This window comes from Osmerus mordax, chromosome 1 (assembly GCF_038355195.1).
Source record: "Osmerus mordax isolate fOsmMor3 chromosome 1, fOsmMor3.pri, whole genome shotgun sequence".
In the NCBI taxonomy this organism is placed as follows: Eukaryota; Metazoa; Chordata; class Actinopteri; order Osmeriformes; family Osmeridae; genus Osmerus; species Osmerus mordax.
In genome coordinates this window covers 15,694,245-15,766,333 of record NC_090050.1, presented here as the reverse complement: position 1 = coordinate 15,766,333, position 72,089 = coordinate 15,694,245, and the positions used below count along the sequence as shown (strand labels likewise).

The window sequence follows — 72,089 nt, the reverse complement described above, 5'->3', positions numbered from 1 at the left end:
ACATTCTCTCAGTTAGGTCTTGAATATTGGAGTATTGATTGTCCAACATGTATTGGTCATACCCAGATACACAGGGGGAGTGCAAGAGGTAGAATAAATACAGTGCATATTGAAACAAAATAGAAATGTGTTGTCCATTCCTTTGTGTGGCTGACAAAGCATTTTAGAAAACCTCTGTGTCTTCACCAGAGAGCATTGTACTCTGACAGTTATATCCCTTCTGACTGAAACTCACTGACAGGCATTGCCTTGGAATTGTACTGGGACATGATCAAAGATGCATGTGACAGCTTTGGTGTTGGGGTTTTTGCTTTAAAGTAGCCTACTTCCTGCATCCACAAATGTCTTCTCAAACCTGGAAGCATTATCTACAATACCTACGATATACCTGATAGTCGTGGCATACATTTACATAATTCCAAACCATTTTGTTGTTGGCCAGAACCCAAGTAAAAAATACTGCATTACATGTTGAATGAATTCCTGCCTAGTATTTTTATGTTCAGTCAACACTGTCAAGTGTCTTTCCTCAGCCAGTGCTCTGGCTGGCAAAAATGGCAGTGAATGCAAGCCAGCACTATTAGCATCTGTGGTGGGCTTGTCATCAGAAGAAGACAGGTGTCAAAAAGCCCCTACGGCATGTGCTCCTCAATAAAACAACACAGGAAAACAAGCTTTTATGGCTTTATAGTACAATATGAATACATTTCAAAGCTGTTCTCAAATGGTATACTTCATATGAACTACAGCAGCACAGGTAGTTTGCACAGGTATATCAGTCTCTGAGCCAGCATATTATGGTATTTTGTTCAAAGCAAACATATAAATATTTTTATATTTAGTCATTTAGCAGACGCTCTTATCCAGAGCGATTGATTCATTTGAGATGAATCAACAATAGATACTAGTAGGACATCTTAATTTGTGCAGCAAACAGTATTTGACCATTTTTCACTAACATGGTAGCTTTTAGACACAAGGTGTGATCGATGTGTGTCAGACAAGCCCCTTAGCAGAGTCACACCACAGGTTGAATGAAGAAGAAATGTCTTGTACAAACTGATGGATTTTGTGTGAATGCTCCCACTGAGTTAGGGTCTTAAAGAAAGACCAGCTGTCTTGCCCTTTCATGTAGGCGCTCTGCCTTGTTACGGCTTGGCTGCCCTCCAGTTCTGGCAGCACTCAGACCTGGCTGTATTGTTAGTAGAACACTTGACAGATAATTCATAGGATATTTTGTATTATCATCTTTATATCAGTGGCATCATATAATGTAAATAAATAACTTTGTTTGGTGGGTTAAGTGTAGCTTCAAATCAAGCACATCTCTGATAAAAAGATAACAAATCATCATGCACTGATGAGTGGACAAAAACATAAAAAAGAGACAAACAGTTCAACTTAATAGAACATTCGTGAGTAAAAACATCTGAAAAGGAATCACAGTAGGACATATTATGAATTGGGACTGTTTAAAAACCATTTCAAAACTACTTTATCTAGTGATGCAAAGGTTATAAACATTGTCCTTTCAGATTTGATATACCGCCAAATTGTGTGCGTTCAATACTTTCATTACAGGAGGATTGATTCAGTGAATACATTAAACAGGCTGCTCTTATCTTCAACAATGCCATACTGTTCTTACTCCTGGGCTTCTAGCTTTTCAAATCTGATTTAGAGGAACATAATGATTGAGCACTGTTCAACCTTTCTCCATGCAGTCTCATTATGTAGACATCTCCCACAAGTTGTTATTCATAGACATATAGCCTGTTGACACCTCCAAGCTGTACAGGATGACTTTGGTGTAGGGCTCTGCTATTTAATGTGCATTACTGTCTCACCAACATACCACCACTGTCAATATGTGGCTGCCTGCTATCTCTCAAAGCTGCGGAAGAATAAAGCCCCTCCCATCATGGCCATTAATCAGCCGAGTCCCTGAGCTGACAGACAACGTGTGAGAGAGCCACAGCAGACACAGGAAGTGACCCATAGAGAAACAGAGAAGCCGAGGCCGATGTAGGGCAGCAATGTACACACAGCAATGTATACACCAGGGGTCAGGAATCACTGAAAAATAAAATGCCTATGTTTCCTCCAGTAGCATCAAGATGGTGTCCCTGGATTGATTCTTCATCGTAGCTACTGAGCTTCAGGATACTGTTTGTTATATAACCTTGTTCATATTCTGTTTGACTTCTAATAGGTCAGTCAAAAGAGCTAGCAAAGAGAAAATAAACAATGGGTCACAACAGAGATTATTATCACAATGATTTGGAGAAGGAAAGATTGCCTCTCCTCACAAGAAAGACAACTTTTGACACACTGCGGGTTTATTGCACTTTCATTATATTGCACATTATTCATACCGAGAGAAATTATCATTTGTTTCATTTGTTTCCTTTTCCTTTTTTTCACCTTTTTTTAAATAAAATAGTAAAACATAGAACATCTCAGCTAAACTTTTATTTTGGTGATAGTTCATTTTCTTTGCTCTTTAACAATCATTGTTAGGCTAGTGATTTTCCTATTTCATGTGGATGACTCAATAGAACTGTGACAGGAATGAGTAAAAAATAATGTAACAATCTCACAATATTTGTTCTAAGCATACTTTTAAATGGAGTGTTACTTGCCATATGAAATGAGGTAAAAAGGTATTGGTTTACAGGATATTCAATAGACCTTAATTATCTTTCAGATGTACTGCAGATATAGACACTCAACTGTTAAGGGTAAAGTGTTACGGAGCTGCCAGCACCATTAACCATGCTTTGATGGTGGAACACACGGCTTGAAGCTAATAGCATTGAACAGCCACAACATGCAGAGTCTAATGAATAACACAACCTGCCCCCATCATGTTGTCCCAGGGTGTTGCTCCAGTGGTCACACTTTGTGGGCCACACTTAGGGATTTCAGCCAGGAGGGTGTCTGTCAGTGTGTGACTGAGCCCAAGACTAGGGAACCCAATTACTGTTCTGGACTATGATCCTGGTCTATCTGCTGATCCCGGGCAAGTCTGGAATCTGTGACCCTCTATACTGCTACCCTCCCCACCATCTAGCCTCTCTATACTGCTGCCCTCCCCACCATCTAGCCTCTCTATACTGCTACCCTCCCCACCATCTAGCCTCTCTATACTGCTACCCTCCCCACCATCTAGCATCTCTATACTGCTACCCTCCCCACCATCTAGCATCTCTATACTGCTGCCTTCCCCACCATCTAGCCTCTCTATACTGTTACCCTCCCCACCATCTAGCCTCTCTATACTGCTGCCCTCCCCACCATCTAGCCTCTCTATACTGTTACCCTCCCCACCATCTAGCCTCTCTATACTGCTACCCTCCCCACCATCTAGCCTCTCTATACTGCTACCCTCCCCACCATCTAGCCTCTCTATACTGCTGCCCTCCCCACCATCTAGCCTCTCTATACTGCTACCCTCCCCACCATCTAGCCTCTCTATACTGCTACCCTCCCCACCATCTAGCCTCTCTATACTGCTACCCTCCCCACCATCTAGCCTCTCTATACTGCTACCCTCCCCACCATCTAGCCTCTCTATACTGCTGCCCTCCCCACCATCTAGCCTCTCTATACTGCTACCCTCCCCACCATCTAGCCTCTCTATACTGCTACCCTCCCCACCATCTAACCTCTCTGGTCCGGCTGTTCCATAGACCTGCATGTTTGTTCCGTTCTCAGAACCTCATCCTTTTATGAAGGAGAAATGGAAGCATACATTCTATTGATCTATTTCTGGTGTGTTCTCTATTTTATGATGGAAATGGTGAGGACACCGATTCAGGTAAGTTCTGCAAAATGCAAAGATAAAACAGGAAAGTGTATTAAACCAGTCAGGCTGATCATTATCAGTGTTTCATGAATTTCCACAGTAAATACTATCTTAGATTTTCTGTGCTGGTATCATGGTCTTTCTTTCACACCTGCTGAATACTAAAATAAATATGCCACAGTTGTATAACCAAAAGGGATAATTATGTACACATAAGTTACAAGCAGGAAAAGGACAAAGGTTAAGTGGCTGTTTAACTAAATGTGTGGTGTGCAAACACCCAAGGGCAGTTCTATGCACAGATCAGTCAAGGTAGAAATTGCTGCATGTGTTTTTGGTCCAGATAGACCATCTGTACTTTACGGAGTAGTTACGTATAGAATATTCATCATCAGACCTCTGGTTGTGATCCACTGGTCAGCAGTATCTACAGAGGAGGGTGAAATGGTGGTGCAGTACCAGGCAAAGCCCCTTATCCTAGCACTGGTGAAACACAGCAATGTTGGTACTGTAGGTGAAGATGGATTACTTGCCACCATAGGTATAACAACCACATGCTGATAACACAACAAAAAAACGATCAAATATCAATAGTTTAAAAGATATTAATGCAAGTCAATACATTCAATAAAAAATAAAAAATATAATGGCATATATTCCCAAGTGTAATTGTCATATGCTTAAAGTTTGAAATGGTTTTAATTTCATCGATTTGTTCCAGTGTATCCAATATTTCACATGATGAAAAATGTAATAAAAGAATGTTCATTTAGAATGCAGGGAGCCCTTTATAGTGCAACACCTGAAGCAGATGAACTAGACTGGAGACTGATTGTGTAAGCCTTTTGTAAAACTTTGATGCAAAATGTCCTACAGCACCTTCTTTTCAATAATTGTACTTTTTTGGAAGGGGGAGGGTAATCTTCTGAGATGGATCCCCATAAGACTAGCAGCATTGTTATAGCCCTTCTACTTTCATTAGAATGCAGCTCTCTGGTATTAACCTGTAAAGGTGACAACATCCCACGGGAGCCTCCATTAGCCTAGCTTTAACCTGCAATAGTAATTAGGTTCAAGGTTGTTGCACAATGCATAATGACTTATGAATGGGATGGCTATGCATGGGCGAGTTATGAATGGATGGAAACATTTATGGTAGACTACACAGGAATTGTGATTGATGACACATCTGTAAGACATGTACCTTTAGAAATCAAACATCACTTTACAATCTGAAGATAACTTGTGCACAATAAATTAGATCCCACTTATTCCCATCAGTAATAGAAATTGCAAAAAACACCACCTCGATTTTCTAGAAGGCTCAATTTGACTCCTGAAAGCAGAGCTAATTAATCCCATTGTCAAGACGCTTTTTCCAAGAGACCTTGTCAGGCTGCACTGAAGGGGGTTGGCTAAGATATGCTGCTGATATGAAAGTCACATGTGCAGTAGAGCTCCTTGAGGAGGGTCTAACACTGGGCTCGGCTCTTGGAAGACAGGGAGTGTGGGGTGGATGGGTGGGGAGAAAGAAAGAAAGAAACTGTCCATTCATGCTTGAACAACATCATTCACATTTTTCTAAGTACAACCCCAATTTAACATGGTTTTACCTCAGATCTAAGGGGAATTCCATAATGTGATTCCTCAGAAAGTGAATCTATTCCCAAATGAAGACCACAATGCCGATCACAATGCCGATCACAGCTTTTGCACTTTGGTTCTTGTCTGTTTTTGCTCTCACACTGTATGTTTATTTTTGTGCACAGACACAATCACATTCCTTAGATGTGAAAATGTACTTGGCAATGACCATGTTTCTGATTCTGATTAATGATCTAACAACAGATAACCCACATAAAGAGCTCCAGGGAAAACACCCAGGAAAAAAAAACGCAGACCCATGGGGAAACCCATTGTTAGCATGCAGTCTGTGTTGGCCCAGTAGAAAATACTACAAAATCAAGAATCTCTAGTGAATTTTTTAGTTAACTGTCTCCAATAGAAATAAAGGTCATTTTGAAACTAGACAAATTAGGTTAAAACTAAATCAAACAGTCTGCAACAGCAGAGCTTAGGTCTACCGTAAAGAGGGTATTTTGGATAAACCTTTATAATTGCATGCAGTATTCTATGAGACTTTCATTAGAAGAAACTAATAGCTTCTGTGTAATACAAATATAGTAATATGGCAATAAAAGTGGGTTATTTTATTTGGAGTTACATCCATCCAAGATAGTGCTACATCCTCACTCTCATTTAATACATTAAGGAAGTGATTCAACATAATGCTTGCTCCGATCTGCATTTGCAAATTAGTTGTCCCTGTGAAATGGGTTCATTAGACACAGTACTTACTATAAAAACTATTAACCAAAGCAATCTTTATGTTTGATCACAGAAGATGATTGAATTTTCACTGCTGTATGTTGTGATAGTCAAATACGCTTTTCAAGGTTGACCCATAATATGAGCAATTGGGTTTTCACTGCTGTTATGTAACACATGTTAAATAAAGTGATTCTATTTTAAATTCACTATAACATTATGCCATTCAAATATACAGGATGCTGAAGTGGACATAGACTAATTGCTGGGTCTCTGGTGGTTCAATTGACTACTGGTGTGTGAAAGAGAAGTCATTTCCCAGCGTGGGGCCCAGTGTGCTGGTGGTTACCAGTTGGTGTCCTGTAGAGCCTCCTTACTGCACCACAACCTCCTGCTGACTGCCTCCCTGCACACACACAAACAACACATTAGCCTTCTGATGAGCCTCCACAAAGCAAAGCAATACAGTCAATTAGGGCTAAAGAAGCAATAACTGACAACCTGGGCTCAGCTTTCAGTAGCAGTACTTGGTTGCTTCTGCTTACCATAGATTATGTACAGAGTGCATCACCCACCCTGTAAATTACCTATGTATTGACACTTGAATGGGGACGGAGCGTGCTCTGCAACATGTTACAATTTTGACAATGCATGGGCTTTTATGTACCTGTAATGAGATGGAAAATGAGGTATTCTTATGGTGGTGGTGACTGAATATGTGACAAACAGATATCCCATGTTCTTAAGTGCCATAGATACATCCATAAAGTTCATTTAAATTATATAATGTGGCCTGAAACAAAAGCTCTCATCGGAATCAAAGTACTCTGTTGGGACCACTAACATAATGTATGCAGCATTTAAACTATAAAAGTGAGTGACTGCCCAATTTATAGTCAGCTGACATTCCCTAAACAAATCTGCTGCTTGGTGCATTATCACCCCCCCTACCCTCACTTCCATAAGTTAGAGAGCCCAGTTCTAGAACTCTCCATGCTCAGTGTCAGTTTCATTGCTAGTGTGACAGATACTACTGTCCCTTTAAGGGGAAATGGATGACTGCACACCGGTAGGATGTGCCCTTTAGGCTTGGCATAGGCTGACCAGAGCAAATTCAGGGCTTCTTCTATAGGAACATATATTGTTTAGCTGAACCGTGGTTTTGTCTTCCAGGTGAACATTACAGAATGTATTGTAATGTATCCCTTTACAGAATGTTTATAAATACATTTTAACCATGAAGCCATATCTTCATTGGGTTGAACATAAGATGCGAGGGGGAAACGTATCGTAAAATCCCCAGGTAGCACGTTTGAAAACCTTACCTCTTGCCAAACTAGCATGGTAAGTTTGTCAAAAGCCATGCTGACAAAATACCATACTTGGTCTATGTCAGAAATACACCCCTCCCCCCCCCCTGTCCTGGAACAGAACCTCATGTTAAAAACATGATATGATGACCCTGACTGAGTGAAGATGACCTGAACAAAATGTGCTGTGTGGTATGACAATGAAGTCGGCCTCTCCACAGATGTTAAATTGGACATGATACGCTGTGCATATCTCCTCAACAGTGAACTGTGGGTTGCTGTAGGAACCGGAGTTTACTGACAAAAAACATCAAAGGTAAAGGCTTCCTGCACTAGAAGATACGAATATATGAGAGCTCAGTGACACCACATAGACTTCTCAGGATTACACATATAGTAATTAGATTCAGTGAACTCTTCTATTAAAATAGGATAATTTTAATATATCCACTGAGAATAGGGTAGGACTTTGAGCTGAAATATTGGAGATAGATGATTACAATATAGCAGACAATGCATATTTGTCTAACCAGAAACCCTGAGAGTGATGAAAAGTGAAGTGAAGAACAACAAAGATGTTTCTCAGTTGCTTCTCTCTTTGCATCTTAATACTGATGACATCCATTAACCACCAAGAGCTTCTTTCCCACCACCAGACTCCATACCATCAATCACACAAACAGCCTCAGAGTTTCCTAATTGATACACTGGATCTCTTATCAACAGTAAATGCAAAACAAGCCTTAAGTACATTTTCTCTCTGGCAGTAATATCTGCCAAAATAAACAAAGTAGTAAAATGTTTGAAGGAATGGGGAGGTTACGAGTAAAGGGCTTGTTTATGTGAAAAGCACTTCTTAAAACCTAGGACACAAGCACTTGTCTACCTATCACCATCAATGACTGAATACCAGCCTTAATGTCAGATTGTCTCGGGAGAATATAACCAAATTATTTGGGTAGGCCATTCCCTGTTCAGCTGGATGTCTTGGCTGGGGCTAAGATTCTCCCATAGCATGTAACACAAATATAAGCTCATCAATTACACAGACACACACGCAATGTGTAAACATGATCAATCATTCACTTTAGTGCCTTCTTTGACAAATGGCCAGTGAGCGATGCATAGTAGAGAGTCTTGTCAATGCAGGAACAAAGCCACATTATGTTTAAGAAAACAAACAGAGTTTGCACACACAAAAAAACAATAAAGATGTTTTATTATTGTGTGTATGTATACATATCCTCTCTGAGATTTTTTGCTTGCGTAAAATATGTTTTCCCTGTGCTCTAGCTCTTCAATACAGTACCTCTGCCTGCTGGGCAAACATCAGAGCCAACAGAAGGCCTCATACATCACACACCAACCACTCTCCTGCAACAGCCTTCACTCCCAGCAGGCAAGAAAAACATTACAACTAATCAAAATGTTGGTGTGGGTTTGAATTAGAGAAGGCAGACAGTATGAATTTTGTTTTAGCTAAATAAAGTTAAAAAAAAAACTCTGAACAAAGTGCACATGTAGTGCTTTGATGTGGATCAGGAGGAAGCCCTGGACCGTCCACCTTCAAATAAAGAGCATTATTAAGCCTATGTTTATGGATGGAGTCTGCTACCTTTGCTGTCATGTACTCCTGAAGGCTCCTGCCAGGTGAGTGAGTGCTATGTTGAAGTGGGGCCAGCTGTCAGATGAATGGCAGGATAATAAGGATTCTGTGTGTGGTAACAGCTCTGTGACGGCCATGCAGTTTGTCTGCTGGTCCCTCCCCAAGCTCTGTAATACACTCTCACCTCCACGCCTGTCATGGAAATACCCCTTTGAGTGACAGGGCACAAGTCTCCCAAATTCTCATGTTTTCACTTTCCTCAATATAGAGTCAAATTAACATGTATTGTGGGATTGCAGCTGAGGCAGGGTTACACTTTAATGGTCTGGAGTCAAAGTAATTGTCACGGGAATTATGCTGAATGCTCAACCAATAAAATACAACTATTTATATGACTATCAGGTATTGTAATACTGTATTTGAATTTGAAACAAGGGCATGTGTAGTTTAGAGCAAGGGCTGTTCATGGCTGGAATGAAGGAGGGCTAGCTCAGAGGTTGGTACAGACAGGAACCGGAGTGTGGAGAGACAGCCTGAGGGAGGGGCCGATCTGGGATGACAAAAGAGAGAGGGCTTCTAGTGATTACTGCCAGGCTCTGGCAAAGTGAAACACATAACAGATAAGAACTGAGAGCTATTGTTGCAGCTTGATTCTAGATTATCTTCATCACTCCCAAGCTCTGTGAATAGCAGCCAAAGAACTATACATGCCAGATGGAATAAAATAGTTGTTTTGGTATCTATGAACAAATAGCCATTTTAGGAACTTTATCTTTAACATTTGCTTGTAACATAAACATAACATACCATTTTTTTAAAACTAATTATTCAAAAAATGTTACAGCAGCAAGATAAATCACACAGACTGCCTGTATGGGGCTTAAAGTACCTTTCAGTGGACTTATGATTTAGAAGAATATTGCTTCACAAAGGGAAAAGCATATTTGAATGATATTTAGATTATCCCATGAATCAATTTCGAAGGAATAACCCCCTTTTGCATTTGCATGAGATAATTGCTCCTTCTGGCTGTTACACAGCAGATAATGGTGTGTTTGGAAAAACTGGGAGAAATACATAAGCGTCCTGCACTTTTTTTGAAGTTGCTTTAGCACCATCTGCAACACAGCCTACAGCTACAGCACTGTTGTGTCCATATGGTGTTTTCTTCGGTGGGATACTAGTACTACTCAGATACTTGTTTGATGTTCTAAGGATGGGTTTTTGGTACACAAATCCAGCAAGTGGTGTGTGGTATCTTGAGCAATGAGTGTTGAAAATGTAACCTCCAATTTAAAATCCGCTCAAATAGTTATTATTCTTTGTCATTTGTTGACCACGCAATGGGAAGATATCCAGCTTTAGCACATCAATGAAACAGACGAAGCAGCATCATTATTACGCAAGCCCTATACGGAGAGCTATTTATAGAAACATTGCCTTTGGAAGCACCTGCCAAGAGGCAGGATTAGAAGCAATTCACATAATTCAAGTTTTCAAGTTACTGCTTTCTTGGCCATCACTCTGCTTTGCATTTTGCATATTACAGTATTGGGCTGCAACGTCACATATGTTTACGTAGGCCTACTGATGTTTACCATCGTGTATGATAAGCTAGTTATGCATCCCATTTGGAAAGAGTGACTTTGAGTAGCGCTCGTCAATTTGAGTAACCGCAAATCCTTTATCCTGCATGGATTAAGGAATGGGTTTAAAACTGCTTTCATATCGTGTTTCTGCAAAAAGTAGAAAAACATAATGAATGCACTAGCGTCATTATGTAATATTTAACAATAAAGTATCCTCCTCATGACAATGTAATGGGCCTGTACAACCAGTACGCGGCGAACGTAACACGATTGCAGTTGTGCGTGCGTGCGGTCGTATTAGTAGATGGGGAAGTCTATGTGAAAGAAAAATCGCCTCCCAGTTTTCAGACTACAAAGGCAACATGCAAAGTGTTATATCGCATTAACCACCTACAAGTTTAACATTGAAGATCCTAAGCATGAGTCTTTGTTTACCCGATATATTTAGGAGAGATTACTATGGCTAGCAGGTGAGTTGTCGCTTTAACAAAGTGTGTATTGTGTCAGTTCCGGCTATATCCCATCTGCAAAAAAATCTTCCTAATGTTTTATAATGTAGTAATATGTGTGAAATAACGATAACGAAACAAAAAGAGAAGAATCGTTTCCTTTGGAATTACGCCTAAAGAAATTCCAATGCGCATGTGCTGCTGGAAGAAAGACATCTGGGTTATGTAGTTTTTACCTTCTTCAATCGCATAATCATAGTCAGATATAATCAGGCAGGCCTGTCTGTTTCTCTAGATTTATTTCAACATCGCATGGTTTAAAAGTATATAAAAGTACTTACTTTTTACATGCATGCATATGCTAATGAGAAACTGGTCTTTTCTATTTCATTTTAAATAATAGTATACTGCATGGAAAGATGTCTCAAAAAGAAGACGATGAAGCTGAAAAGTGGTAAGTTTATTAATGACATCGATGAAGTTGGAAAAAAGTTGTTATAACCCTTTAATTAAAATGCTTTTTATTCACAATCAGTCATCATTGCAGGTCCTAAAAATCCCCATAATTGGTATTCCAATAATTACACATACCGTAATCATTTGAAATGTTCATACTTGCTTTTTCAGCCTTCACCGCACTGACCTGTACATTGAGGTCCCTTCAACGTGTATGCCCATAGTTTACTCTCCAGATTACAACATCACCTTTATGGGTCTTGAAAAACTCCATCCCTTTGATGCTGGCAAGTGGGGAAAAGTCATTCACTTTTTGAAAGGTAGGCACAACAAATGTACCATGGCAGACCACAAGTCAAGTGTTCTTGAGCAGGGCATAGTATAATTTATGGATGACTCCAATCTCCTCTTAGAGAGGAGTGAGTCGAGGTGTGGGAAAGGCTCCTGGAGAAGAGAGAATCTGAGCAGTGAAGCAGAGATAATTAGAGAGTGTTGAACTCCCTCAGGGATCCTCTGCAGGTATTGCTGTCCTGCCTTTTAGCTGAAGGCATGAATGTTTCTCTGGCAGGACTTAACGTGAACTTGTTGTCAACATGGTCTACTGTCCTTTTTGCACTTTTCAACACTGTGTTATGTGACATGTGACATGCTTTTTCTTCTCAGAGGAGCAGTTCATCACTGAGGGGAACCTAGTAGAGGCCCGTGAAGCTACTGATGAAGACCTGCTCGTAGTTCACACCAAACAATATCTCAGAAAACTAAAGGTACCATAGGTAGCTCTTCTGTATTTTACCATGGCATTGGGCACCAATCCTCAAGTTATCCCCTTCTCCGTCCTCCACATGTCCGTTCCCTCCTCCTTCTTTTTCCATTACACACTGGAAGGTACTAATGAAGAATCATGAACCGATCTTAAGGATCATAAACAGATGAATTGACCTTAGGCTTTGTTAAGTTTAAGGGTCCTCTGGGGAACAAGAATTAAGGTTAATGTGTCATGTGTAAATCGTGAAATCCAGTTACGTTTTTATTTGATTTTAAAAGCACTTCATTGTGCTTTCCCTAGCCTTTACCATATTGTTATTCAAGCAGTGATGGACAGAGTGAGTACACAATTAGAATGCACCAGATTATCCCATGGGGGCCTTGATTCACATCCAAATCAATCAGGTCACAGTATGTTGAGCAGATCTCTCCGTTCTCTCAGCGGCTTCCATGAATAATACGCCAATTGAGTTGCTTGGTTGGATGGGGCAGACACAGTGGAGCAGGCGGTATTAGAAATGCTCAGCAGAACATAATCAGTTATTTCTGCTGAGCATTTCTAGACTCTCATAAGTACGTAAAGAGGAATTCTGACACAGTGTGTGATGAGACATGCTCTATCATGCTATTGTCTCTGGTGTACTGTAGGGATGCCACAGACTGATATTTAGGAAGTTGTGTCCGAGAATACCTATGTATTTATTCTCTCTTCTTTTAATGCATGCAGAACCATACAGATCTTGGAGAGCCCAAGAGAGGTACCTCAGTGTTCTGCTGTGAAAGAATGCATTGATTGTATATTTCCTTGGATCATATTTGAGATGGGAGACATGCCATGATAATACGATTTTGCCACCAGAGTCCTTCTAAAATAGTCATTTCCACATAGTGTATGTTATTATATGTTTGACTGTCAGCTGGTATACTGAACTCTACTGTATAACTGCTATAAATTTTGGAAAGGTGTGAACTCTTTCATATTTATGGCTTTTGTTTGCATTTTAGTGGTCACTAGTAGTGGCAACCATCACAGAGATCCCTCCACTCCTGTTCTTGCCTAATTTCCTGGTGCAAAGGAAGGTGCTGAGACCTCTGCGGACACAGACAGGAGGGACAATAATGGTAGGATTTGCATAGAATAAAAAAAGATATACCGTAGATTAATGAAGTAACTTCCTATCATTAATCACTTTAGAATGCGTTAGAAACACATTCACTCGTAAAAATATTGCCTTCTAGTGAAAGGGGCCGTTTCTCTCAGAAAAGCTATTTGAGTTATCCAGTATTCAGGATGACACCTTAGCTCCTCATGACTCACTCTAGAACATTGAGTAGAGCATAAGAGGCTCATAAGTACCTTGTACGGCCTTGTACATGTCTCTATTATTAATTATAGAAAGCATTCTTAGGAAGTGTTGCCAAACACTCTTTTAACCTTTCTTTAACTTGTAATTATAAAAAACGTTCGTTATGAAATGCTTCAGCAATACATTATCAAACTCATGCCTTTAAAAAGGTGGTGAGCTCTGTAATATTTAGATTTAATGAGTTGTACCATGATTAATCTCCCATATTGGAGACTATTGGCTCAAGATTATGTTGTTGTGGTGCCTGTCTTGTCCAGGACAAGTTGTTCCAGAATTGTGTATAGAAGTCAGAAGAGTCAGTACTGTTCTACTCTAAATATAATCTCCTGAAATAGTTTAGCTCCTGAATGCTACCTTTGTAAAACAGTCATCATCTTTAGCCATGTTAGCAAAATTCATTGTACTTGATGTTTTATGAAAATGCCAGTATTTTTAAGGACACGGTGCAAAGCTTCATTTTGGGCCCACACCTGAGGGAGATAGCATAACATTGGGAAGAGCAAGCTGCTTTCATGGTTTTGAACATCGGGGATAAAGGCGCTCCCAGGGATTTAACAGTACAGGTAGCAAAACCACAGAGTAAAAATTACTCATTTGAAATAACTATTAGCACAAATTACTTTGTACCCATCTTGCTTAGGAGATACAACTGTAGTTCTGTAGTTCTACTGAGTTTCTGCTCCTTGTTATTTGGTAATTGTATTCATTTTCTGTTTTATATTAATATAATGTTTTGTATTGATATTATGTTTTCTATTAATTACACACTTGCGATGAGATCAAGACTGGTTGCACTGTCAATATTACTTGTAACTCAAGTTATGGTTTGGTTGGCACTTCCATTCCAACAAAATCCAACTCACCAATTGCTGATAGTTCTGCGTTATCACAAGCAATCGCAAAGCCTACTCATGTAGTCAAAGTGATGGAGATGATCTTTTTCAGTTTTTTCTCTCTTGCTGCAGCATCACACCCATGATTGGGGCTGTTCTGGTAGTACTGGTTAAGGCATATTCAGCAGAAGATGTGAGAGGTGTCTTTCTGGCAAATTGTGCTAAAAGGTCATCATGGAGTCAGGTTTAACAAACTATAAGCAGTGAGGACCTTTGGTTCGAATGTAGTGTACGTCTATGAAACCATTAGTGTCAGCTCACTCTTTTGATATACTTTATGCATGATAAAAAAATACGATTCAGCATTTCTTTCATTTGCTTCCCAATCCATAGGATTACACAACACGAGCGTCATGCAAATCCTTGAGACCTATGATTGAAGCAGAGTATAATTCAGTCTTCCAAAATAAAATACAGTGTTTAAAAAAAAAGTGCTTGGTGCCTTTGACTAGAGTGAGTGTCTTTCTCCCTAGGTAGGGTTGAGTGGCACAATCCAGGCAGTGTGCGTGCATACATGCTAATATGTGTTATTACTTTTCCATCAGCGAGACATATTGGCTTTTACACACAGCCCTCAACTCTCGTCTCCTACCTTCAGGGTTCCTGTAAACTGAGTGCCACTGGGAGCAACTTCTCAGCTCTCTATTTTAATAAAAAAAAAAAGGCTTCATCTCTCTGTGAAATGAATAGCTGATATTGAGCATCTAACAGTATGGCTTTTTATATACTTTATTCTTTTCCTTGTCTTTGGGGGTTTGCATGGTGTTTTAGCACTACCGGTATATGGTTCCACTGCATCCACAAGATTCCTAAGAAAGAGATTTTAAAACATACAGTTGATTTTTTTAGGATCAAGAACGATTTATTCTAAATGACTGGTTCGAAACATTTCAAGTAGTTCCAAAGAGATATGTCCCAACAACGTGATTACTTGGCATCAAATGTAAATGTAAATGTAAATCAAGTGTGATTAGATAACATGCTGCTCATGCACGGATCACAGTCAGGGGATTAAGCCAGAATCTGAGTGGTAAAAGCCAAGCAGTCCTGTAGTCTTGGGATAAGCCATTGTTGTGTAGAGTGTATCTAAACTCATTGTTGGGCTTGATGTAATCGTCAAGGAGGAACTGCTCCACGTGTGCTGGCATATCTAAAGAGTTTCTCCCCGCTTTTATGTGTTTCGCTCTCTAAGATTAGGTAATGACATCAAGCACACCCACTGAGCACCAACACACTACACTACAAATACTTCTATATCCGAATTTAAAGATTAATGTTATTATACGGGAGGACGTGACTAACATGAGTAAGAATATTGTAGCAATGTATACTTCTGTGTGTCTAAGCAATAAGAAGTATTGTCTTTTCTCCAGGCAGGAAAGCTGGCCATCGACCGAGGATGGGCAATAAACGTAGGTAAGTTCAATTTCATTAATTCTTCCAGAGACGGACCTGACCTGTAATTAGACAATCAATCTTTGTGCACCCAAGTGGGAAGCCTCTAATGTGGGAACTGAGATACCCACTATATTCTATCAGTTCATTGACTACACCGTGACATTAAATCTAATGCTTCACAACTTTGTAATAAAGGCATTTTTCTTTTTTAAATTAATGCCAGATTACTTTTTTCATTATTGAATATGGCACTTTATTGGACAAAGCTAACTAAAAGGGTTACCAGTCACTTTACAGAGACTGTGTGAAGAATGGCAGGAGAGAAGGGCTTTTGGCTTTGTCTCTCCTCTAGACAACCATCTATAGTCAAATGGGTTTATCTAGTTGTGATTAGCAGGAGGTGTTTGGCTAACCAATGTTAGTTCGTTTCCGATTTGTGTCAACTGGGAGAGGAAATTGCATCATCAGACATTTTTCTGCAGCTCTTAAAGCTCTATTGATGAATCAGGAAAATATGTCTTGTTGTTTTGCATCAATAAACACAATTTTAATAGAGAGCTCAAGGCTATTTAAAGGCATACATAGTATTTATGGATTTTTGCCTACTTCTGAACAGTAAGGATATACTGTAGGTGGATGAATAATGCCTAAAGGATAATTTTGGTGGGTTATTTTATGCTGCTGAAAATGGTATGATAATCAAGTTCCCCCCAATCTCTTATTACTAGATGCAGCTCCACAAAACTATTTAATTATCCTAACCACAGACGGGCAAAGGGGACTGTAGCTCTAACCTGAATACATATGAATGACTCCAATTTAAAGGCCACTTCGTAATCACTCTGTCCCCAAAGACCCAGAAGTCACTTTTGGTGTGACCATGCTGCCGCTCTTTAGTCATGCAACTTTCTCATGGGTATCGCTCCAGCCTCCGGGCATTTGATATTTTTCTTGCCACTTCAGCTGTGTTTTGAATAGATGCCGCAAAGTTTGCCATTGAGTAGGCGGGGCCAGTAGTGGGTGTGTCGGGAGAAGGAGCGCTGCACCAGAACAGCGTTTTCCCTCCTCCCAAACCATCTCCTAATCAGCAAGTTGTTACACTATGCAATTTTCCAAAACCACAATTTGTATAAATACCAGCGGTCATTCAATACAATGTATTCATAGATCAAGGGTTTCTATTATGTTCACGTTACTCACGTGTACTGTATGCATTTACCCCAGATGGGCACATGATTCTTTTATATTACAAAATTAGCTTCTGCCTTCCAGAGTGAAGCTATGGACGGGTGGCTGATAGGAGACAGTGATTATCCAGTAAAGACCTGGCTCATCACACCGTATTAGTCCCCACCTTTTCGAGACAACAAGCATGCAATCAATTCTGTCAATGTCCCTAGTTGTAATAGAAAGAATTGGGGGCATAAAAATGGGGACTACAATACAGTCATCAGAACTATAGTGCTTCCTTCATGAAATGTGGTGTTCTGCACAAATCAAATCCTATCCTATGCCCATAAATCTGTACCTATAACCCTCAAGGAAAAACAAAAACGAAATGTAAGAAACCTATGGAGGAGCGATATAGTGAGGGATCCCCTCTTCCAGAGACTGTTGGTGTTACACAGAGTGGCATATAGGCATAGTACATTTAGGCAGGAAGTATAGAGATAAAAGTAAATATTTGTATGCCTTCTCAATATTGCCATGGGTTATGATACACACTTGGATATTACAAAGTAGATACTATAGGACATTTGGCAATGTGATGGAGAGCAAGATTAGTTTATGGCAAAAAAACAGGGTATCGCACCCACAGCCCATAGACGTCATAGCAGTAAAGAATGTTGGCATGTTATGGGACAAAGGTTTGCCGTTGGTCATGCATGCAACTCTGTCCGTGTCAAACCCATTCTGCTGGACTTGGAGGTCAAGACCAAAGCGCCTATGGGAAATAATAAATCATATTTATTTGATCTGAAGTGTATTAATTACAGAAATAGATTATTTCCATACATTTATTCAACTGAAGACTTTACACAATTATTTGTGGGTTTGCAGATCATCAACTATGTGTCATATCAACAGAAGTTTTACAATATAGGAAATATTTTGGATACAGCTCATACCTGAGAGGTTCCTGCCTCAATCCCTCCAATTGAACCTGGCCTGCATTGCTGAAGTGTTCTCGAGCCCCCAGACGAAGATGCACTGACAGTCGCTGCTTAATCCTCACACACAGTTCTAGTAACAATCCATGGGGGATGATGAGTGTCTTCATAAATCTTGTATTGTTTTATCTCTACATAGGTGAACTTCCATCGCAGCCTTTGAGTTAGGTTGTCTTTGTCTCTGCGCTCACTTTTTTCACACAACCCCCGTTTGTACTGTCGACACGTTATTGGCTATAGGGACCAGCCAAATTCCAAAATGATTCAATTATTCAACACATGGTGGAGCCGGTCTCACTGATATACAAATAAAATGGTGAGAAAACATACATTTTGTGAGCAAGATATCGAATTATTTTAATTTTACTGGAGCTTTAGACTGTACTCTTGAGCTTTAGAGTAACAATATACTGTTCTTCCATAGGACACCTATTTTCAAACAAGAAAAAAAAGCAAATGATGGTTGTTTTGAACAATAGAAGTGTGCGATACACAGTGCGGTGGCTGTTTAATGTCCCCGACACTAAGCTTTGCCTTCTGTTCAAGGCGGGGGCTTCCATCACTGCTCCAGTGACAAGGGAGGGGGTTTCTGTGCCTACGCAGACGTCACACTAGCGATAAAGGTACTGTGAAAAGGGGGAAGGTCCTTTTATGTCAAGGTCTAGTTGTTAAACATGCATCAAGGTTGCATTAAATGCTGGAATGTGTGAAATGTACTGTATGAGGTGAAATGATGATTTGCAATAGACCTTAACCAGTATTGAAATTATATTGATCTACAATTGAAACGGGTACTATTCATTATGAATGTTTTTTCTGGTCTTTTCATATCTCAGTTTCTGTTTGAGAGAGTGGAGGGTATTTCCATGGCCACTATCATCGATCTGGATGCTCATCAGGTGAGCCATAGTTATTTCTTATCTGACTGTCAATACATCCTTGCTTCTTCAGAAAAGGATGACAAGACCATCTGTTTTAGTGTGCTGATCCATGAGAACACAGAACTGGCTCCAAGCAAGAGTTCACTTTCTCACACTTAGTTGATAGGCAGTGAAAATCAGCTTTGTTAAAAGGGCTAAGATCATCAAAGGAATTATTTTCTGTATGCAGCTTTTGATCACAAATATCATTTCTACCTTGATGTTTGTAGTTTCTAATATAAAAGCTGATAAATGTTATTCTGAGTTAACTTTTTTGTTTAATTTGAGTTTAATTTAGCTGTAATTTAGATCCACTGAGTTTTAAATGTGATTGGGATCAAATTGTGAATATACTGTACCTCAACCATGGTCGTATATTCAGGACTACTTCACAATATCGCATAGTTAGGAAGAGAAATTGGGCTCATATTGACTTTGTCCCAGATAGTGTAACTTTTTTCCATAGTAGGGCAAGATGAAAGTCGATGTTTTTGCCTCCAAGCTTCAGTACTTGTACTGCTCTACCACTCTGGCAAAGTCAAATTGTGTGTGTGTGTGTGGGACTGGATGGGATCAGCACAACCCACCAAATAGGCAATCAGCACACAGAGCATGGGTACATAACTAGCAGTCACAAACCAGACACCAGGCACATTATTCCCTGGTGCAATCTAGCAACTCACAGCACACAGAAGGACTGTGGTAAAGTAACAACTTTCTGGATTGGGAGAGGTCTGTTCTGAAATGCCAGTTTGGAATTGTCCCTGTATTCAATGTCAATACAATATCTCAGAGGCCCTAACTGACCCTGTGGAGATAGGCAGTTCAGTATTGTCATCAGCAATATGCTAACTCAAGGACCACTGTGTCTTCATCCTATTGCTATATAAATAGTCTGTTCTTATTAACGATTTTCCAGCCCAGCATTTTTGTTGATATTTTAGGAGGCCTGATTAGCATATTTCTGTCCGAGTTGTGGTGTATTTAAGATGACTCATATCCACAACCAATTAGTCTTGCAAAGATTGTTAACATTGACAGTGGTTCAAGGTTGCCAAGGTTCATGGCAAATTTCCAAAGTACAGCTTTATTCATTTTGAAGCATGGCTTGATCCTAATGATTGTTTCTAACTATTGACTTATGCAAGGGATCCAATCAATACTCATGCAGTAAATAATTCATGAAGGCTGTCCAGAAAACAAAAGACCAAATGTGCTTGACGGCATAAAAATTGACCTAAAATGCCCCCTCAGCACAGTTTAGGGAAGGAGGAAGTGTGTTGGGGGTGGTGAGTTTGTGAAGATCCCAATTAAGGTGCTAGCATATTACACTCTGGAGTGCTCTTGTCTCTGCACCTGTGAATTCAGATTATGGTTAAATTGTGTTTCTCATTTAATGAGACAACCAATGGCTTCTGTAAAAACTCTGACAAGCCGGTAAGATTAACAAACATTACAAGGTCACCAAGAGAGTGGAATCTCACGCAACATCACAGTGTTCAAGACACATAGTGTACACATGTACCTTAACATGCACATGCAGATATCCAAGCATGCCTGATGAAACACCATACCAACACTTATTTTATTACTTTTTACAAAATTCCAATAGAGGACTCTTGCATTTTCCTCTGTGTCCAAACTAAGAACTATATGTACGTTTGACTGAACATAATCCCTCTCTCTCCCTGAGACAGTCAGGTTATGCAATGATTGATTATTTGATTGCAGTGATGGAAGTCTTCTGTTGTCATTTCACATGGATGAGTCTCTCCCGTGTGGAGGACCGTTTTAGGATGTTCTGTGTTGTACAATCCTGTTTCTGCTTGATGAATGGCCTTTGGCAGTCTGATTAGAGATCTATGGACACATTTGTTCAGATCTAGAGGATGTGAATGTCTGCACTGAGCTTCACATCCCTGGATCCCTCAAAGCCCTGCAGGCTGGCGTGGACCAAATGGATCAGCAGGTCCATTTCTTCTGCCTTTGAGGCATTAATACTTAGCCTGGCACCCAGAGACTTTAGATGACAAATGGATGGGTAGAAGTAAAGAAGGATTGAGTTGCTGTGACTTTGGTATGAGTTTCTATGCCCATGGACATCCCAGAAATATGTATGTCCCATATTACCCTTCACTCTCAGAGGCCATCAGAGGTAGACACATTTCTCTAAATGGAATCTATCAACACTGGAATGTAACATGATGTATAGGATGGGCATGTAATTTGAATGCACCTTTCCATGTACACCCCAATGGGTACACCAGTGCCCACCAAAGGTGTTCGGCACTGACATACAGTAATAGTTTATGGGTCCGGTGTTTACAGGTCTTATTCCTACCCTTATTCCCTAACTTTATGTTAGTATGTTCCTCACTGTGTTACAGGGAAATGGACATGAGAGGGACTTCCTGGAAGACAGACGGGTTTTCATCATGGATGTCTATAATCGCTACATCTATCCTGGAGATGGCTATGCCAAGAGTGAGTCAAACCAGAACATCTTGTCCGCTTACATATTTCCGATGGGGTGTGGAACTGCCCTTCTGGTGCAAGGGAAGCACACATGACACTTTTTCTTACAAAAGACAATTTTTACCTAAATGGAATAAGTATCCAAAATATATATTTTAATCAAGGTGACCCAGTGATCTTTTGTGCTTTAATCAAACTAATACTGTGGCTGTTGGTGGCGCACACTATTGCGATGCATGTTGGTGGTATCTGTTGTTGGCGGCAAATGCTAGTGCAGTGCCCATTGGTGGCTAACAAGATGCAGTTATATTTATTACTTGTGAGATATATGGTTCCATTGCTTGGTGCAGCTCTACATGGCGGCAAACTTGTTTATATATTTATATTTTTAGTCGCAAACCCCTCATCCAAACAAATCAGAGGCGACACTGCACGTGCCTGGGTCCGAGCAATCCACATGGAAAATGTCTACTTCATACAGTGCCCAGTTCTTGAGACACAGACAGATGCACACAGACAGAATTCCAGCCTTTCTATTTAGATGAGAAGAGTCTGCTGCTCTGAACAGGAGAGCTGGTGTTTCCTCCTGTTCCAGCCCCTAGATGTCACTGACTGCCATTTTAATTATGCTTAATTATTCTGTAAAAAATTCTGTTGATCCATCCACACTACTGCAGCACCTCTGCTCACAGATTGCAGTATCTCTCTCACCTGAGAGACCATTTAACAATAAAATAAAAGCATAACACATTTAGTCTCTCAGTACAGTGAAGATGACAGAGAACACATACAATGACTTAATCTCACCATTAAGAATACTCACTGTCATGGTTGTGTGGCTTTATTAAAATGGACTTTAGATTTTATAGTTTTAATTGCATGCTACTGTACTCTTTGAATAATAGGAGATAGTTTTATATAGCTCCTTGTGACAAAGTTAACGTAAGACCATGCAAATTCTGGTTGTTCATTATAAAGCCCTTAGAACCTCACCCTGCTTTGTGTTTTCTCTTGCAGAGAATAATTTATTTTGCGTTTAAGTAACTTCAAAGACAAAACACCATAGTAGTGGACACTGCTTTCCCACAAGTCCTCATATGTCATTGAAAGTCTTAAATGCCAGTTAAACAGCTGCTAATAAACTTCAATTCAAATAGTCAAATGAATTGTTTCTACCCATTCTTTACTTAATTATGGAATTGAAGAGATAAAAGCCAATTAACTTATTTTTTTTCCAATTACATACTACATATTTCTTTTATATACTGTACTTTATATAGTAATTAAGTGGGGGAATAGAAACTTTGCTTATCTAAAATGTGTTTAAGGATTTAATTATATGTTGCTTAGTTACATTTCAAGAGAAAACTCCACTTAGTTTTACACCTTCTGCATTGCATAAGCCACTACAATAAACTTTTGTGACATTCAGTTGTTTATTACATTATCCAACAGTATTACTGTGAGTAAAAGTGCATGGTAAAAGACTTGACAGGACTAACCATGTCTTGTTAGGGGCCATTAAGAGGAAGGTGGAGCTGGACTGGGGGACAGAGGACTCTGAGTACCTCCAAAAGGTGGAGCTCCACTCTGAAGGGGCCCTCAATGAGGTGCGGCCTGATATCATCATCTACAATGCTGGGACAGACATCCTGGATGGTGACCCCCTCGGAGGTCTGGCCATTTCTCCACAGGTACTACAATAGGTACACATACACAAAGATATGGCATCACTTAGTATTGGTAATTGCCTTGTATTCGTGATATTATTGTAATGTGTACAGTAAAAGTTTAGATAAAAAGTCAACAATATCTTTGGAAGCCACAGTGGAAATCAGGTGAACATCCAAAATAGATTTCAGTAGTGAAATTATTGGCTTTTATTTTCTGGCTGATGTAACAATGACCAAAAGCTATTCATCTGTGAAAAATGTGCACTCCCAATTTTTGGATAGGAACCAGCCCCATGACTTTATTTCATCATGACAGATGAGATCCCACCCAGTCCCCAGAGGAACACAATATCTTTCTTTCCTCCCAGGCTCCTCTGTTTTGCTCCTTCTTATGAATTCATGAAATATCTGCCAAATCCTTTAGGGGACATAAACATACAACACAGATGTAAACATCACATTAGCTGCCCTGCAAGATTTAGACAAGCTGGTTTCCATCATTGGTCATGAAAAGACTGACAGACCTCTCGTCTCCCCTCCCCTCTCCTCTCTTCAGGGGATAGTAAAGAGGGATGAGATTGTTTTCAGGGCAGCTCGGAGACGGGGCATACCCATTCTCATGGTGACGTCAGGGGGATACCAGAAGAAGACGGCCCGCATAATTGCTGACTCCATACTCAACCTGCAGCGCCAGGGCCTGATAGGGGATGACCAGGGGACGGGGCTGGCAGATGGGGTAGGGCCACTAAGTTTTACCCACATGTCTGCTGGGTCAGTACTCAATGCCATCTGAATGCGTCTGATTCTGGTTTACATCTGTGACTGCAGTAGTTTCATTGTAATATACTTACTTGATATGCAGATACAAAGGAGAAAGGTGTTGGGCTACCATATCAGGCTGGGACAGTACATTGTAATGTTGGTACTAAACCTGTTAATATTTCAGTACAGGGGGATTCATTGGATATATATGAGGGGGTTTACACATTGCCTGTTGCACATGCAGAACAACAACAGAAATCATTTTAGTGGATGGTCTTTTAATTTTGCATGAGTTGGCAAAAGGATTCAAAGGGAATAATGACTTCTGTACAGATATCTAGACTTTTTCCCTATATTGACAGTTCATAAATATTTCATAACGAGAGAATAATTAGTTTTTTGTTTCATTTCAATGAAAGTCAACATTCCAGAAAGTAATTACTTTGCACGCCATGAAATCAGATGACCAGAACAGTAAGTAAAGATTTCATATTGTAATCCTCTGTATCCCAAGATTTATGCCAGTATTCTTGGTTTATTTTCTTTTGTTCATTATTTTCTTACCTGATTCGAGTCAGTCTAAAAGCAAGGTAATTACACGAGAGAGTGGAAATATAAGGGATGACTAATGTTTCTGTCTTTAATCACTGATTTTGTGTTTCTAATGACAATGGTGTTTGATTAATGAACCATAGATACATTTGCACTTAGCAGTTTACTAGTATCTCTACTGTAGCTGCGCTTGTTGTGTTTCATATGAGCCTTCCCTCTTTAATATGACAATGTAATAGCATAAGACTAAGACCTTTCCAATGGGACCTGAAACAAAATACAATTTGTGTTCTGAACTTATAAAAATGCCTTGTTGTTTAAAAAAATAGATGTAATGGTTCTGTCATCTTGAGATGAAAATGGTGATGAACAAGCCTGTACCTTCTTCATTCTGTGAATTTTGTACCATTAATGCAAACTTTAATTTGTATTTTACTGTCTGCCATGTTCACTCATGGTTGTGAGCAGATGTCCCTGGAGTTGTATAAATTATAGGGGCTTGACTTATTTATCCACAGGTTGATTAATTGAGCACCTGGAACTATTTTCCAGACTGAGCACTTCACAGCGAGAGCTGGAGATTACACTGTCTGGTCGGCTCTTCTGTTTTTTCAACTCTGTTGAGGTCAAGTTAAGTTAATTTTCATGTGTTAACTAGACAAAAAAACAATGCATTGATTACAATGTAAAGGTACTAGCACAGATTCATGGTTAGCTCAAGTGAAAATGTTATTTTACCCATTAGAGATTTTCGCTCTTGCTTTGTTGCTTCCACACACACAGTGACTGCACCAATCCTTCACAAACGGAGTGAAATCACAGGCCCATTTTGATCTTCCTCCTGAGTACCAGGTGCTTGACTTAAGTGTGAGAAGTGTTCATGAAGGTTTTCCAAAGGAGACAAATTTTAATGTCAAGGGTTCAAAGAGGAAATCATTGACCAAATTGCTGGTACGATGGTTTGAGAGTCGTATGATGACATGGACAATAAACTAAGTTATGGAATAAAATCCCTGAGATAATTTTTATGTAAATTGCTTTATTGGAAGTGTAAACAGTCATGCCTGTAAGGATTTTTAAAGGTATTGGATATTTGTTATCCTACATTAATGTCAATCTAGACCAATGAGAGGCGTAAAGAAAGGCAGAGAAGAGAGCCTGTATTTGAAGGACATGTCATAAAACATGAAATGTACCCTTCTTGGTTTTGGATATTGTTAGATGGATTACTAATCAGACGAACAATGTCATTGCTCATTTCAAGACTCTTTTAAGAAGTGTGCTGCTTGTGAATGGAGGTGGACACATTGTCATCATCTCTATATTTAATTATAACTCTAAAATAGCACCTATATGTGGTTCATACAGAGTATATCAACCTAATGAGTTCTTTGTCTGCATCTTGGAAATGAAATGTAACAGCCAAAACATATTGTCTATTTAAGATTTATATATTTATGACAAAATCACAAATGGCACAAATGATAACGTAATAAATCCTAACAAATCCACTTTTTGTTGTCTATAGTTGTGTAATATTCTGACCAAATATGCTTAAACAATGATGCATTTTAATGCAGCGCTACCCACTGTATGTCATGGAGTTCTCCCAGTGGTGTTTTTGTGAGACAGCGATAAACATCTAAGCACCTGTACTTCCTACAAGCTGGCCATTGAAAAACTACAAAAGAATTGAAACACATTTTATAGCCGCACCATGCTGTTCCACTTTTACACCAACGTCATTACTGGCAGCTAACTTGAGGCACTGTGTTCAATAATGATTCTTTTTATAGAACCTGAGGTAATGCCTTTAATGTGCTTTTAATGGTTTTCACTTTGAAAAGGTTTCCTCTCAGACACCCCTTCATCATGCCACAATCTGACATGTTTATTTTGGGATCATCATGTGACCCTTATTCAATCCTACCATCACCTTTGCCATATCGACATGGCTCCACAAAATTCCTCTGCCACCCTCTGCTGCCCTGACATCATTAAGAAAACAATTTTGGGCCTCAGGCCTCTTGTTACTTCTCCCTCATAGTAAGAGGACCAAAATGCATGCCATGGTGCCACTGTAATATAGATGTAAATGCGATCAGACGAAGGTATTAGAGCTTGCTTAGGTGCTTAAATTCAGCCTGCAGCCATGAAGGGAACTTAGCTCAATAGGATGTCTAGATAAGATCTCTAGTCAAGAGGATGTCTAGATGCAGTTCCTTCCATGTTATGAGAATTTTCCTGGGGACATTTATTGAGGACTGAATGACTGATGAGTGGGCAATTTATTACAGGATTATCACTCAAATGAGTGATCTACAAACAGTATTAGTCATGATTAGTCATGTGTGAAAAATGTCAGAAGCAGCAATGACATCCTTAAAACATCCAGAATACAGTTATATGAAGTAAAAGACAGAAAAAATAGACACAGCATCCTGTTTGTAGTTGTACAGTATCAATGTTGCCTACTGTAAAAGGGTACATTCTACTGTAAAAGGGTGCATTTTAACATTGCCTCTTTCCCAATAACTCAGTCCCTCTACAACCACTTCTGTATGGAGCATTTCTATGTTTGAACCCAGGCCAAAAATACTTTTTGTAACGTTGGAAAATCACTTTATTTTTGCTTGAAATGGCTTCATTAAGGAAGCTGTTGACCCAACTTTGGCCAGACATTCTCTCAGACTCTTGCCGTTTTTCGTTCCCAGTCAAATATTAAAGTCACAGAGTGATGTTGGACCAGATTCTAACTGACTCTCCATCACTCACTCATCTGAGTGGGACCGGAGCCAGCCACGTCGGGTCCCAGCAGACAGCCCCATTACCTCCCATAAGTGGCACCTGTACTGCGCAGGAAGTCACAAGCCCTGGAAGTTGGACCGGAGGAGATGTTATTAAAATTCCTGTCACAGTGAATTTCCAGCAGAGTGACAGAGGCACGCGGGCTGACGGAGGCTCACGGGCTGACGGAGGCTCACAGGCTGACGGAGGCTCACGGGCTGACGGAGGCTCACGGGCTGACGGAGGCTCACGGGCTGACAGAGGCACGCGGGCTGACGGAGGCTCACGGGCTGACGGAGGCTCACAGGCTGACGGAGGCTCACGGGCTGACGGAGGCTCACGGGCTGACAGAGGCTCACGGGCTGACGGAGGCTCACGGGCTGACAGAGGCTCACGGGCTGACGGAGGCTCACGGGTTGACGGAGGCTCACGGGCTGACAGAGGCTCACGGGCTGACGGAGGCTCACGGGCTGACAGAGGCTCACGGGCTGACAGAGGCTCACGGGCTGACGGAGGCTCACAGGCTGACGGATGCTCACGGGCTGACGGAGGCTCACGGGCTGACGGAGGCTCACGGGCTGACAGAGGCTCACGGGCTGACGGAGGCTCACGGGCTGACGGAGGCTCACGGGCTGACGGATGCTCACGGGCTGACGGAGGCTCACGGGCTGACGGAGGCTCACAGGCTGACGGAGGCTGACGTATACCTGCCGTGATCCAAACCAAACGCTTATTCACAAACAGATTTTCCAAAGTAGAAGCGGCAGGAGCAAATTATATAGGCACTGTGTGGCAGAGATCAGGGAACCGTTCTGTTTTACGTAGGGAAGTTCAGCTACACTCGTCTGACACTACAGTGACAGCTGTGGAGTTGAAGTGTTGCAGACCTGTGTTTACTACTGTGTTCAACAAGAAGCAAACATTTACCGCTCTCAACATCTAATTGAAAGGATTTATAGGAGGTCTGCTGCTTTCAGAATGTGTGTTTGTGCTGACAAATATTACTTCCTCTGTGTGAGTTGAGACTGATCGTGTGTCAGACATACCTCCTGCTGGCTTCTCCTGGAGTGACTAATGGAGATTTATCTTCAGTTGTTTTGTTTCTCCAATCCCATTTTATGTATGCCTTGCAACAAAAGGGGTCCAAGATGTGTGATGGATTATGAATTAGCTCCCCTGCATTGCAAAGAGAATATTAAGTGTTTTTTAAGTGGTCTCTTTCACTATTTGCAAAAGTTCCCTTCCTTAATGGGATACTCTTTGAAAGATGTGGCTGCTTTTGTTTGTACATAGAGAAACAGCTGCTCAAAACTGACCTTCACTCACAAACCATTTCACATTGTGCAAGACCCCGGAGAGTTTGGGCTTTGTTTCTACTTTATACGCATTTCTCTCTGATTACTGTGCCACTTGCAAAGAGTGCTTGGCACATGCATGGTCCTGTTGGATCCTGCTGGTCTGTCCTGGGTCTGGGGTCAAAGGGAGTCCTGTTGGATCCTGCTGGTCTGTCCTGGGTCTGGGGTCAAAGGGAGTCCTGTTGGATCCTGCTGGTCTGTCCTGGGTCTGGGGTCAAAGGGAGTCCTGTTGGATCCTGCTGGTCTGTCCTGGGTCTGGGGTCAAAGGGAGTCCTGTTGGATCCTGCTGGTCTGTCCTGGGTCTGGGGTCAAAGGGAGTCCTGTTGGATCCTGCTGGTCTGTCCTGGGTCTGGGGTCAAAGGGAGTCCTGTTGGATCCTGCTGGTCTGTCCTGGGTCTGGGGTCAAAGGGAGTCCTGTTGGATCCTGCTGGTCTGTCCTGGGTCTGGGGTCAAAGGGAGTCCTGCAGCTTGATTTAAGGAGGCGCTGCTCCGAACACTCTGTTCCAAAAGTGACCTACGCGATGAGTCAAAAACAATGAGATCACATTATTGCCCTGCCAAACATTACAACTCCCGACAACACCCAACAACAGCAGCTTCCTTCTTGCAGATGGCATCACTGCTTTTAATACTGCACATATATCTTATTTGCCGTATGTTCAAATACTAGCAGCAACAATCAGAAATGATTTGTTGACATCTCCCTCTCAATGATTCAGTTCTGAATTATCCATTGTAATGTTGTGCTCTCCTGCTGTCAATTGCTTTCAAAATGTCATGCATTGAGAGGTTCTCGGGAAAGTGAAAATACATTTTTCAAGGCCTGACATTTTTATCCATAAAAGCATGTTACTAAATGCATTGCAGGTAGTTATGTTTGGTTCGGATGATCCTTAATGCTTTGGGTATTGCGATGGTCTGATTGCCCCAGAATGACTCCAGTTGTCCAGTTTGGTCACAAATGGTCATGAATTATCAATTGTAGTTGTAATATAGCCCTCCAACCAGCAGGTGGCCATTGAAAGCATCAGCAGTAAACCCACACAACATTTGGGCCAAATTATACAATCAGTGTATGGAGAAATTCTGCATAGTTTCCTATTTTGCATAGCTCTTCCTTTTGATTTATCATGTTTGATATTGGAATTATATCTCTATAGTCTATCATTTGTTCAACACATATAGTACATGTTATGAGTAATACAAATGAAAGTCCCTTGTTTCTATTGTATTTTGATTTTGATGAGTGCTTTAATGTGCACAACATGCATCTCTGTTTTATTTTCTTCACGTTTGATGTGCAGAGGTACAGAATCAAAGAGCTGTAGAGTCAGGTGTCAGGTGGCTGAGCGGTTAGGGAATCGGGCTAGTAATCAAAAGGTTGCCGGTTCGTTTCCCCGCAATGCATAATGACGTTGTGTTCTTGGGCAAGGCACTTTACACTACTTGCCTCGGGGGAATGTCCCTGTACTTTCTGTAAGTCTAGATAAGAGCGTCTGCTAAATGACTACATGTAAATGTAATATAGACAGAGGTACGGTACAGAACCACAGAGCTGTAGACAGACGTACAGAACCACAGAGCTGTAGACAGACGTACAGAACCACAGAGCTGTACACAGAGGTGCAGAACCACAGAGCTGTACACAGAGGTGCAGAACCACAGAGCTGTACACAGAGGTGCAGAACCACAGGGCTGTAGACAGACGTACAGAACCACAGGGCTGTAGAAAGGGGGAAAGAACCACAGGGCTGTAGACAGACGTACAGAACCACAGGGCTGTAGACAGACGTACAGAACCACAGGGCTGTAGACAGACGTACAGAACCACAGGGCTGTAGAAAGGGGGAAAGAACCACAGGGCTGTAGAAAGGGGGAAAGAACCACAGAGCTGTAGACAGAGGTGCAAAACCAGAGGAGCTAACAGATAGCACATTACATCTTCTTCAACCATTGAGGCATATGCCCGCCCCTGAAAGGAAACCAAATAATAATCTATCATGTTGACACACATACAAAGAAAACATTGTATCTTCACAAAAAATAAGTATTTCCATTCTTATTCTAAAATAAGAACAAAATAAAAGATTTAATTTTTTGTATTTGATTGATAGACGTTCTTTATTGTTCATTTAAAGGAGGAAGAAGAGCTTTTGGAGGTCATAAACAGTACTGTAGTCCCAAATGTTGATTACTTGACCCATGAAAAGTCTTCCTCTTGGATATTGGCAGTCTGCTGTCTAGACAACAAAGAAGGCATATGCCAGGATCTGTTTGATCGACCGTTAAGATACAAACAGAGACCAAGGGGTTTTATTCATTCACCCCAGATACAGGTGCCTGAGCTCCCCTTTAAAACAACCACCATCCACACCCAAGCATCTACATTCAGTCAGGGCAGTAACAAGCAGGAAAACAGCATGTCTTTACAGGATGATTTGTTAGATGTTTATTTACAAGGTATGTTTCACATTATCAGTCTTAGGATGTCTGACATTTTGGATGGTAGAAAACCACATGACTATTGCAGTGGGTACAAGTACTGTATTTTGATGTTCATTCTTTTGTTTGTTTCGTACTGTACAGTTAGGGTGTATGCATGTATCCATGCAGACTGGTAGCCATGTCAAACTGTATACTATGTAAAGGCACACATGCCAGTTGAAATAATAGCACATGCTGTACAATACACTATAATATAATATCACAAGATTATTTTTGTTTGTTCTCATACAAAATCTCAAGATTCACATGTATTTTACCTGCATTTGCATCTTTATTTGACTTAAATATTGGATCTTTAATTTGAGTGTTTTTACAGTAACATGTGTAGAGGATATGCCAGTGATTTCTGTCCTTGGTGATCTAGCCACATCGAGAGATGAGCCAAACACATCCAGATGCTGCTGCTATCTCTCCAGTCCCCCTCCTGCCCAAGCATGGGTCAGCTGCCTTCAACCTCCCCCTGTCTGGAAGATGTTCTCTAATACCAGGCAGGAATTCTTGGCAAGACAAAACAGAAACCTTCAACTGAGGCTAGATGAATTGGAGCTACAGTATGTCAAAGTATATAAATGGCCTCATGCAGAGCATAATTTCAAGCATTAAAATTCAGCTTATGTCTGCTATAATATTGAGTTGATCTGAAGAGAGATCTAATTTTAAGGTTGTATGGCAAAAGGGGAGATCATTTTGCTGGTTTTAAGAGTGGGACTAAATGGGTGAGAGCAGCTGGTATGCTCCAATCTGCAGACATTCCTGCACCCACACCCAATATGTATTTTTATTTCCAATGTCAATTATACACATTTTGCAGATGATTATGCTGATTGAAATAATAGTGAAGTGTTCCTCTGAGTCTGCCAATAGCATTTAAATACAAAGTGGACTCGATTGCTATGCGTCACATACTGTAGTTGTGGTACAGAATGAAGGTATAAGGACCATTTAGACCCTCCATCAAGCACAATCATGATCCCCCTCATATGTAATGGCTTTATTCACCATCAGAAAGTAGAACCAGTCAGAATGATTGTAGTAGTTGGGTTTGTAATGCCATGAACAAAAGGCAACATACGGTATGAGAAAAACAGACATTGTTGTATGTCTGCGCACATGAAATTAAAAGCCCTTGACAGACTTCCCCTGAATGCATTTACTGCAATTTTCATCAAAAACGCGTTTCCCAACCCAGGCAATCAAGCTGTTTCTAGGCACAGCACTTAACGTGTGGCGAGTGTGGGGACATCAGCATTTCTGTGCAGATGGTTGCTGGTGTTATCATGTGGGAAACAGTGGCATTCTGATGAGCTGACGAGACAGACCGAGGCACCTGTAGTCCCAGAGAGATCTGGGACTACAGTCACTACTCCAGAGAGAGAGGAGAGAGAGAGAGAGGAGAGAGAGAGGGCCTGAGGGAGTGGTCTGAAGTTTGAATCATCCTAAACCTGATAAAAAAAGTCTCTGACTGGCCTAAAACACACCTTCATCAGCATATGCCAGCCCCTGGTGGCCTGACCCTGGCCACTTTCATTAAGACACACAGCAAAAGCACGGCCTGCTGCATAATCCAGAGCTCAAACACAACACAAATGTCAAGGGAGTTGATCTCCTTTAAATCAGCCAGGTTGTTGTTTTGACATTAAGGCCAAACTTAAATGCTCTGTGATTTCAGCAGATAATTATTTGAACAAAGTAAAATATTATTAAGTAACAAGTAAGTAACAAGACTAATGTTTTCCCATTATTTAGTCTGGCAAAGATAGCAGTCTTCTGGAGCTTCGACTGCATACTGATTAATGCACGAGTGTTGTATAAACCAGTTCTGACATTGTGTGTGTGTATGTCTGTGTGATTGTGGATGATAAACGGGTCTGAAAATCATCTTCTCATTGATCAACAAACTAAAAGACAAACCCAGAGACACAATCCAGTGATGGATAGGTGCATGAAGTCTCTTTCAAGGCTCATCTATTGACGATAGAACCATTATGGCAATGATGATTAAGTTATTGGTTATTAAATGGACATACAGATACGGCACGATCACTTTAACTGTATCCAGGATCTAGGAAGAGTGGATGTCTGCAGTTGTCCCTCAAACAGCATTGTAGATAGCCTGCCTGAGACTGGGTCCTGTGGATCTGCTGGCCATATGGCCTGGGATCCTTAGTCCCATTTCTCACAGCATCACTGTCTCTTCTTACTGGGCCTCTTACACTCTGGATTAAACAAGGACACCGAGAGTAAACTGACTGATGCTGGGACATGGTTTGATTATCTAGTGATGAGTCATCCACTGGAAAACAATATGGACCTAGGGGAGCTGATGATGGTGTAGTTGGATATATTCTTTCCATTCTTACTTCTCCTACTGTACCTCAAGTCCATGGTGTTATGCTGAAAAGATATTCAGAACCTGGTCATTCAAATTGCTGTGTAACTGGAGATGGTTGTGTTGCGTGGAGTACAGTATCAGCCCTCTAATTACCTTGAATACAGTCTACACAAACACAACGCCTTATGTATACTGCAGCCAGAGTTACCTACCATTGCAGGTCACACAATAGGAGTGCATTTAGAATAAATCGCTGTTTATTTCCCAGCAATACAGTTTCGAGTCATCTGTTGTGATGACATTGAGTCGTGGTTTGCTTCTGGCTTGCTATCTGCAGTCCAGAATGACAAAGACACAGGAAGCCAATTTAGAGAGTTGCATAATTTGGATTCCTCTTCTGTGTCGTGCCACCCTTCTGGAAAACAAAGACCCCAGCTGAGTGCCTGCAGGTAGCAGATGAATATTTCATGAAATCAAGAACTGATTAACTGAGCGGTGCAAAAAGATTTATTCAAGAAACTATCCCTCCGAAAAGAAACATTCAGCTCTTTCAGATCTGCCAGGATGGAGATCTGAAGGGGAGGAAAGATAGTGTTCGCCTTGATGTTGCTGCCGTGACAGATATGTCATTAGAAGACAAAGTGAATTTGCCTGCTGTTTCCCAAGTCTTTATAAATGAAGTTTTATGGTGTCACTAAATTCATCACCTCAGATTATCCTTCAGAATATCAAAATAGATTACATTGATTTGGACAGTAATAAAAATAAAGATATTAGTTGTTGTAAAACAGTGGTGAGTCAGAGAAACATGTCATCTAAAATGGCAATCTCTTCAAGCATGATAGGGTTGACAATACATAGTCATCATCCTTAAACATAACTCATGATGCCACCGATAGGTAGATTATGCGGCTCCAGCTCATCCAGCCATCCAGTGCTTAAAAGCGTGTCCTCGGCTTCCAGTGTGCTGTCCTATTTGTGGCTAGTGATTGGAGTAGTCAGAGGACAAATTCAAAACCTTTGCTAGCATTCTCTCTGTTCTGTGACACACACCATGATGCCAAACAGGCCGGCCACTTTATCGGTGAGCCCCAAGCTGACACACTAGCAAGATCAAAAAGCCACGTGAAAATAATACATTGTCCCCTCATGACGTGCTGTGTCTGACTTAAGTGCTTCAGGTTTGAGTCAGCAAATCATTTTGGGCTTCTTAGTGCCTCGTTTTACACAATCAGGTGTCTTGCACACCTTTTTTCTGGACTCAGGACTTTGTAACCAAAGTCTAGGATTATGCGCAAAAAGGTTTACAATAAGATGGAGCACTTAATTTACTCTCATTAATCTCACGTGAGTCTGGCCAGCATGGTAAATTATAAAGACACCTAAATGCTTGTACATGTCCACATTTTCAGTTGTACAGCTAAAATGTAAAATTTCTACACAGAAATGTATTATAAAAAAATGTCCTGTTGCTTCAGAAAGCCACATGCCTAATTAACACTGTGAGGAGAAACAGCCCTGCTGTGCTACGCTAGTGGAGACTCCAGACCTCGGCTACACACTCTACCCTTCTCTTCAGTTCACTTTGTTCAGAAATTCACTGTATTGCATCTCTTAGGGATAACCCACTAGCAACACTGGGTTGCCCAGGTCTGCCAAAGCCCTTGTTAGGATCACTTCACACATCTATAGAAAATATTTGGGAGCAAATATTTTTGCAACTTCCCTTTTCATATCAAATCTAAATGTATTTGTATAGCCCTTTTTACAAGCAATTGATACACAAGAAGGCATGTTCCCAACCTAATGGAATCATAATGCACCAAATAATGTATCCTGTTTAACTATTTTGATTCACAGTAGTTTCAAACTAAGGGCTTAGTTTACCTAGTCGGGGTAGCAGTGTTTACTCCCAAGCTACAAAAGGGCCCTGCAGCTGTAAAGCTTGGAAAGCATGATATCCCCCTTGATTAAGATGCACAATGTAGGAGCAAGATATGCTAGTCCACAATTCATACACAGTACATGTCAACTTGAAAGATGTGTTACATGACTCTTACTGTGGCCTTTGAGATGTTTGTGTTACATACTGCAGTGTGGTTGACTGGAAAATCCAAGACAGAATCTGTGCAGGAATTAAGTCCAGGCTGCTTATGATTCATTTTTTCAATGACAGATTAAAGAAGGTTTATGTGTTGTGCTTAAACTTCTGATGGAATCAAAAGGCTTTTAATATGTTGCTGGCAGCCCTCATATCACAGTGTCAGAGAAGGAGATAAGCTCTATCTAGGAACATCTAGATATTTATTTAAGGTCAATGGTTCAATGGTTTCTCACAAAGAAACCATTGAATTGGATAGTCAAACTGTACTTGTGTGGGGAGGTCTCTGAAATTAATAGAGAGGCCTAGGTTATAAAGGACCTGTGGCACTGGTCACAGGTGTGCCCCATCAGCAATCATGGCTCCTCCCATCCTGCAACTGAATTGAAGTAGGACACCAGTGAGGCTGGTAGCTCCTTGATGATCCCACAGATAAACCATTCTCCCTGGGGCTCTTTCAAAGGCTTGTCTGTGTTTGATAACTTCCCCCGGAGATCACACTGAGATATCACAAATCTCACCCTCGCGACGGGAGCTATACCACTTTTAGGGTAACAGAGTGGGTGAACAGGACCATGCTATGCACACGCAAAGTGCTGGGATGGAAGTTGACTCTTCACACCATGACAATTATTAATGTTGGCATTCAATATAAAATGCCTGTCATACTACAGTAGGCATTTCCTAGCTCGCTAGGATATATCTCCTGCTATCTATTAGTTACAGTTGCTGTACTACTTTTGGATTGACAGGTCCACTGCATATGTGTATGTTCTCTGGATGTCCTTTACCTCCCTCCCTTCTCCTGCCTCAGGCCCATGTGGAAGGCTGCTTTAACCCCTTGCTGTGGTATATCTATGACAGAGATCAGACTACCTCCCATATATCACCCACCACCACCTCTCCACCACCAACACATCCAGTGTCCTGACAGCTGGTCATGACGGCGTTCATTTGGGCTGGGGGATGGAGTGTTATGAACTTCAGGCTTTCTTAGGCACTTCTCAATGCCAAATTTATGGCACTTCAAATGAGAGGGTGTGCTGTTTTCGGCACCAGGAAACTGAGACACGAGACTGAAGAAGTGAGAGTAATTTGGTCAGTTGCCATTTGCTGCCTCAATTCATGGAGAAATGTTCTACCCACAGAAGGGAAATAATGTGTTTACTCTATACTGCTGTTCAACATACTGTGTATTGGAACCATTATTTGAATCGTTCAATTGATGTTGAATGTCAAATAGACTACAGAATTTTCTTTATGTAAGTATTGGTTATAAAAATAATTCTCTAAAATTCAGCTTGTGATCTGTGTATTCTGTCATATACAATCATACTACATGGACAAGTATTTCAAGTCTGTCAGTGATGGAGCTAAACTATGGTATCAATAGGGAGGCCTGGCAGACCTAGGTTTAAATGTCTTTCATCTTTAAGGGGATTGAGTGGAACATAGCTCACTCGCATTGGTCTTGAGCTCTGGATCATGGAAAATCCAAACAGATAAAGGGATCAAAAGACTATTAGAAACAGGTATGTGAGTGTATGACTTGTTTCAAGTGCAGCTGACAGTGGTTGGGGTCTTGGTCATGACGGCTAACATGCAGGATACAGACAGTTTGAGTAATTACTTAGGCACAAGGCTTTTGTTTGGCCAAGGTTGTGACCTTGCTTTTAATAGGTACATGCAAGGTCCTAAAAGAAAGTGTATTGGACATCAGTGAAGTTTGCCACAGTGTCCATCCCCCGGCTCTCAGAGGGACTTGCATCTTAAGGGAGAGCCTAAAGAATTTGGTTTAATCTTAAGGAATCTACTTTACATATAGTATATACTTGCGTACTTATACAGTGACAGCCCTTTTAATCATCTGTGGGTGTAAAACAAATATTCAGGCATGTATTCTAGTTATTTGACAGGGTACATGATCTAAATAAACGTGAAATGTGAAGGCCTATGCTACTGTATACTTTTCTTAAAGAGGTGTAAAGCAACCTTGAAGAAATGTATGGCTACGGGATATCCGATGGAGCATTTGGATCTCAGAAAGTTTTGTACCTCCCACTTGACTAAGTTTGCAAGCTGCTAAGGTTTCAGCTGCAATACATTGGTCAACGAGTTCAGACTGACAACTGTACAGCGACTCGCGAGGGATTTTTTCGGACACGCTTCAACCCATGGCAAATCAAAGTTAAGGTAACGCATTCATTAATGGTACAGTCAATTATTGCAATGTTTAAGTTTCACACTCGAAGCTGTGGCTCTGTAAAACTACACAGATTGCGAAAACTTGTACACACAGGAATGCTTTTCACTTAGGAATCGATATAGGCTAGGCTATAAACTTCCCTATAATAAATCAAAACAAAAGTCGTTAGAATATACGTATCTGCTTGATTGATGGAAATGATCATATTCGTGCGCAAAAGCAACACGTGGTGCACTTTATTATCTGTTGTCGAATGAAATTATTGTTCAGAGATGAGTGGCAAAGAAATCAACATTGAAAAAAAAACATATATCAGTTATTCCTAACTACTTATTTGCTACTTATTTGATACTAGTTGAGGGAAGCAAAATGCCATTAGCTACCCATTTGTTTTCTTGTGATGCATTTTCTTTATGCGTCTTAAATACGTTCCCACATGCATCCTTAATCTCTGAACCAATAAAACTGCAATGTGTTTGTGAATCTGACTGTTGCCAGAGTAAGAAATGTTAGAAGAATGTGTCCCCTCCTCTTGGCAGACTAAGTGACATCAGGGAGTCATCAGAGATCAGCTGAGAGCATGCAGAGGAATCCCTTACTGCTTTTGCCAGAGGGAAAGCCTGCAAGTTTTATGACTTGCTCACTGCGCCATTACATTGATCAATTTGAGAAAGTATGAATGCAAAGTGTATATGGCTAGTCTTTGGAGTGAGTTTTGAGTTGGTTTCTTGTACATGCAGTGTAGCTATGAAAAAAATAGAGTCTTAGTGAATGTCATAGTCATCTCTCAACATTCTGTTTCATAACATATTAATCTTAATGAACTCTTTGGAATAATATGGGTATCATATGATGTAGACCAATCTGGCCAGAGCTTCAGATAGTAGTGTACTAGGCTCTTAACAGGAAGCTCTTTGTGTTGATGTTGGACACGGTATGCATGGTGTGAGGTGCAATGCCATATTTGATACAAAACACATTTTAATGTTGAACTTCCAATCCTGACAACAATCTGGGATATGAATTTAAAGTCTGGGTGGTTTTAAAATGTGGTATTAAAATATATCACACTGTTAACTCTATTTCATAGTGGAATATACCAAGAGCCATATCCCTGGGCAAAAGACATGACTAGCCTTCATAATGATAAATCAGAAACAGTTACTGCATTAAAATAGCTGGAAGTCTGTTGAGAGATTCATTTGGTTTCATTGAAGAATTTAGAGAAATTAAGACTATTAAAGTCCTTTGAAAATAAAGGAGACCATTTTAGTTCTATTCAAGTTCTATTTTAGAACCTTAATAAAATAAACAGAGATGTATTATTCCTGATTCTAGGGGTAGCACAATCAAATTCTGACTTAACAGAAGAAGTTGGCCATCAGTAGACATCTCAACAGTTAAAACTCAAATATATGCTATGATTTGTTTAAGATGATACAAGTAAGAATAAGAATACTGTTTTGTAGACTGGCCAATTTATTTTCCAATCTTCCAGGTTCTTAGAGAGCATAATCAACTGCTGATGAACCTCAAGCAACATCAGAAAGCAGTAATGAATGAGTGCTTTCCTCATCTTAATCTTAGATTTTCATTCATTTCATTTATTAGGACTGTGTATATTAGAGACCATTGTAAATCATGGGTGACAGTATACAATCAAAATGTCAGGACTCTGGACAACCTTGCGATGGTAAAAAGGGGATTAATTTGAAAGGCTGATCTCAATTGTGAAGCTGGATGTTGGCTGAGACAGTGGCTCAAACAGACTTGAGTTTGTCTTAAATTTGAAGCTTTACTATCACTCTCTCTTTATCACTGTTTTAAAAACATAGGTCCTGAGAGAAGGTGATTCATGAGGGAAGACAGCAGCAACATCCTTAAGGACTACAAGCATACCGGGAGCTGAAATTTGAAGGTTTTATGTTTGTATGATAAAGTTGGTTCACCTCACTATTACTGAAATGACCCTGTTGAAATGTGTGCTGATCACACTCTGTGTAAGTGGCTGTTTATGCCAGAGAGACTGCACTGGAGTGGATTGCCCTGTTCTCAACAACTGTATGGAGGAGGTCTTGGAGAGCGGTGCCTGTTGTGCCACTTGTGCCCAGACGGGGTGCACGTGTGAGGGTTACCAATACTACGACTGTGTCAACGCTGGCTTCAAGAACGGAAAGGTACCTGAGAGAGACTCCTACTTTGTAGATTATGGAAGCACTGAATGCTCCTGTCCTGAAGGAGGAGGGAGAATAAGCTGTCACTTCATCAGCTGCCCCGAGATCCCCGCCAACTGTATCGAGGTGTCCGAGCCCGCAGATGGTTGTACGGAGTGTGTGCGTATAGGATGTGTCCACAGTGGACAGAAGTATGAGGCTGGTCACTCCTTCCACATGGACTCCTGTCAGGTCTGCCACTGTCCCACCGATGGAGGGAAGCTGATGTGCTACCCAGTACCAGACTGTGACCCACGCAATGTCCAGAAACCCATGTTATCCCCGACCACTGAAGAGAACACACACAAGAAGCTTCACAGTGACCCCTACACATTCAGTCAGCAAGGTCCTGTGGACCGCTTTTCCAAACCTTACAGGCTTTCACACAACGATAAGCTGCCTCTCTTCAAACCGGCCCCAGGACACATGGAGGAGGGAGAGGAGGAGGATTATGACTACGACCCCACGTACACTCCAGATCCCTATGCTAAGGACTTGGCTGTTCCCACGCGGTCATCCCCCTCAAACAGAGTTATCTCTGTGTCACAGCCAGACTGGACACATAGGACCTCCTCACATCAGGGCTACGACAGGGCAGGCAAACTGGAGCTGAGGGAGAGCTATGGAGTTCATGAGGGCACTACGGTTAGAGACAAAGCACAGGTGACAGGCAGAGACAGAGAGAGAGCGACAAACAGTCCCGTGACGGTGACATTGGAACAGACCACTTCCCGTCCCAGAGAGTTCACCACCAGTACCTGGCCAAGTAGCACGGAAAGCCAGATAAACCCTCAGAAACTAGGGGGGGATGAGGAGGAAGAGGAGAGGGTAGTTACATTGAAGAACATCAGTGGGCCTGTGGGGAAGGATGTGCCTTATGATATTGGTGTTAAGAAACAGGAGAGACATACACCCAGCAGCCACGCTAAGTGGAATGGCAGGGAGCCAGGTAGTTACCATGAAAGAACCACGGTGGAGCCCAGCACTAAATCCCCTAGGAAGCTTGAGCAGCACACTCTCCCTACGGTGCAATTCAGCCCCACCAGCCAGCCTTTTCTGAGGCTGAAACCAGATGGAGGTCAGCGTCCCACAAAGCAGCCCCAGACTCTGTTTAACCCGAATAGTGAGGACACGGAAGATTTGGATGGGGAGAAGAAGGAGGAGGAAGTGAGGGACAATAGTCCCGTTTTACTTCCAAAGCCTGGAGGCGGTAAGTAGAAAAGTTATGTATTGTAAAACTTGTTTTTTGACTGACAGTTCAAGACCCGTTTTTCCATAATAGTTGTTCTTTCAATGGCCGTAATCCTACTGCTGATTGTTTTCCATATCTGTAGCAATTCTCATGGAGTTGAAAATGACAACATTAACGTAATACTTGCCCCACGATTCCTCGTGTTTACAAGAGCTTTGTGTAAAGTTACGCCCAGTTGGCCCATATTTATTCCCACAACTTACATAGTGTAACTGCCAAACAATTTTTTTCCCTCCCTTGTGCTTATAAATACGAGGCAAAGTCAGGATGCGTATCATGACTAGCGTAGCATATCAATGAGGCTCTTTCTCTGTTCCCTGTACATATGAACGTAAGTATGCACATGCAACACAGGGGGTCTGTCTGGAGCATAGGGCCAAACACTACTGCTGTGGACATCCCCTCACATCAGCCTCGTATAAGTCAACACCACCACTCACCCAACAGGCAGCGGCTCGCTGGTCTTTAGTGGCCTGCGCTGCTGCCAATCTGCAGCAGGACACAACCGCAGAGGTGGCTGGAGAGTCTGTGTTGTCTGATAAATCCTTAGAGACCTTTGAGGTTTTTATAATGTTGAGGCATAGAAATCCATTTTTACTTTTGTAGGGAAAGTTTGATACTTTTAATACATTTTCATGGGGGGAACTTTTTTGACACATTATTGGTTATATGGCTGAAATGTCAGCAGTTGCCCCGAATTTAAACATCCTGCATGTGTGTTCTGTATGTGAACATTTTGTAATTTTACATTAATTTAGCATTCCTATATCATGTGGAAGGTACTTTAATCAATTCTGTATCTAATATGTATACTTGTACAGCAATAATCATGGTGTAGCTATCTGTGATACAATGTAATTAAACAATGTAGTATAAAGCAATGGAATGCCAACTTATGTTGCTCATTCAACCTTAATGATAAGACTTGCATCTCTTTGGGTTGTTGCAGTCAGATAATTATACCCTGACCACATAAAGGGAACATTTTCAGCACCTTTTCCCAAAATTACACGTTTCCAGTTTGTGTTGCTACAGAGCATAAGCTATGGAATTACTTATCTTGCAGTATGCCAGGAGGCTCCAATTCAAGATAAACTGCTTTCTGTACATAGAACCACTTAGGGCCCTTGACAGGTTGCCTCTCCCCGACTTCTTCTGAAGATACGAGGGCAGGGTAGGCCTCTTTTCTCCTCTGATAACATATGCAGCAGAGCTGTAGTTTATCCCTGCTGACAGAGGATCACCCTGGCATAGCATCACAAAACAATCTGCAAGTTAGAGTTTTCTCCAACATGAAAAATATTGTAGCATTTCCACTAGTCCTTGCACCTTACTGTGGATGTATGATGACTGATGGGAACATCTGGAGGAACAGACGTTTATGTCTCGTGTACTGTAGTGATTTGTTGCTGTGCTCCACTTTGATGTTTTGATGGACACAGGATTTCTGTGTATTCAATTTAGCTGCCATTTTGTCCCAATTTTATTTTGTGATCCGGTTTGTTTGTTTTATCAGCCCCAGTCAGGTCACAACTATCACCAGCTTTGGAATAGTATAGTGTTGGATTGTCTGGGGTAAATATATTTTCCCCAGTACTGTGTATTAGCAGGAGTCTGGCTCAGAGGTCAGAGTGGGAAACAAAGTCTGGGTTCCACACATCCCCTGGGATCTATTGTAATCAAAACACTGGTCAGACAGTCTGCTCTCTGACAGATACACTGGTCAAGCGCTTCAGACACACACACAGACATATACAGCCTCAGTTTGGTAGGATCAACAGACACAAAGACTGTCAGTTGACTTTCAATAAATCTTATAGACCATATGGGGCACTAAGTACTCATTGGGTGTACAGTATTGCTGTGATGCATATAATCAGTTGGCACCACAATTTTACACTCACTTTTACACTGAGACGTGCACTCATGGCTTCAGCAAAAAAAAACTGTAATCTGCCACACCTTTATAGTCTCTGTATTAGAAATCAGTTGCAACCATAAAATCAATGTATCATAGTGTGTGTGTGTGTCTTAGTGATTTTTGTGGTGTGTAAACTCAATATATAACTGCTGGAACAAAAATTATCCAAAGTCAATCTTTGTACCCTGGTGGTGTACATGGAACATGCAATTTCAAGTAAAAATATATATAATTCATGTAGTTTTCTTTGTTTGTTAAACTCAAAAGTTAAAGTTAAATTAGGTTTCTGAATTACAATCTGGAGGATGTCCACGTTAATAGTACACAAAAATAGAAACACACATTACTAATTAAATTTGATGATGCCATTCCCTATCGTTTGTCCAATATTAACAGCATTAGTTTGATTTCATTTGGATATAGACATGCAATGATATGATATGAAAAATATTTTTTCTACATTTTTGAGATTACATTTTCAGAGTTGACTGTGAACAGATTTATTGAATTTGTGGATGGATGTCTATGTCTCCGCTGTTGCAGTTTTCCCTTGGTGCATCACTATCTTTCAGTGAGGGAGTTCAAGCCATAAGTAAAGATAACAAATTGAGCGGTTAGGGAATCGGGCTAGTAATCAGAAGGATGCTGGTTTGATTCCCGGCCGTGCAAAATGACATTGTGTCCTTTGGCAAGACACTTCACCCTACTTGCCTTGGGGGAATGTCTCTGTACTTACTCTAAGGTGCTCTGGATAAGAGCGTCTGCTAAATGATTAAATGTAAACTATCTCTCTGCATTTTTTAGCCATATTCATCATGGAAGTCTGTATGAAATACCACTGTGCATCTTTCACACCCTTCATCTCTACAAATAATCTAAGCCGCCCAGTTTGTCACCATTCAGTTTCTTAACATAGCTTCCACTATATTTTCAGTGAATAAGCTCAACAAACAGAGACACCAAAGTGTTAACCCAACCAGAACAGTGTCAGGTAAAGAGTGCCCTGATTTTGAGCCAACTCATTCATATCCACCATGTCTGTCAGTGCCTCTGTCTCTGTGGCCCCTCAGCCCTGACACCTGCCAGAGTCAGGAGGCTTCTGCCTCAGTTCAGCTGCCAGTCCCCAGTAGGCCATGCTCTGGGCTGCTCCAGCAGCGGAGAGGGTCTGGTGCAGGGCCCATGTTAGTTACCCTTCCAGCTGGAGATCTTGTCACCGAGTCACAATGCTCCAGGTGCCACCCTCATGTGTGTTGCTCTGCTATCACATTAGCAGCAGTCAGAGAAACATCAACTCCATTTTTTTCAAAATGGCCGTATCTCATTTGAATGCACCATACTTGCAGGGGCTCGATTGTCGCCCAACATTAGTAAGTCAGTGTGAGAGGGTTACAGATGTATGGGCCGTCTGCTCTCTGCTGTTCTGAGCCGTCTCATGCAGACGCAGGCTGCTGCTCTCCCAGTGCTGTGTTGTTGTTGTTGGCAGACCTTGGAGCGTGTGTATGTGCCGATATGACCCCTGTCCTCATGCAGCAGACTGGGTGGGAAAGGCAGTTTGGCTTCAGACAGTTGTCCCTTGACAGTCTGTTCTCAGTTTGCTACATTACCTTACATCCCTGAGTGGGGAACTATAACTGTACAGTATTACTGAAGTAGTTTGCCTTTTTTGTTGTTGATCCTGCATCATCTAGAGCTGCAATATGACACTAAATACGTTGTCACCTTGTACGTATTGCAGTATATAACCTCATCCGTGTGAATGTGTGTCATTTTTTGGCATGATGATTTATAATTTGCCTATGGAAATGTAACAGTTCACACCAGTTAACACGTTGTGAAAACAGTCATTTGTCTCTCACAGATGGTAGTGTAATCACCTCACAATATTTCAACAGTTTTGGGAGCTTTTAGAGGCAGTTCAAACCCCTATCTCTGAGCTCTCAACATGTCTGTTATTCTTGGCAGTCATAGCATTATGTCTGGTGCTCAAGATCTATACATATGGCTTACTCCTTTGGAATATCCCATGAGCTGTGGCAGAGACTTCAGTCTGCACTCATGACCTGTGCTGGATTAACCTTGACTAGGTCAAGCTCTTTAGGTCAAAGGGTCAAACAACAATCCCCTAAATGAGGTCAAGCCAGCTCAGCAGTGCTCACAAATCATCAAGCTCTATAACCAGCATTACTGCAGGTATTGACTTGACCGTAGGTGGCTAGTGAGGTCCTGCTCAGTTAGAGGGCCACAATGCAGTTAAGATGCTTGACTTCCTGTCATTTACGATGTAGAAGTAGGTCCCATACCAAGCACCCCTGGGTCTGCTCTGTCTGTCTAGGGGACCACTGCCTGGTGATATACTGTAGTGGGGGATTTTCAGGAGCCCCAGGCTTTTACTTGAAGTCGTTGTCTGAGTGTGAAAACACTATTCTATTTGATGGATGAGAGGGCCCTGTTATTGAGCCTGAGCCGAAGGGGACTATGTTCTGCACCCTAAGCCCTAAGCAATTTTCTGCTCCCCATGGCTCCACTGTCCCAGGGTAAACTGAACTCCTATGAGGGTCTCCTCACACTCACATCCCAGCGCCAGACCTGACCTGTAGCCCTCATCATAGAAACAATTCCACAGGGTAGCGGCTGAACAAACGTCCACGGCGGTCAAAAAGAACTAGAGGCATCACACGCATAAAAACCTTGTGTGTTGCTAAAGCACAGGCTGCATAAACATCTGGGCTGTGGCCAAGAGAAATATTACATCTGCTAAAATACCGGACTTGGACCTTATCCCATTTGTGTCATACAATATTAGTGTTTTAGGGAAGAAGAAAGGCATCAATACCTTATTTATTTCTATTGCCTGAGGGCTCTTCTCTCTCAGACATGATGTGGTTCTGTAGAGCGAGGCTTGAATTCTAAGAAATGCAGCAGTGATTCTCTTATTATTTCTCACAAGAATACAAAATGCCATCTGAGAGTGCCTGCTTCTATAAAAAAAAGAGAAAATGATCTCATGTACAGTAAATGAGGCCCTCACTTGTGAATTGTGGGTCAAATGGATAGGATGTCACTGGATTGTGCCTTTTACTTATCTGAAGTAAAACTACTTGGAACCGGTTCGATAAAGTAGACAGGAAGACATTCTTGTGAAGGGAAAGTATTGATGATTTAGTGTAGCTTTCCATCACCTCACCCAGCCTAACCTTCCTCTCTTTGTTATAGTTGGTGTTATGTTGTACACTGACCACTGCTTTCCATTAAACCTCTTGTGTCCTTCCTGTGCATAACTAGCAGAGACCTTTGGAAATTTAGTCTACTATGAATATCATGTAAGCCCTTGGTACGTAGTGGTGTTTTTTTAGGACATGAGTGTGAATCCAGTTGGACAGGCGTTCTCGAATCTTTCACCAACTTTACACAGAGAGAATGCAGTGCTCTTCCGGTATCCCCTGGGTAATTGAAGGAACAGAACAGTATCAGTTTTGTAAACAATCAAGATAATCATCTTTCACTTCTAACAATAACATTTCTGTCAGCTAAGGAATGTGAAACAAAGAACACTTTGGTTGTAGGGTGTGTAGCATTTAATTGTACCGAGTCCCAGAAAGGTTTGCCAAATAGATATCCTGATGAGCTTCTCTAGTAGGATAGTTTTACAGTGTGTATGTATGGATACAGTGTCTGATCCATACAGTATAAAGCTGGTGAAAGATATTTTTCATGTCAATATTATTCCATTGTAGTAGCTAAAGTCACCTGACTACTTTTAGTTTGAGACAGATAACTATCCTTTCATCATGTCTGCATGATGCAGGTTCAGTAAGGAGACCAGGCTTCTTATTGCCAGCAGGCTAACTCTCATTCAAACACACCAACTTCAAAGCCCTGTCTGGTCCATAGCTCAGAACTGAATGACTCGTGTTGGTAGGGTCCCAAACAGACCAGTGAATGATTTTGTCTGACGTTCTGGTATTAAGCATAATAGAGTATAGCAGATGGAAAGTCTTTCCAGGATATGAAATAAGTGACTCAAATGTAATCCAGAACTGTTTTATTGAACTCAGCCATGTCACCGGTCTTCACCAGTCTTTAAGGATCCCTTTGCAAAAGCAAGCCAGCACCATATACTACTGTACAAGCTACAATTATAAATTCAGTTAATCCATCTGATGCTATTTGACCTTTGTTTATGGCTGGAATACCTCATGAGCATAGAGAAACATAGTTTTGCATTCAACAGTGATACGGTATTGCAGTTACAGAGCATGGTGTTTTTTATACTAACGTAGAGTAGATGTGGTAGATCCAGAAGGATAAAACCCTTGGAATTTGGTCTAAGCCAGTTACAGTTGGGTCCTGCTGCCCAGGGAGCCTGTGGAGTCTGGGATGTGTTGACGTGTGTCTGGGAGTGATAGATTGCCAGACATGAAGGAGTTGATGGGAGCTGGGAGACCGGATAGGCATGCAGGGCATCGGCGGAGATTAGCATTGCTAAACAAAGCCTCATTATGGTGGGGAGCAACACAAACAAAGCTGATGGCTCCATTGTTCCAAATCCTTTACAAGAGATGCTGAATTGTATTTCCCCCTGGAGAAACAGAAAACATAATAGGACAAGTAGGAAAAATACTCCTTACTGTGTATTATGTTGTCTTTGTCGTTGAGATAAAATCTTGAAGGCTCAGAATACGTTTGAAAGAAGCTATGCAAAGGAGTTTTGAATAGACATTGTACTTACTAAACTGTACGATAGGAATATAACTTGACATTCAAAGTAGAATGTCTTCTTCTGAGGTTTATTAGAAAGTCAATGACTTTCTGCTTTACCAAAAATGGAGAAGTAAACTATTTCCAATTCACCATAATCATATTGATAATGAGAAATCTATTTTGATTGCTGATTCACTTTGTTATGCTGGTCCCATTGCAAATGTGTCACCAGAAATGCGATTTATATTGAACTATGCATGAAATTGTCCCTTTGAAAAGTTGCTGTAAGAATTTGAAAGTGATTTTGAGCCTTCCTTTAACCACAAACCATCGGCCAAAGCTAAAACTTGTCATTGACGGTATACCATTTCCATTCACACATTGACTTTGAAATGCTTATACTTTTGAGGCACAAAGACAGACCTGTTTCAGTCAGTTGGAGATGGTGGAGAGCACATGCTGTAGCCCAGTCTTTCCCATCTGTTTTACAGATGAGCTCCTTGTGATTTAAACCACGAAAGAAAAGTCATAGAAATGACACTGCTTGGTCAGCCATTTGGCCATTTAACTCTGTAACAGTCTGTTTGTGTGAGAAGGTCATTGTTAAGGAGAGGCATAACAGGCTGGTCTAAAATTCTTCTGCCATGTAACTTAAATTGACTCCATATGAGAGTAAATGAAGACCAGTTTATATTAATGAGAACATAGCTGCTTATTTAATCTTAGTTTCAGGGCTGAGAGGGCAGACAACTTGTGCTTGACTCAAATGTTGACCTACAGTGAATGTGTTTCACTTGAATGGTTATGCAGGCCTAGTTCATTTCTCTAAATGTCAAAACTAGTGTTGGTGTGGTGACACTCTCCAACGAGGGAACATACTGTGTTCCCCTGCTAGATATGTGTATGGCTTCTTTATCTTGGACCAACATTGATAGATAGCATTTTAAATGTTTTGAGGCAAGAATATCTTACATGCATGCCAGAGTGGTGGGAGCCTAGACACTTCCACATCCTGACATTGCATTTTTAGGATTGTATTAAACTGACATACATTAAACACAATGAGAATGTAGTCAATTCATACATGGCCTTGCACAAGTAAACACATCAAAACAAACATTCCTGTCAGGAAAAAGAACATCAGTCAAGTCTGTTAAAAGAAGGGAAGTAGCTTCTGAGGTAGAGAAGTAACATACGCCCAGGGCTGGTAGGGCCACTTGTTTCACATTCAATTTCTGCTCTCCTCTTACATCAACTAGGATTTCCTTTCCTGTTGGTTGTATTGATTAATGAGATAGGACAGACTTTATTGTCCTGAATGAAATATGCCTTGGACACATACAATAGAGTTTTATAAAATAGATAACCAAATACTTCACATACATTGACACAAACAACGACCTACACTCTACAATAGCACAATACCTATCGCACTGTGCATACTGTATGGTACATTTTGTAGTGACCAAAATGGTTATAGTCACACATAATAACATAGTAAGGATGCTTTCTTTTCACTCTTGGAATAAAGAGATGATTATAAATGTGTATGTGAGCGTGCTCTAGACCAGGCCTGTAAGAGCTAGAAGTGATCTAGCTGTAGGGAACATAACGACAAGGACGGTCAAAGACATACTGATTTGGTTTGGTGAAACTACATGGTTAGTAATCCTGCTGGTCATTTCAGAAGCAGAAAATATATCAGAAGTTAGTTCTTTGTTTACTTTAGTTTCTCATAAATTAAGTTATTGACAAAAGTCTGGTGTCTCAGCTATAAATAGATGTCCATTGTTTCTCTGGTAATTAGTGGACTGCTCCTGAATGTTAAGCTGCAACTGACCCTCCGGTTGAACCTCATGTTTGGCCTTTGGCAAGCCTTCCTGGAACATACTTCACATAGCACTGGGAAACGCTACTGGGTTCAGCTCTCGCATGGTTTAACTGACAAAGAAAAACCTTTGAACCTAGGTGAGAGTTGAACTGTATGTTTCCATCTATTTGGACTGAGGCTGTAAAGCCCTCTTTAAAAGCATGAAATAGAAGGCCATTAAGGAGGCTTTGTGCATTCTAACCTCACACTGTACCTGCTCTTGTCATCTCTGCATCTCCATAAACATCCTTTATTGAATCATGGATAGGCAGTGTGTTTTTCCCTTCACTGTTTACCAGATTGAGAATGTACTTTGGTAGATGTATACACTTCAGCTGTATACAAATATACAATACACGTTTTCTTGCTAAAGAGAATTGTGAACTTTAACGAATATATATTTTATAAGTGTAATGTTTTTCTAACTAAGTAATATATATTATTTTAAGATACAGCATGTGGCCTGTGCTTTTGTAAATTATAAGAAATGGGTGCTTGTTACAGAGCCTTTCATATTTACTGAAGACAGAACCTATAAATTATGCAAAGTAAGCTGCTGACTTCCTTTGCTCTGGATGATTATTTACTCGGCTTTAAAGGAAGCATGCCGTACAATGAACTGAAAAGAGCAGGCAGAATAAAGGGATGTTCAAAGACAAGCTCAAAATGAAATCCATTAAGCATTAAGGTGTCAGCGTTGCTGACGTTTTGCCTTTTTCATGTTGAAATGAGGGTAAAATGGGGCCTGTACAATGTGGCCTGTTTGCATAATGTTGCCATTATTGTTTGAAAATGTTTCCTCCTGACTCCTATTCGTAATAAGATAGTTGAGTGACAAAACTGTTTGTGCATGTGTGATGTGACACAGAAAGACAGATAGTGAGGATCTCCACAGTGCAGCGCTGCACCAGCCTGTGTGTCTGTACCCCAGATGACCAAGAGGGCAGCATGTCGGGTGGCGCCCGAGCTGCAGGGGAAAGATCAGTCCAGCAGGATGAAGCCTCGGGGGTGGCAGCCACGTCACTGTCCCTCTGTGCTGAGGCTGACGTCAGCAGTGCCTGCTTCAAATAAGCCCTGATTGAAACTAACTCGGGTGATTCATAGCAACATGGTTCAGAAATGGGAGGTATTCATTTAATTACAAATGTAATGATTTCCTATTTTTTTTCGGCTCACTCTTTTATCGTTTGCCTAAATTGATTACATTGAATTTGCTCCCCTTTTTCTTGACAAGGGAGTAGATACAGCAGCAAATTGGAAACAATTTTGATAATTACTGGAATTTTATTTGGACATTTGTTCATTGACAGTATAGATGATATTTCTAGACAGGTTACAAATAGTATCCAATATATAAATTGTAATCCATGAAGAGCGAGCAAAGGTTGAAAGCATACTTGGCCCAGTGTCAGCTTTATTTTTATTTAAATTTAACATTCATCAAGACGTGAATCTGACTTCCACAAAATACATGTATTTCTTCCTCCTTAATCCTTACATGTGTCTCTAGTTGTCAGACATCCTGTCAGCATGGATGTGGCAGTATTCATATAACCTTTATGATTCAGACCGCCCATCGCCAGACCGATACTCTCTCAATCTACGTGGTGACAGTCTTGTCATGGGACTGATCCCTCTCATGTGAGCAATATTAAATCCCCTCCCTAGACGTCAGTCATTGTAAACTAGGAATGTTTGGAGTAAAAAGATATAAGGGATGGAACAGACTGTAAAATATTTTTCTGTCATCGAGGCTGTGAATTCTCGGTCAGCTGTCAAACTCATGAAGAGAGGCCTGTGGCGCCTAGACGGAGTACAGTAGGTGTCTGTCTGAGGGCGCACTGTACCTGAAGACTGTGTCTCTCTTCTCCCCTCAGTGTAGCAATACTGCACTGGGGTGTAATATGATACAAGCTGTTGGATTTACTGCTTATGTGTTTTGATTTCATAAATCCAGCAGGCTGTATGTGAAAGTATGTGTCTGTGGTGTACAGGTCCAGGTGTTTCTGCTAAAGACCTGGTGGAGAGCTGCTGTGAGGTTGGCCAGAGGTGGGCAGTGGAGCACAACCACTGCAATCACATGCCTCTGCTGAAACATGACAAATACTCAGTATGTAGGTAAGTCTGCTCTTTTCACCCTTCCCTGATTCATTAAATGTGCTTCATCCAAACTTTGACACATACACACTTTGTTCTACAATCATCAAAACTGACATGTCTACTCTGTTGTTGTTGTTGTTGTTGTTGTTATTGTTGTTGTTGTCTGTGTGTGTGTCAGTGTTGCTCAGCAGCAGTGCTGCTCAGGTTTTCTGAGGGAGAACAGGTGTCTGGCTGGAATGACTGCAGCGAGGGGGGGAGACTTGTGTGAGGTGGGAACTGGGGACCAGTGCACAGAAGACTCCCACCAGGCAAGTCACGTGTTCCAGCCCCCCAGCTATGCCTTAAGCCACAGGCCCACAAAGAAACCGTGAAGTTCTACTTTCTGACTGAACTGTTATAGCTGTATAATGTCTAGAGAAATATGGAACTTAAAAAACGCAGACAACTGGATATGTTGTGCTATGTGGATATTCTCATGATTGCCTTCAATCAAGTCTCTCGGCAAGCATACCATCTGTGAAAAGATAGCCTAAATCAATATTTTATCTAAGACCTCTGTGTTAAATGGAACGGAAACCTTATAGACAATTCCAACCATGCAGTCCCACCCTTGATTTAGTCCAATCAAACACTGGACATTCTTTGGCTCCTTCTGGATAATGTACTGAATGTGATGAAAAACAAGTTAGGTGGTTAGTATAAGAATCTGAACTGTTTAATCATGCCTTGGAAGACATTGGTGTTTGGCCTCGGTAAGATTTCAATTTCAGATAGTGATGCCAGTATCAAAGTTTTGTGAAAAGGTCAGAGAGTTTATTTGAGTTTGTTGGAGATAATTTACTTTTCTTGCCGAATGGCCTTATACTCGATTGGACCTCCGTTCATCGCTGAAACCTGAGAATACTTCCATACGGGGAGAGGAAAGTGAACTTTTTTTTCTTGATGTCAGTTAAAATAAAAGCTGCATTTCTCACAGACAAGACCTGTTGATTTGTCTCCATGGGTTTCGGGCATTAGAGCAGAACCATTGGGAGGGGTCACTGTTCCAGCAGGGTCTGTCAGAGGGACGGGTCTTGGCCTTCTCTTCTGCCTGGGTCTCAGCTTCAGAGCCTGGCAGCTAACACCTCTCAGTAACAGAGCCATACTTACCTATTTAGTCTCGTATTTCCTGCCTGCCTCTCATGTTTACTAAACACGGCTCAATGTGGAGAGCCGCACAGAGTGGGAAGGAGTGGGAAGGTGAAGTGCGCGCTTGTGGAGAAAAAGGCCTAATAGGCTCTGCTGCTGTGTCTGAATGAGCAGGTGTGCTGCAGCTGCTGTGCGCTGGGACTGCGCCTGCGCTCTGAGGGACGCGGCTGCGATGCTCACAACTACCTGGGCTACCCCTGCGGACACATCTTCCTCACCTGCTGCGAGGATGATGACGAGGAGGAGGAGGGCCTCCACCAGCCCTCGCTAAAGCAGGAGGCGATGCCTCAACCTTCAGCCCTGCCAAAGAAAGGTAAAGCAGAAGCATGACTTCGCAGACACTGTCTATGTAGTGTAACATGTTGTTGTCATTTACTGTGCGTGTTAAAACTGCGGTGTGTGTGTATACTGTGTTTACAATCACCATCAAAGGGCTTGACACATCTTAAAAAATGACCGTGTTTCTGAGTTGAGGCATGACTCACGTCTGTAGATGAAGTATTGCTGTTGTTTCTTGTTCGAGTTTATGTCACAGGTGGATTATGGGCCAAGTCTGATAGAAACTCAGAGAGACAGATGCCCTATCCGGCTCCGTCAGGTGTTGTGTTACCATTGAGAGTAATGGAGGAAGATGTCGGCAAGCTGGGATGAATCAGGACCAGATGGCAGTGCAGGCTGTTGCCTCTCTATCCATGCCAGCAAAGTTTTCTTTTGTCTCTGATGCAAGTACCTACTAGCAGTGACATCTTACATTGATAGATTCAGTTTTACTGCCAGGGTAAGATGAATATTTCTCATAACACTATGCACCAGCTTTTTTTTACTCTAGTTCTTTTATTGTTTCAAACTCAAGGGCCATAAAGGATTTGAATTCCCTTCCTAGATGAAAGGAACGGTACAGTTGACTAAGGGACAGGTTGATAGAAACAGACAGACACAGACAGACAGACAGACAGACATCATCTTTCTAATGGTGAGGTCAAGTAGGATAAGTCTGCCCATAACCTTCTGTTATTTTAATTCACCATTTGTATGAGGTGAATCTCAGGAATCTGGGAATCTATTTAATGGGCCCTGTCCTTACCATACAACTCATCTAAGTTTCCTCTACTATAATGGGGAAACTAAATGATGTCATGCTGAACTTCAATTAAGCTACAATGAGCTATAGAAGCACCACAGGCTGTAAACGTCTTCGGTTCCGACTCTTCCTCTCTTTCTCTCTCTCTTGATGCTGATGTGTACCTATAGTAGAGCACTGTGTCCAATAGCCTTTCAGCTTTAAGATTGAAGAAATGTTTCCATTAGGTGCATGTTTAGAGCCGTACAACTGCCCAGTATGATTAATTCAAGCGGAAAGATTTAATCTCCTTAGCAGCTCAGTATCCAGACCTAGGTAATGATTGTGAGAAATATTTACCCAAAGCTGATGCTGTTTGTGTGTACTGTGTGTGTTGCTAATTGGGCAAAGCCCCTTCAGAAGAGACCTGGTTCTCTCTGACTGGGGCTCGGCTAATTAGGATCCTACAGGATCTTTATTACTCTCAGCTGTGTGAGATGACATGATGAACAGGGCTGATTGACAGTGTGGTAGACAGAGGTGGACCAGGAACAGCTGCCAGAGGTAGCATAGCAGATGTTGTGTCTTGTGTTCGAGTCATCTTAATGAGGAAACTGTACAAGCCTGCTTTTATGAGCATCCCGGTCCTGTCCGTTTCTCTGTGCCAGTCTCTGACAGCAAGTTCCCCAAGGAGGCCTTCTCGATTGGGGGAAGAGACGAGGCTGAGAACTCGGTGGAGGAGCAGCCTGATGTGGATGAGTGTCAGCTGTACCAGGGCCAGCTGTGCCACCACACATGTGTCAACACCTGGGGCTCCTACCGCTGTGACTGTCACCTGGGCTACACACTGCTGCAGGACAGACACAGCTGTGCTCCAGGTACCGCAAGCTCACCTGGACCTATCCATGTGACTGACTCGTACTGTCTGCCTACCTCATAGTTATCTGTTCTCCGCAGAAGAAAATACATATTTTGCTCAATTTGCATTTGGAGACTTTAAATACTATATGTATTAAAGAGTTAACCAAGATGTCTTAACCACTTATACATTTTAATCTCTTGCTCTGTCTCCATTGCAGTAGTTGGGTGAAATATTCGCACTCTCAAATTGTCTGGGTTGATATAGACCTCGAAAAGACCTACAAGACCCATAGAATAGCTTCCTGTAGGTGTTTTTCTGTTTTAAATGTTGACATTCTTATCCTATTATGTAAACTGCACACATAGCCATGGTACATGGGATGCTGTTGCCAGATATATAAACTGTTGTTTATTTTTGACAACTCCCTGCACACTCATCCATTGGCTGGGTATGTGTATCCCTGTCTCTTCTGTTCCCTTGGTTATGTGGCACAACCCTTTGACAGAGCTGCTCTGAGAGGCAGTGGCACAACCCTTGTATGATGAAACTTTCATTTTATTTTCCATATTTCAAAAGGTTTTATTGACTCTATCATCTGCCCTTTATAGTCAATTCAAAACAGTTAAGCTGTGGTGACTGTAATGATGATGATGAATACTATAATAGAGACCATGAAACTATCCCTGGCATTTTGGAGGCACATTCACCAGCCTTAAAACAGCAGTGAGAGAGGATGCAGCCAAAATAAGATATTTACTGAGGCCTGTGAATACCATATTGTCTCACAAAGAGATCCTTTGGACATTACTCAAAATCCATGAAATTCATTTTGCAGGGATTAAAATGTCAGAAGTGAGATGAGGCCTGACATCTCTGTCATGGTCTTGTTTTGACTTGGTTAACTCTAGATTATACCCTGAACAAAACAACATAGATCACTATATATATGAATGGAGGGATCAACCTCCCTTCTAAATGTATTTGTGTGTGTGTGTGTGGGCGCGCGCGTGAATGTTTGTATATTTGTATCTTCCTAGCTAGTATAGAGGAAGACAATCGAGTAAGAGGCGATGACAGACCAATCACCGAAGAGTCTACAACAGTGGCTCCTACCTCTATCTCTACAATTCCACCTAACCCCTGTGCAGGTAGGATGCTGCTCCTGTTACCCTGCCCCTCATCGACAGCATTCTGACTACTAAGTTGTCTGTGGTGGCCCTGCAGGCTTGTTATTGAAACCATTTAACTTCTCCACCAGCCACAGAATTACTTAATTTTGAGCTGTGGATAAATTGTAGACAGATGCTATGAAACCATTGTCCTACTACAGTTCTCAAAAGGGAGTTGTCAAAGATTCCAGAAAATTCTTGCTGTTAGCACCACCTGATATTAAATAAACAAACTTTAGCTGTACAGTACTTGAGCTATGTTCCAGAGTATTCAAAAACGATTGATGTGTCTGCTACTGGCCTCCTTGTAACACCTCCAGCATGATCTCCTCAGAGCCATCCATCTGGCTAGGGTCATGTGTGGAGTAGCTTGTGTGGTTGAACGAGTGATAAGAGTGATTCAAGGCTAGGGGAGTCTCATATATGGTATTGGGGCATGTGGTTCATGAGGAGTCCTCTGCTGCGTTGCTGTCCCTGGTGGCTCCCTTTTATGTCCCACATCAGGGAGTCAGTAGGCCGGATACATCTGGAGAACACATCAGCTCTTCTTTTATAAAAAAAAATCCTGCTGGTATAATCTAGCAGACTGGGCTGGGCTGAACTTAACATGGTTTGGCTAGGTTAGGACTGGGGTCGGCTTGACCAATGAGCCTGTCTGTATTGCGCCTGGCTCCTCAAGTGTAAGGGTGAAATAGGGACAGTCCCTCTGCTGGGAGTTTGAGGGACAGCCATGAACATTTTATCTTGCTCTGCATACTGATACTTCAGATTAAACTGAGATGACCTGCCACTGGGGAATGTGGTTCTTTAAGAGTGAAATGTTTTTCATGGAAGTGGAAAACAGAGTCAAAGCATTAGTAAGGAACATGCCCCGCTGGTCCCATTTCTCACCTCTAAGCCCAACCTGTCTATTAAGGTCCACATTCATAGAAGTGCTGGCGACTGTTAGTTATAAGATTGGGCTGATTGATTTATTGATCATATCCTAGGCAGCTCCCCATCAGGGTTTTAGGAAAAGAATGTGTGAGTGGAAATAAACAGTTCTTCTGTCATTTCTCTTTTTGTCAGGAGTATCGACCTTTTAAAGAGGGGGAACATTGATCGGCTCACGTAGAATGCAGTGACTCATAAGGGCTGTGATTCTGGGGGGTAGAATGAGGCCTGGACAGCTCAGATTAGGTTTGAATCTGAGGATGGGATGCCTGGGGAGCACCACACCAGGGGAACGTGGCAGAGGAAACTGGAACAAAGCCTTTTTTTGTGTCCTTCTAGGGCCCAGGTTAGTATTCAGAGGAATTTTGAGGGTTTTCATGGTAACTTTCTCTCTCTCCTGCTATAGGAAATGGCCCCTGTATGCAGCAGTGCATGGTGGTGGCGGGCAAGGCCCACTGCTCCTGTTTCCCAGGGTTCTCTCTGAAGGGGGACAGTCACACATGTGAAGGTGAGGGACTCCTCTGTCAGACAGGATTGCCAGTGTTACAAGGCTGTCAGTAATTGGTTCGATTCACAAATAACTTGTTTATCCCTCCAGCTATTGCCCTCCAGTAGGGCTAACAAATGTCCTCTACACCTCACCTCTCTCTCACAAACAAACCCATGTACACAAATGCACACGCATTCAAACCAACCTCACAAATAACGAAAAAACAAACCTCCTGTTTGTCTGGGGTTGTCGACTTTTTCTTTTAATTGGATTCAGTCACTCATGAAGGAGAAAAATACAGGTATTGCGACACTTAACAATGCATAGCCTGATTGGCCTCCAATTTCCTACTAGTAGATTCTATGGCCTGAAGCACGACTGATCCATAGCCAATTATTTTATATCAGCCATAGCTGCAATAATAAACACTAGCTTTACATCTGTGGGCTCTGGCCTCCCCTCAGTCTCCAGTTACACTCTCCCCTCCACTTCCAACCCCTTCCAGATCCTTCCTTCTCGCCACACCAACATTTTTTACAATGCCGAGGATCTCTTGCCAGTATGGCCGGTAATACATTTGGCTACAATAATAGTTTGTAAACTGATGTTTGGATTTGCGAGTTTAACTGTTGACAGGGATATGGCCTCTTTCTTCTACAGTATTGAGGTGGGATTCAATGTACAGTTTTACACAGCCCCTTTGTTCTCATCACCTCTGCATGCATGGGCACAGATGTGCTTGAGTGTTTCTTTATTGGTAGTTGATAAATGATGTACAGCATGATGTACGCCCAAGGTCCAGTGACCAACTCAAATTCAATCCCCTCAAACACTTGTGTGGTGATGGTGTGTTCAAGGAATGTGTAGTCAAGGATATATTCTAGTTTGGTGGAAGTGACTTAGGGTATGGGATGTCTGTGATGTTAGTAGAATCTGAATGTTAGTAAGGGGAGACTAGGGGAGACTGTGACAGCATGATGAGAGCTTTAGTGCTATCATAATACCTCTCAAGTAATCTCCTGACTTAGCATTTTCCCCACAGTACTGTCAGTTAATTTAGGAGATTGGATGAAGACTTTCTCCCATAAAGTGTTGCCATATGTTAATGTGTGGGTGGGCAGAATTTGATTTAGTCTGGACTGAATCAAAGGAAACAGCCAGAGTTGGGTTTCACTCCAGCATTATGGAGGGAAGTGAGTGGATGAATGTCAATGTTTGTCTACCCTGAAACACACAGATAACGGGGTCAACTAAATAATACAACATTCCGGAAGTTTTGCCGAGCTGTGCATATCAAAACCAAGCATGCATTTTAGGCTTGAGTGGTGTGTTTGTTTTTACGATCTGACTGTTATGTCTCCCCATGGCTCCCTCTTCAACGTTCAGATGTGAATGAGTGCAGGACTGGCACACACAATTGCTCCAGTGGGGATTATTGTGTGAACAAGGAAGGATCCTTCCAATGTGTTTCGCTCAATGAGATGTGCGACGAAGGGTTCATACACACCATGAATATGGAGTGTCTGGGTAAGACAGTAATGCTGTGCAGCAGCATCATTTTTACCCATCACCTCATCATTATTTTGCACCATCAGCTGTGAACAGGTATTCTGTGGTTTGCCAGGCCTCTCTCTCTCTCACACCCACGCACAGTCACACGCACACACAAACATTCTCACAATTTGCGAGAGCACACACACACCGAGAACATTCGGAGCCAGGAGTCCTACTGATTTGTCGCTCTCATGCATGCGGTCACCATGTGTCCCTATTGTCTCGATCACTCAGGGGACAACACGAACTATAGAGGGTCGTAGAGGATTTGTTCTGCATTACGCAAAACATGGCGGAAAGATCAGCCTTCTGCAGTTAATTGAAAGGACACAGATGCCACACATTATTTAATGAAAGATATCTTGGATGGGTCCCTGCAACGAATAGCTTTCAAGTCTGTCAGCACTCCATGAGTTGCCATATTCCCAGTGTGGTTGTCTTCTTACCAATACTTGATTAAGCTACTTAGCCTGTAATATATTTCGAATCCACAAATATTTGTAAACCTGATTAACTCTGTTTGACCTTATTGCACCGTCAAAGTTGAATGGTTTTTCTTGACGTTTACAGTTGAAGACAAAGGTGTTGTGATGCAAAGGCTGGCAAACCAAAGATAACCCCCTCACTTTTATCCACTTGAGATCATCTGAGCCCTGAGTCTCAGCTGTCAGCATCCAGCCCATAATAGAGATGATTGAGAAATAATGCTCACAGTCTATAATCCTCACCGCCTGCACTTGAGTCACGCTGTCCAGCCTCTGCCTAACCACCTGCTTGTAACGCAGACAAACAAGCTGGCCAACCAGGGCTGAATCCATCCACTCTCAATCTGGCCTCCATTACATGTCCAATGACACAATGTGTAGAAAATGTTCTCTGCTGGACTTTGTTCAGAAACAGTGTTTCAATATTTCCAACATGCCTTCCTTCTCTGTGTTCTGCGGTGCTACCTCAGGGACAGCTGCCTCAGGGACAGCTACCTCAGGGACATCTGTCTGTACACAGTCAGTTCCTCCTCTACTCCCCCATGACAGGCTGCCAACATCACTTCCTCCTGCCTTGTTAGCTCAAATTGGGTTTGTATTTTCTAAAACGGAGGATCCATTTCCATCCCGTGTTGAAGCACTTTGCTCCCTGCAACAATGTAATCTACGGGCCCTGGGGAGTAGGCCTGTGTGATGGGGGGTGCGTGCAGAGGGGAGGGGATCGGGGGAGGTGGGGTGGGTGGGTGCAGAGGGGTTGGGGATCGGGGGAGGTGGGGTGGGTGGGTGGGTGCAGAGGGGAGGGGACCGGGGGAGGTGGGGTGGGTGGGTGCAGAGGGGTTGGGGGGGGGGGGGGGGGGCGGGGTTCTTTTCCCCTCTGATGACTCACTGGAAATAATGAAATAATGCAGGTCCCTGAAGCCTGGTCGTCGAACAAGACTGAGCCTCCCCTGCCAACACGCTCAGATGAAACACGTCTCCGGTCTCTGTCCTTCAGGACCCGGCTACAGTCTGCAGGGCTCCAAGGACAGAGCTGAATGTTATCTGTTGATAGAAATACACTTGCCACAATGAAGAAAACATGTGTCCATGTTAAGGAACATCAGTAGCCTTTGTAAATGTTGCCTGAAAGGAATAGTTTTTCTAAATGCCACAGCCCATGTGTTTGTTGGGAGCTGTGTTTTGTAAGAGATGGTTCCACTGTCAGGGAATTATACAGTGTTACCTAGCCTGAGTTCATCATATTGTTTTCTAGAGGGTGTATATTTTGATACAGTATGTGAACCTTGAAATAGACTGAGCGTGGAGCCTTGTAAGGGGAATCATTTCAAAGACAAAACTCTGAATCTGGGAGAAAAGCCCCGTTGCACCTTCACAATCTCTGATCAGTCTCTGCTTTGCTAGGGAAGATGTTACAGGGCTCACAGTTCAGTTGAATTCCCTGTGGTACCAGCTCTAAAGAATCACAGGGGGAAACCAAGGAGAAGGGCTGTCTGAAGATAGTGCTACTGTAGAATAAACCAGTAAAGTTTATCTGGTTTCTATTTTTCTTTTTTGTTTTCCACGAGACCCCTTGTGCAGATTTTTGAGGACTTTTCTGTGGGGTTCCCAGTGGAATGCACCACATTAAGGGGTGATCTTCAAATCTGGATGTTTGCCATGCACATACACTTACTGGCACAGTCCAATCCACAGTGATGGGGATGACACGATAAGGGAAAGACTGCAAGTTTAGAACAATGATGCGCAGCCGGGATGAAATCCACCACATCTGCAGGGCCCCCCTAATATCATAAATCCACGTTGTCTGTGTGCTGTTTAAACATGGTTGCGTTGTTTGACTGATAAGGATTTTATGGGGTTTTACAACAATATTTTCATGCAAACAGACCCAGTAAACATATCCAGCAAGCAAAAGATTATTTTTCTTGGCACAGATCTGACATTTTGGATTCTGCTCATGGACCACAAAGCACTCATTGTCCTGAGCTAAAATAATGGCCCACTGATGCCTCACCCCCCCTCCACCAACTTCCCAACCCCAAACCCCCACCCACCCTCCTCTTTTCATGTGTTTGTCAGAATAATTTGTTTCAACCTTGTCTGACGTTATTGCACCAAATAAATCTTTAGACATAATGAGTATCTTGGCCTGGGACTGGAAGACAGCTCGTAAACGGCCGCATGATTTTCAACCACCCAAACCCAAACATGGCACCTACAGAGGTAGGAATGCCTTCCCTATGAGGTTCATGGGGTGTTTATTTGCTTCTGCCCATCTGCTGCTGACCCAGGTTGCTTTGTCATGGTGACAGCGGGAGAGCGGGGGCTGCCCAAATGGGCCTAATGCATGGGCTGTCCACAACCTAACCCTGGGAGCCACCCTTGCTGCCATCACTCCTTCATCACACTCTTTTCTCCAGCTCACCATCTCTCTCTCTCTCCCTCTCTCTTTCACTCCATCTCGCTCACTTTCTTTCTCTCTCTCCCCCTCTCTATTTAGCTTGCTCTCTCTTTCTTTCTTGTTCCAAAAACATAAACACACAAACTCCCACTCTTGTGCCCTTTTGCAGATGTGAACGAATGTGTGACCAACACCCATAGCTGCCAGCCTAGCGAACGCTGTGTGAACACAGTAGGTTCGTTTGTGTGTGAGAGGCACATCTCCTGTCCAGCAGGCTACCAGCTTCGCAACCTCGTCTGTGAGGGTGAGTTTACCACAGATGACATCATCACCACAGCATAATTATAGGAACAATGTACCCAAGGGAGTCCCTTTAATATTTGATGCCATTACCCATTAACCATTACAATATTCATATCCGTCTGTGATAAGGTCGGACATTTGCTGTCACAATTTGCAAGACCTCAGGTTTGGATGATAAAACCTCAGAGTGTGTGATGTTCAATAGCCTGTTTCCTATTAATTCGATTTGAGGTGCTGGAGCCAAAATAAATCCCTCTTTTGAGTGTACTGTAGCACTTTGTAATCGACTCTGAAACAAAGCTGTCAGACCCTTAGAAAGAGTATGTCATCTGGCCCCAGCTCCACTGCATCTAACTGTGTCCTTGACAACCTTAAATCCCCGGTCCTCAAATGGCTATTCTATAACATACCCCCAGAAATGGTCAATGATATCATTAACACCGAACACAGCCAGGTATTACTGACTCCAGACACTTGTTTGTTTGAGACTCCAGGGCAAAACGTTAGTCTGTCCATGCTGCCTCTCAGATTGCTGGCGAGGTAGCTGAGGAGGGTAGCGTTCCAGTATTGAGTGGGTCAGGCCCAAGATAAGCTCCTCCCTAGCTCCAGGCAGGTCATAAGACAGTCTACAGGGAGACGGAATGGTTGGCATCACACTGACTCACCGGAGATGTTTGTTGTAAGCTACATTAGCCAATGGTCAGGTTCTCCAAGTGATACAGTAATCACCCTGAAATGCCACATTGCGCATGCGGTAAAATACCCTTGGCACCAGGGACCACTAATCAATGGAGCTGGATAATGAAGGTAATATTTAGAGGACTGGCTAGGAAGGGAAAAAACTAATTATTTGCATGAAAGCAAGCAGAAATCAATGCTCTGATGCTGGAAATGTGCTCGTATGATTTTGATTGGGCAAGAAAAATACAAATGAACAGCTTAAGACTTGTTCCCAAGAACAAGTCTCAACGGGCTGAACAAAACTACCCTTTCTGAGCTGATGCGCAGCTCCATTACACTTCTCCTTGTCATGATAGCTTGAAATGTATAGCAATAACTACAATGTTACTAAGTTGAGAAGACTCATTAATAAGCACACAGTCACAGAAAAGTGTATTTTTACCACGACACGTTTTGAAGAGTCCAAATTTGACAGATCAGGGTGGAAACGTCCCTGACACAACTCAGAGGCTTGTCCTGCCATTGATCCACAGTGCCACCCACTGTCTAACATACTGAACTGCTGCTTAACAGACAGACACGAAGGGCTAGTGCCATCCCTGTCTGTGGTCTACTGAAGATGACTTCAATGTGCATGAAGGCAGTTTAGTGCACCCTTCTGCTCAACAGCAGAGTCAGCCTGATGCATGTCTTTCCTCTTTCAGATATTGATGAGTGTATGGTTCGTACTCACAACTGCGGGGTTGGCTTTCACTGTGAGAACACAGAAGGCTCGTTCCTCTGTAACCCCAGACAGAAGTGTCTCACTGGCTTCACACAGGACTCCCACAGCAACTGCATTGGTAAGAACCAGTCAGTGTTCCTCCCTAGGGAAAAGGCAATTGTGCAGGAACACTGTTAGACCCCTGACATGTTTCACAGGTCTTGTCCTGGGCAGCACCTATATATATGCAAGGTCGTAAATATGAAATACTGGTCAGTATTAAGTAAAATCCCAAAGATTATGACCGGGTTGAAATCGTGGCATCAGGACTGTAGCGACTGCATGTCACAATAACATATTGAATAGATCAGCCCCAATGTCAGTATTTGATTACATGATTGAAATCCAAGGCATGAGGGGTACATTTGAATGTACCCCTCTTTAAATAATCAACTTGTCATCGATCCATCCACTGTCCAACAATCACCCCCTCCTTCCTTCCTTCCTTCCTTCCTTCCTTCCTTCCTTCCTTCCTTCCTTCCTTCCTTCCTTCCTTCCTTCCTTCCTTCCTTCCTTCCTTCCTTCCTTCTCTCTCTGTCTCTCTCTGTCTGTCTCTCTCTCTCCCCCTCCCCCCTCTGTCCCATGCAGATGTTAATGAGTGCAGCAGTCTTAGTGAGCCCTGCAGCTCAGGTTTTAATTGCATCAACACCGTGGGCTCCTACACCTGCCAGAGGAAGATCATCGTGTGCAGCCAGGGATACCACTCTAGCAGTGACGGGGTCAAGTGTGTCGGTAAGAGCGGAACACACGCAGTACTGCACACACTCAACCACACTGCCCATCTTAGGCAACTCATTTTCACCTGCTATGCTGTTAGATGTGTGTGTTGATTGGTTGGTGGTTTGTGTGTGGTTGAGAAAAGGAGAGAGTGTGTGAGAGTGTGAGAGAGAGAAAGAGAGAGAGGGAGAGAGAGGATGGGTAAGAAAAAGGATGAAGAGAGACCGGGAAGCAGATAGAGAGACAGGTTGTGGAAAGGTAAAGAGACTGTCTGTTCCCAAGCCTTTGCTGAGGAGCTGTATCTCCCATCCATCTAGATGTGGATGAGTGCCAGACGGGCATCCACCGCTGTGGCGAGGGCCAGATCTGTCACAACCTGCCCGGCAGCTACCGCTGTGACTGTCAGACGGGCTACCAGTATGACGCCATCCGCCAGGTGTGCACAGGTAGGTACCCCCACGCCACGCTAGGAGAAACTGTGGAGAATGTGTAAAGTCGTGCTTTGAGATGACTGAGGGTCATACAGTACTGAAGATGTCATCACCACGGAGCCCGGGGCACCACTAGTGGTTACAGTGATTTAGCCATGCAACACACAGGGTCAATGACAAACAAGAAGGATACTCAGTGCAGTTTGTGGGGAGCCTGTTGGGTCTGTGCTTGCGAATGAAGGTAGCACAGCACCCACTTTTCTATTTGTGTTTCTCTGTCCCTTAATCACTCCACCCTTCCCATCTCACTCTCCCAACTCCCTCTCACTCTCCTGACTCCCTCTCACTCTCCTGACTCCCTCTGTCTCTTAATGTTACTTAGAGATAATGATTCTGAATGCTCCTGAGGGGAAGACGTGGCTGTTGAGCGGAGTTGACTGACATGTTTCCTCTGCTACTCCTAATGTCTGCTGTTTTTCCACTGACAGATGTGAATGAGTGCTGGCGCTACCCAGGCCGACTTTGTGCTCAGACTTGTGAAAACACCCCAGGCTCCTACCAGTGTTCCTGCACGGCGGGCTTTTCCCTTGCATTCGACGGAAAGAACTGTGAAGGTGCTCTTACCCACTCTTAAACCACTGTATACAGTTATTCAGAGACACTGTGTGTTGCTGTTCCATTGAGGAACTGTGAATGAATGCTCCTGGCAAATTGCTGCATTAAAAGCTTACCGTTCTGAGTTTCAGTAGCTTATAAGATAACGCTGATAGCACACAATTTAGGAGGCACATTCAAAGTATCTGATATCTGCAAGGACTATTTTCTGCTGGAATTTAATTTACTCTCAATCTCTGGAGTCGGGGGATGCCTGGTGCATATGTAACTAGCCCCGACGTTCAGGTGCAGTCTATCATCAGTGAGTAGAGGACATAGTGGGTGTCAGGGAAAAAACCTGGGAGGGAGTATTGCTCACACTGTGCTGGGCTTGTCAATGGCGTTATTTAACAAACTTAATCAAGCCCCTAACATTGTCAATCCCACACACTTAGGTGAAGCTATCCATTAAGGGGAGTTTAGTTCAAGGACTTGGTTTAGAGACTTGGCCTGGGGTGCTTCTCTGCATTTGTTCGCTAGCATGTCAATGACACAAGTGCCATAATGGGCATCATTTTCTTTGCTGTAGGTGCACATTTCAGGGTACAATATCTGAGAAAAGTTAGGTTAATCTTGTGTGTTGGTTTGCCCTTTCACAGACTTCAATGAGTGTGACAGCAACCCCTGCAGTCAGGAGTGTGCTAACATATATGGTTCCTACCAGTGCTACTGCCGCCAGGGCTTTTACTTGAAAGAGGATGGACACTCATGTGAAGGTAAGAGTAGCATCTAATTTTCCTTAACAGAAAGGGTTCTCCATAATGTTAAGGATTTAATTAAATGATATATTGTAAAACACGTTTATTTCTTCAAGGGTGCAACCTACAGTTTCCCATACTGATATTTTCACCTGTCAGTGTGTATGTCTACATTACAAATGATGATCAGGCAGGGCTACAAATCAAAGGCATGTGAAGGCAAAGACTCAGTGTCCACTGACCTAAGTAATGATACAATGTTTCTCTAAGTGCAGACAGCAAATCAATAGATTCATGATTCTTGTCATGAGGGATTGATTTTTTGCTGTCCTTGGTGACAGGGCCTAAAGGTAGCTTCTGACAGTAACTCCCAGACATGCACACATACACACACACACACACACACATTCCCTGCATGTACAGTACACACTGTATGTCTCACATACTCTACACATACATGCACATAAAGTAACAAATACATACACATACACACACACAAACACTCATACTGTACACACATTTCTATCAGAGATCAGGGGGGTATTCCAGAAAGCAGGTTATGCAACATAACCGGGTAAGTTAACCCACCAGCTGATTCACAATGTTGCAGCAACCTACTGGCAATGTTGCTACAACGCTGGGTGTCAGCTGGGGAGTCAACTTACCCGGTTATGTCACATGACCTGCTTTCTGGAATACCCCCCAGGAGTAATCTCCCTTTTCATAGTTGTGTTATGCCTGTGGCCTTTCATGATAGAGGTTCTGTCTACAATGTGATGGCTGAAATGTCATGTGTCTGATTGTCTGTGTGTCTTGCTGTTGGTCTGTCTGGCTCATAGATATTGACGAATGCTCCCAGAGTATTGGAAACCTCTGTGCCTTCGAGTGTGTCAACGTCCCTGGCAGCTACCAGTGTGCCTGTCCTCATCATGGATACACCATGTCCAACAATGGACGCACATGCCGAGGTGGGAGCCAACACCCCTCTCTGGATACTGTAGGAGCAGTCAACCATCAGACAACATGCAACTATGCAATATGGCTCTTTACTCTCCAGGGAATTATCATAAATATGAATGTAATGTAGACTCTCCTAGAATCAAAACCTCTGTCATTTCCATATACGCGTACTGTAGTCAATCTTTTTGGAATCTATTTTCAATTTGAGAATCCTTAATAGATTCGCAAGTCGTTCATTAGTGTTGCTAAGTGAGACAGAACGCAACAGGCAATGTTAAAGGCCCCTCTCACTTATCTTCAAGCTGGAACAGATAACCTATAGACTACACTCTCCAGATTGCACTGGGGGAAATTGCTGCCAAAATATAGTAGGACTAAGTTGTTAAAGGTTAACATTTGCAGGATGAATAAGATGGAGAACTGGACCTAGTGAGCTATAATGAGTGCTTTGTCTGTAAAATGAGATGCATAAATAATTGTGGCTTTGGGACTAGTATTGACTTGTGGCAGTAGCAGACAGAGTGCTCTGTCACTCCCTGACAGACATGTCCCTGAAAGTTGTTATTAAAGACTGAGCCATTTATCCTGCAGCCCACCACACTGTCATATTCCTTCGTGTTCATCTTGGCTCTGCCTGTCCATGATACAACATAAAAGCTCAAATGTAGAGTATAGTGTGGTTGTCTGATGCAAGGTACAGTCATTTATGTCCTGAATGATACATGTAAATAGAACAGTGTGCATGCTGTCCTCTTTTGTAGATATTGACGAATGCACCACTGGTGGCCACAACTGTACACAAGGTCAAACCTGCTACAATCTGCAAGGAGGCTTCAGGTGCCTCTCATTCGACTGTCCTCAGAACTACAAGAAAGTTTCAGACACGTAAGAAATGCTTCATTGCTTCTTCCCATACCTGGTGTTTCTCCCCTGTTTACAGAGAATGATCTGTTTCCAGAGAGCATTCCTGATCAAAGCTCTGCGGATTGGAAATGGGGCTCTCTGCACTCAATTCAGTGAAATGTGTTCCAGAGAGCAGAAACCTCACTTCTTGCAAGTGCTTAATAGTATACCAGTTAACTAGAGACCTTGTGGGCAGCTGGATCTACCTTGGGGCTCTGCCATGGAGCTGCACCTTAAGGCTCGACCATATGGCTTTCAGCATGTGTGTTCGGGTAACAAGAAATCCTATACCAACATGACCTTGAGGTTGCAGGACCGTGCCTAGAACTCTTTCGTTAATGGAAATACATTGCAGATATTGAGATTGGTCTGTAACAAAGCACGATTCCTATTCAGCAGTGAGATGAAGTCAGATTGGTTTAATCAGGTTTGGAGCTCTCAGGGCCATGTCTGGGGTGTTGTGATTTTCCTTCTTCTCCGCTCTGGTGGGCATAGACGCCACACACTCACAGCCCCCTGTCAAGCGCTTGGCCCCAGCCTTACGGGGTGGACCTGGACTGAATTCCATCATACTATTAGGAGCCTGGCGGCTTGGCACAGATCTTAAACAAGATCAAATGTTTTATATACTGGTTCACATTACGCCCTCAGATGTGAACGGTAACCTGAGAGACACAGGCTTTGTTTTCATTTCCAATGTGTGTGATTCTGACCAAAGTGTTGTACCTTTTAGTATTTGGACTCTCTTGTGTGTTTTCAATGTGAAAGATATGTGGAGGTTGTTTGGGTCCAGTTCATTCCCATCCCTTTGTGTTACTAAGTGGTCTAACTGTGGCATCCGGGTGTGACTGTGTCGCGCAGGCGCTGTGAGAGAACCAGCTGTCCCGGCTCCCTGGACTGCCAGAGCTCTCCTCTGAGGATCACCTACTACCAGCTCAGCTTCCAGACCAACATCATCATCCCTGCCCAGATCTTCCGCATCGGCCCCTCCCCCACCTACTCTGGAGACCACATCGTCATCAGCATTACACGGGGCAACGAGGAAGGCTACTTCAGCACACGGAAGCTCAACAGCTTTACAGGTGCCGTCTACCTTCAGAGACAGGTGCGTGAGCCCAAGGACTTCCTCGTCGATGTGGAGATGAAGCTGCTGAGACAGGGGACCTTCACCTCCTTTCTGGCCAGGATCTACGTCTTCATCACATCTAACAAGCTCTAGGCACCTACGGGTTAGAGACAAGGAGGGAGAAGCAGAGACGTTCATATGGTGCTACATTTCTCAATGTATTAGATATTCAGCAGTCATCACTGCCTAATCCTCTTCACTTCATGCCTTCCTATACCAATGTTTCCAAATACCCTTTATGTAACTTTTTTCTATGTAGTCAAGCTGCTGATGTTTTGGCAGACTGTATGGCAATGTTATTGAGGATATTTGTATTTGTGTACAAAAGGTTGTGTGATTGAATCTGCTTTCCATATACAATGCTTCTACTATGTCTCCAGCAAAGCTGTGTTTCATCCTGAAGTAGACCAAGGGACACAGGTCACTGCACAAGTCTGGCTTGGTGCTTAGATGTACTCTCTTATTTGCCTTCTGCTCTTTGACCTTCCACATTTTTTGTTTATGTGTAGTTAATGGGTTAACTCGGATCTAAATAGAGGAATCTGTTGCAGTCTAAAGACAAGGGTGGGCCCTTGTGTCCATAGGCACCATCTGTCCTGTAAAATGGAACAAAACATTTAGCTGGATTTCTCTAATATCTTCAAACATTTCCACAACATAATGCTGTATATTATTGTTAAAAGGCCTATTTTCTTAGTGTGTTGAATTTCAGTGCAAAATATACCAGAAAAGATCTCACTCTCACAGGAGTTAAATTCCAGCACTGACAACGGTCAATGTTCTGTTTTGTATGTATCTTTTTGAATGTTTTATTTCTATGTTACATAATATTCTTTTGTATTATGATCTCAGGGCAAAATCATAATTTCACTCATCATGATGAACTGTGTAGGAGTAGTTTATTCTCCCTATGACATGTCCACGTTGTTTTATTTCACTCAATCCTGGAATAGCCATCAACATTACAATCAACTGGTCAAATCCATTACAATGAACACATGATTAAAAATATATTTTTGTTCTGTGTCAATCAATCAGACAAAGTTTCACAATAATATTATTATCATCACTTCAATAAAAACTGAATTCCTTTTATCTGCACATGCGAAATCACTTGGAATGTGTATATGCAGCATATACTAACCATTATTATTAATCGTTTTAATACTGGTTCAAGAAACCCATTTTCTTTGTTTCCTTTTTTTATTTTACTAAACAGTCATGTACACTGTAGCATCATGGTTTGCCATCAGATGCACTGAAACAGTGTAGGCTGTAGATCTGCCTAAATAAAAGACCAACAACTCCCTCTATTGGTGAAGAAGAGAGGTTTACAGAAAATGGCAGTTTTTTGTGGCGGCTATATGTGTAGAAATGGACTCACTATATGTATTACCAACATACAGGCTCTCAACAAAAACATGTTTACAGTACAGTACTAATGTATAGTTCTTTTTTGGAAGTGATATAGCACAGATTAGAATGGACTGTCTCCCAGCTTCTTTCATCGCCCCTCTTATTAGGCCTCATATCATGTCCAGAGTGTGTTACACCCACAGCCTAGATACACTCCCCAACGGAAAGGGTGGGCATTGTTTGACTCCAACTGTATGAACCCATGGGGACATCCCAACAGATAACCTTTGGTATATCACAGTGGCTAAATTTACTGCAATTACACACCATTACTATTTTGAGAAGCTGAATTGCTGTTTGATTATTCTCTCTGATCGTAAGTGAATTAAGACATATACATACCCATTATCACTGTATAGACATTTTAAACTTTGAAAGAGGAAACTATATTGATAATGGGAGCTACAGTAGCTAACTGGCAGGGAGAGAGTGGGATGTGTGTTTGTATCTGCATCCAACCAATATTATTAAATATAAAGTAAAGTTTACTTTCAAGTTAAAGTTACGGAAAAAAAAGCAATATTCCACATTCAAATCTCCAATACACTGGCCAAGGACCCAAACTGAGACCCAAAGGGTCTCCCCTCGTGTGTGTGTAGGTGGTTCCATGATCAGAGTGCTGAGCCACGCCCAGTTTACAGTAGACAGTAGTGTGGGAGCGGACCTCTTTCCTTTCTGCTGACAGAGCTGGACCCCAAACACTTCCGTCCATTGAGGTGGCGTCCCACACACATGGAAGAGTGTGCCGCCCGTGACATCATTATCTCTTCCCTTGAAAGCTTTATCAGCTCCCCTGAATATATGAGTCTGTTCCAAAGGATGAACCCTACACACTGGCCAATGGAGGGGCCACAGTAACACTGACCCTATGACAGAGAGGGTTTCAGGAAGCTATGAACCTGGAGATAAAGGGAAGGAGGGAATGAGGTTAGACGTTTGTCTGGGATGTCAGGGGGCGTAGATTTATAGCTGTCTTTGTTTGGTAAGCCTTTTGTTTCTTAGCAGAGATATGCTTCACTGGCATTGTGTCCAAAGACTGGTTTGACCATAGGTAGTAGCTGACTTATGGATGTGTCCTCATTTTCTAGAACATTTCATGAAATATTATTTCTTTGTAGTCTGAGTTACAAATCTGAATTTTCATTGTGTTGTCCATTGATGTGTTGGGCCTGTTCCATCCTATTCTAGCGAAGGGTTATTAAAGTAAACCTAAGAGGTGTAGTAATTAAAAGGCTATTTGAAGTCTCAGACATTGGCATCCTGGGAGCGGATCAGCAGCTCAGGACTATACACCTTGATGCTGCACACTCTGGCTGGCTTTCATCCTACATGGAGATAAAAGGAGAATCATTACCTGTGAATAGGGAACTGGGTCAAGCTAGAAAGTCTTTCATCATGGAACATGGTCTCCCCAATATGTCTTAGGTTGA

At 42.1% G+C, this 72,089-nt stretch overlaps 2 protein-coding genes across 5 annotated transcripts; both read left to right on the top strand.

Moving 5' to 3' along the window:
• The first annotated feature begins 10,971 nt into the window (after nucleotides 1–10,971).
• Nucleotides 10,972–26,025, top strand: hdac11 (histone deacetylase 11). 4 transcript variants are annotated; one of them, XM_067236645.1, is made up of 13 exons: nucleotides 10,972–11,111; nucleotides 11,494–11,544; nucleotides 11,718–11,866; nucleotides 12,210–12,310; nucleotides 13,317–13,433; nucleotides 15,945–15,987; nucleotides 18,687–18,763; nucleotides 18,977–19,039; nucleotides 21,448–21,544; nucleotides 23,051–23,229; nucleotides 23,765–23,944; nucleotides 24,390–24,444; nucleotides 25,041–26,025. In XM_067236645.1, exons 1-13 carry the CDS (start codon nucleotides 11,101–11,103, stop codon nucleotides 25,043–25,045), a joined length of 1,128 nt encoding a protein of 375 aa, XP_067092746.1. In that variant the 5' UTR covers nucleotides 10,972–11,100; the 3' UTR covers nucleotides 25,046–26,025. The 4 variants fall into 4 exon arrangements, with proteins under 4 accessions (XP_067092746.1, XP_067092752.1, XP_067092738.1 ...); XM_067236651.1 differs by lacking the exon at nucleotides 24,390–24,444; XM_067236637.1 differs by having other exon boundaries at nucleotides 24,390–26,025.
• Nucleotides 26,026–39,739: 13,714 nt separating this feature from the next.
• fbln2 (fibulin 2) lies at nucleotides 39,740–70,567 on the top strand. The gene is made up of 17 exons (XM_067234542.1): nucleotides 39,740–41,231; nucleotides 51,760–51,883; nucleotides 52,044–52,173; nucleotides 53,168–53,366; nucleotides 54,782–54,991; nucleotides 56,013–56,123; nucleotides 57,484–57,585; nucleotides 58,954–59,094; nucleotides 62,177–62,311; nucleotides 63,696–63,833; nucleotides 64,343–64,486; nucleotides 64,789–64,917; nucleotides 65,391–65,516; nucleotides 66,156–66,272; nucleotides 67,094–67,222; nucleotides 67,976–68,099; nucleotides 68,979–70,567. The coding sequence occupies exons 1-17, from the start codon at nucleotides 39,740–39,742 to the stop codon at nucleotides 69,334–69,336; spliced, it is 3,909 nt and encodes a 1,302-aa protein (XP_067090643.1). The 3' UTR covers nucleotides 69,337–70,567.
• Nucleotides 70,568–72,089: the final 1,522 nt, after the last annotated feature.

Coding starts and splice junctions, on each gene's coding strand:
- hdac11 (XM_067236637.1), top strand. Junction 13,434..15,944: donor AGACAGGAGGGACAATAATG/GTAGGATTTGCA, acceptor TCTTTTCTCCAG/GCAGGAAAGCTGGCCATCGA. Junction 15,988..18,686: donor AGGATGGGCAATAAACGTAG/GTAAGTTCAATT, acceptor CTTCTGTTCAAG/GCGGGGGCTTCCATCACTGC.
- fbln2 (XM_067234542.1), top strand. CDS start 39,740: ATGATAAAGTTGGTTCACCTCACTATTACTGAAATGACCCTGTTGAAA. Junction 56,124..57,483: donor TCCACCTAACCCCTGTGCAG/GTAGGATGCTGC, acceptor CTCCTGCTATAG/GAAATGGCCCCTGTATGCAG. Junction 67,223..67,975: donor CAATGGACGCACATGCCGAG/GTGGGAGCCAAC, acceptor CCTCTTTTGTAG/ATATTGACGAATGCACCACT.